This window comes from Pistacia vera, unplaced genomic scaffold (genome assembly GCF_008641045.1).
Source record: "Pistacia vera cultivar Batoury unplaced genomic scaffold, PisVer_v2 Contig691, whole genome shotgun sequence".
In the NCBI taxonomy this organism is placed as follows: domain Eukaryota; kingdom Viridiplantae; phylum Streptophyta; class Magnoliopsida; order Sapindales; family Anacardiaceae; genus Pistacia; species Pistacia vera.
The window spans coordinates 602429-674052 of record NW_022196547.1 but is presented as its reverse complement, the minus strand read 5'-3'; the positions used below and the strand labels follow the sequence as shown (position 1 = coordinate 674052).

Here is a 71624-nt window from a genome sequence, read left to right as displayed (position 1 = left end):
CAGCTCAGATCGACATAGCAATTCATCGACTTACACCTTCATTCGGCCAAGATTGACTTAACAATTCATGCAAACTCACACCTTCAGTTGGCTTAGACTGACTTATTGACTTACACCTTTAATCGGCCTAGACCGACTCAACAATTACGCAAACTCACACCTTCAATCAGCTCAGACCGACTTATCGACTTACACCTTCAGTCAACCAAGACTGACTTAACAATTAACCCAAATTTACACATTCGGTCGGCTCAACCCGACCAAAAACAATTCAATGGCTTGCACAAACTCAAACCGGACAACGCTGACTCGATTACAACGTTTCGTCTAAACAAGATACATCTACGAGGCGATTACTTAAGAAAAAAGGTTCAACCCCCACACATCTACAAACAATCAATCCATCCATCCATGAAGAAAACAGTAAAATGGGAACACAAGCAGAAACATAAAAGCCCCCAATGGCTAAGTATCAGGTACAAAAAGGCACATATGCCATGAAAAGGCAACGCATGCCCTAGAAAAACATGAGGAAAAAATAAGCATAAGCCTAAATGGCATCATCCCCACATCATCAGTACGAGTCGTCTCACCCATCTCCGACTCGGTCACCCTATCACTTGCCTCAGCAGTCGTCCTCGCAGCATGGTTACCGACATCCTCTGTAACCAACTGTCCCGACTGACTAGCGAGGTCAAATACCTGGTCATCGACCCACTCCTTCGTATAATTTGCACAACCAGCAACCTCCTCCTCCATCTCCCGCAAGAGCTGGATGTCCTCACTCGGGTTCCAATGGGCAGTGTTCCCGACCTTGTATTCCAGCATCAGCTCTCCCCAAGCCTTGATGATGGTGTCGTTAACAATGTTGAGGCACTGCTCCCTCAGTGACGCAACCTTTGCATTCTTCTCGGCTAGCTCCTTCTTCAATCACTCCAGCTCAGTCTCGACTAACCTCACTCGCTGTTGGCTTTCCCACTCAGCCTTTTGGGCTGCCGCCTCTTTGTGTCACAGATTGACGTTGGACCTAGAAACGTCTAGTATTTTCTTCTTCTACGAGACAATGGATTTCCTGAGGTGCAGCTACTTATGAAAGCCTGCATAATAAAACCACTTGATCAGTGTTCAATCACTACAAGTACAGTAAGATAAAAATCCAGCTCATACCTGAAAAGCGCGGGAAACCCCCCAATTAGCAGCCACAATCGCGCCCATCTGATTCAGTCGGCTCTCATTTGCTGGGAATAGGAACGAGTCAGCCAACTTGGTCATGGAAGCGGCATCCGAATAAGTCGACACAGAGGCTGGGATACTAAAAGTAAGCATCTCAGTCTCCTCATCCAAGACCATCGTCTTCGATGACCCAGCCCCGGGCACAAGCGGTTGTTTGGGTGGAGTCACAACCACATCCTCTACCTTCCCCTCCTCTCTAGTCAAAGAGTCCCTCTTTCACTTCTCACGACGTCTCGCGATGGACTCGCTCACGCTTGGGACGGTTAACTTCTTCATAAGCCTCTCTATAATCATAAATTCCTCAACAGTTAGTGGGTTTAGCCTTGACTTACCAGACAAAATATGATTGCAGTAGCGGATAAGCAGCACACTCCAAGTCTGCTTTAGTGAAAAGAAGGGGATACCTCACTGAATAGCACCAACTCCAGCCCATAAGTGACTCATCCTCAAATTCACCTCTTCCAACACTACTCGCCAATCCCTCTGCGCCCTAGGAATGGCAAGAACCTTTCTAGTTTGCACTTCCAAACTGTCCCTACTTTGTTCGACATGATTGAAATTAGGATCTGTAAAGGAGAAACAAAATAAGACTTTAGTAATCAAAGCATGAATAAAGACTAAGTTCCTTACTAGTCGCTTGCCAGGTATACAGGATCTCGCCCTGACCTCTCTCTCCAAAGACTGCTTCACCCCTTATAAAGAAGAAGCGTTCCTTTCAGTTTTTGTCACATGATCGGAGATCATGAGCCCGATCGTGTCTGAGAGCGATTGTGTACAGGCTCTTGTCCTTGTCATTCTCTTTTAAGAAATATAAGTATAGCAACTCGTGCAGCCCAAACATCACCCGATTTCGTACACAGAGGTCCTCTAGAGCCATTAACAATCTCCACCCATTCGGCATAACCTGAGTCGACACAATCATAAAATGGTTTAGGACCTCCTAGACAAGACGGGGAATAAGAAGCCTTTAGCCCGTCATGGAATCACTTCTCGTAGGCACTCACCCAACCTTTTGCCTCCCAGTTGACCCTCTCGTACGACTTGGGTACCCTAATCTTGACGGACTCCAGAATGTGATACATTGTCCTGATCCGCCACACATCACTCTCCTTCAGCAAGGGCGGATAGTCCTTACTTAATATCCTACTATTGGACCAACTCGGCTAGTCCTCAAAGCCATTACTAATGGAGGACAAACTTCCTAAATCGTCGACTTCATTGGAGTATTTCCCACTCGTCCCTTGCCCGTCTGAATCATCGTCACTTGAAGTAGCACCGCTTGGCATAAAAGCAGCCACATTCACCCCCTTCGGTATGCCGATCAGAACATCTCCACCCTTTGGCATCACTACCATCGTTGGGGCCTCCTTGTATTCATTCCTAACTTCCATCTCTGTCCCACTCGAATCGACCGACTCTGACTGTGACATTCAACTCCTTATCTACTCGACTCGGGCGACCGATTGGTTTTTCAATACCAAATCTTATATTCAGTTCCAAAAGCTCCACTCGCCTAGAGCGACCGACTGACAGGCTCTGAAACCAATTTGACTCTTTACCTTTAAGAAACTTTTGGCTCGGTCAGGACGACCAATTACCTACAACTTCAAGACACCCCCCCCTCCCCGTTTCAAATCCCTCTCCACATAACCTGGGAGACCGGGTGACCTACGTGACCTAGCCCTTACCGAAAAACCAAACTTCTTCACTTAAACCACCTCACTCGACCCGGTCAAGTAGACTGAGACAAGCCAAACCAAAATACCCCATAACTTGACTCTGTCTTCTATCTTTGCCAAAAACCCAAGCACTTTGAAAAATTAACCCAACATACTTCACGCTCACCAAAACCAAATCAAAATCGAGCAAATCATTCCAAATCTCTCCAAAAATTAAACACAACTCCTCCAAACCAGATAAACAAACCGTAATAAAACACTCCAAAATCAGAGAATCCCCTTCACAAGCAAACCCAAGAGACCCAAATCTTTTTTTTTTTTTATATATATTCGAAACCTCCTCAAAACAACAAGAATACTACTCTAGAGACCAACCAAAAGCAACAGTAGACTTAGAAATAAAAAAAGAAGACTTAGAAGAAGCGGTTACCTTGAAGAAACGTCGAAAAATCTCTAAAGTTCTGAAAGTTCTCCCCTATGAAAGACCTGCGAAGAAACTCTTCAGTGTTTTTTATGAGAAAGATGAAATACCCAAAGACACTTCTGGATGGCATTTAATGATTTTCCCTTCAAACAGGGTCATGTGGCAAAACCTCGTTTTGCCCTAGGTGACTCAGCTTTCCAAATTCCCACCTAAAATAGGTTGAAATCCTGACCTTACACGTGCCACCTCTTTAGGCACGCATATACCCAGAAGCATGACGATTGCGCTTGCTTTAGTATCATCATTCGGTCAACCTAACCGGGCAAGTACACCTCCAATAAGCGCTGATGATTCGTCTCATTACTTACCTGATCAAACACCTTTGACACTTCATATCCATTTGTTCAATTTGCCCGACCGAATGGGAAGCTCTAAACAACCAATTCGCAACACATCAGTCGGCTCAATGCACCGAGTGATACAAGCTCTCATAACATTTCTCACTTGGTTCGATGCACCGAGTTAGGGCACTTTCAAAGGGTATGCTTCACATCTTCTCACTCGGTTTGATGCACCGAGTGAGGACACCCTCATAGGATGTGCCTCACATCCTCTCACTCGGTTCGATGCATCGAATTAGGGCATCTTCAAGGATATTCGCCTCTCCCCCTCACTCGGTCCGATGCACTGGGCAAGTACTTCAAGGTTAACTCTACTTTCTCACTTGGTTAGATACGCCAGTGAGGGCATGTTTGTATTTCGTCTCCACCCACCCACTCGGCCTGGTAAACCGAGTGCATCACCTACAGGAAAAGCTATGCTATTCAATTCTACAAACAGAGAAGCAGCACATTCACATATTCAACCAGTTGGTCATGAAGGATGACTAAGCACACCTTCACGCAACATCTACTCTCTAAGCTAAGCATTCATTAACTTAGAGATTCAGGGGCAATCTGTTAGGGCCAAAAAATGTCATCAGCCCCAATAGGCCGAAAGACGAAGACACCTTCAACAAAGCTCGGAGCCGTGGCCTAATTCCGATTGGGCTTGCAACAGAGTTTACATATTAGGCCTACCCAATACACCTACCCTGTTGCTCACTGCTTGGGCCCAATCAACAAAGGCTCCGATTCGTTTAGGCTTCATCATCAGCTTGTCTAGGCCTAGGCCCTTTGATCCTAGACCGCTTACTGGACTTAGGGTTTACTTGGAGCCTAAAGTTGCCTACTTACTTTGGCACTATTCAAACTCTATCGAAGAGATCCATTACTATCCTAATTCGTCTAAGATCCGTATCTTAGACCCGCTGGGACTCCCTTTCCCACTAAGGTAAGGGAGTCAAAGGCTCTCCTTTTTTACAAAACCTCAACTCCTAAGGACTCACAGTCCTATTAGGACTCGAAGATCCTACAACTGCTATTTAAACAAGAGGCCAGCCCTCCCACTGGCACGAAAGATTACACCTTCTAACCCCGTAGTTCTCACTCTTGAGAACTTCGCATCACAGCCGTAGTTATAGTCTCTGATTAGACTTTTGGTAACCTTCTCTTTCTCTAACCCTTACTAAAATAGCAAAGTGCCTACGGCAAACACTACCCAGGTGTTTTCTGTTTGCTTCACGCTTGTTTTCTTGTGTGTGCAGGTACAGCGGATTGCTGGTGACCTCAACCTCACGGGATCAGACCCTATTTCCGTAGCATTAGTTTTTTTGCATCTACAATCATTTTTTCTTTTATAAAAAAAATTATAACTAATGGAGATGTAGCAGGAAGCATTAAGCAATAATGATGTTAAGAAACGTGGTAACATCGATATAACATTTCATCAAATAAGCATCAATGAGAAAGGACCATTTGCTTTTTGTTAATTAAAGTGTAAAACTGATTTACAAGTTTATGAAATGGGAATTTATTGTAAATTTGATGAGGATGATGGAATTGTTACTATGGTGTGTGATTTTTTAAAACTTTCCTTTTATAAAAATTTAACATTTTAGACTCTCTTATGAAAAATAAAAGAGTTACCTTCCAAAGTTTTTTTCTTCATAATATCATTCAAAACTATATATAGTATTAATATATTTATTCTCTAATGTGAATGCTAAAATCTCAAGACATTCCTACTTAATATATCCATATATGAGTTATATTATTTGTAAAATCTAAAACATTGGAATATAACAAAGTAAAATGTTTTTATTTTTCCTACAATTTTAATCAATTTTAATGCATATAAGTTTCTCTTAATAATAAAAATACTTAGTATATTAAACATATGAAGGCCTAAATGAAAGTTTGCTTAAGTCCACGACCTTGAATTCAGAAAATATGTTAAGGATTGCTATGTAATATGCTCTAAATTAAATGTTTTCGTGTATACAAATGAATGTGATTTAATTTGTAAGGGTAGCAGATTGTAACATTAGTGTGTATGTTGGCCAAGTTTTTGCTGCTAGGGCCGATATGAGTCTTTGCAACTTTTTATTTAAAGGTGCTGTGCAAACATCATTTGAACTTTCTTTTGAAAGTTATCTAGATTTTTAATGTAGTTAAAAGGTTTTAACGTTTTTTCCATTAAACTCAAATTCAATATTTAGTTTAGAACTTCACTTTGCATTCTAGTTTCCCTCTCTATACTACTCATTCATTTTTTTTTTAAATATAAGAGGTGATAAAATATTTCTAGATTGATTTCACATACTAAACCTTACATTTGTTTCTATTAGACCTCTATTTAATCACTTTCATATTTAAAGCCAAATTGATTTCTTTCTCTTTGTTTAGGGATAAACCAACTTCATTGTAATGATGATTTGTTAAAAAAACAAATGGAATAGAGTTTTGTAAACAAAGTCTAAATAATTATATATTTTTTGTTGGTAATTTCATTTTAAATAAAATTTAGATAATTTTAGTGCATGATTTTATTGGTGTTTGTATTTTAAGTTTAATGACATATATTAATAAAAATTATATGTGGCATGCATTGCCATTCTAAAGGTCTAAATAAAAAGATATAAAGATTCGTTTTAGTCCCTTCGCATTCACCAGGAGGTTACTTACAGAGATAGTTTTCTCAGTAAAAGAAGCTTCAACACAAACACCACGGTTATAATGAAACGAAGCGGCAGTAACACAACAATACTAAGTGATGACGAGATACAAATGATGAAAGCAAAAAGAAAAAAAAAAAACCTAATAATAGTACCAATTTGAAATAAACCGGCCGAACCGTTTATTAAAAAATCAATACTGCTTCACAAAAAATTAACCCTAAGTAAATAATACCAATTTTCAAGCAAAAATTCCAAACACTTGGTTTAACTTAATTGTCCAAATTCAAAAACAATACAAATTAATATTATTTAGTTGCATTAAATTGCTATACATGGTATGTAATATTTACTTTATATTCCTATTCTTAATTTCTTTATTGTCTATTAAAAAAAACATGCAATTTACACTACTTATTTGGATTAATAAATATACATAGACATGAAGAGCATCTCCAAATGACCTTTATATTATTCAAACTCTTATATAAAAGTTTACAATTACTATACTTACAAGAAATCTACAAAATTTATATACAATAGGGTGGCAAAATATGATGGAAGAGTGAACACAAAAGTCAAATTCACTTTCCATTCATTAGTGAAGAATATTTTCTTGTATATTTATATGATTGTACAATGAATTTATAGCAAAACAGGAAAACTAATCTAGGAAGTAAATTGTTACATTCCTATTATAATTCTATTTCCTATTTACAAAAGAATAATTCTATTTCCTATTTTACATTTCAACACTCCTCCTCAACTGGAGCATTAAATCATATGCACCAAGCTTGTTACAATAAACAACACGAGAACCCTTGAGAGACTTAGTGAGGATGTCTGCTAACTGGTCATTGGAACTGACATAACTAGTTGCAATACACCCTGATAGAACTTTCCTCGAACAAAGTACAATCATTCTATGTGTTTAGTCCTCTCATGAAACACTGGATTTGAAGCATATGAAGGGCAGCCTAATTATCACAGAGTACTTCATTTGTGATACTTCGCAAATCTCAACTCTTGAATTAGTTGTTTTAACCAAACCAGCTCACAAGTGGCTAAGCCCTTGCACGATACCTGCTTCAGCACTTGACCTTGCAACAACCGCTTGTTTCTTACTTTTCCATGAAACTAGGTTTCCTCCAACAAGAACACAAATCCTAAGGTAAACGTCTACATATGGAGAACCTGTCCAATCAGATTTGAATACCGACAATAGCGAATGGCCCTTAATTTCATACAGTAAGTCTTACCTGGTGCTCCCTTGTATACCTTAAAATCCTGACAACTGCATCCCAATGACTATCACACGGAGTTTGAAGGAACCGACTCACAACATTGACAGAAGGAAATATCCGATCGGGTGATAGTAAGAAAGTTAAGTTTCCAACAAGTCTTCGAACCTCCGGATCAGCAAGAGGCTCCCCCTATCCAGGTGAAAGTTTAATTAGGATCCATAGGAGATCTATTGGTCTGCAATCTGACATCCCTGTTTCCTCTAGAATATCCGTACATACTTCCTCTGAGAAATAACAATACCAGATTTAGACTGAGCGACTTCTATGCCAAGAAAGTATCTGAGTAGCCTTAAGTCTTTAGTCTAAAGTGTTTGAAAAGTGTTGCTTCAACTGTCCAATGCCATCTTGATCACTTCCTGTAATACATATCATCGACATAGACACCAGATAGATACATTGCCCTGATGATGTATGTCTATAGAAACAGAGTGATCAGACTCACATCGAATCATACCAAACTCTTGGATACTGTGCTAAATCGTCTAAACCAAGCACCGAGGAGACTGTTTTAGACCATATAGAGAACGACGAAGTTTACATACCAAACCAAACTCCCCCTGAGCAACAAAACCAGAGGTTGCTCCATATAATATCTCCCTGAAGTTCACCATGAAGAAAAGCTTCTTAATATCCAATTGATGCATTGGCCAGTTTATGGCAGGCCATAGCAACGAACAACCGGACAAAGACATCTTACAACAGGAGAAAAAGTGTCAAATAATATGTCCCATAGATCTGAGTGTATCCCTTGCCCACCAAACGGGCTTTCAGCCGATCAACCTTACCATCTGGACCAACCTTTACAGTGTAAACCATCGACAACCACAGTCGAATGCCCAGAGGTAAGGAAACTAACTCCCCATTATGATATGATGCAAAGCAGACTTCTTCAACCATTGCCTACGCCACCGCCGGGTGAGAAAGTGCTCCATGAACATTGCAAGGAACAGAAATAGAAGAAAGGGGGATACAAGGTATAATATGAAGGATATAAACGATGATAACTCAAAAATTGTAGATAGATGAGGGTTGTGTGTAGACCGCATACCTTTACGAATAGCAATGGGAAACTGATCAGCTGGAGTAGGACCGGTCATTGGAGGAATCAGGCACAGGACCTGCAGTGACAGGGATCTCAAGAACGATAGCGGGAACATCAGGATCACCTGTAAAGGAACAAGACTATTGTCGACAGGAAGAGTGGTATTGTAGTAACTGAGGTATCGAAACAGACGAAGTGGGAAAGCAACGTATGGTGGGAGAACATCTACTACCGGATCAGACTCCACTGGAGGATGAGGAAAAAATAGAGAAGACTCAAAAATGTAACATCAGCAGAGATGAAGTGCGATGTGTGGCGGAGAATAACACTTGTACCCTTCTGAAGACGTGAATACCTAAGAAATACATTTCGTAGACGTTGGCTGACAATTTATCCTGACCAGGAGGGAAAATATGAACAAAATAGGTGCTCCCAAAGACCGCAGGGGAAGAGAAAATAATAGAGTCTTAGTGAATAAATATTGGATTGTGAACACTGTCCTTGTAGACAGGAAAGAAGGCATGCGATTTATTAAGTAACAGGCGGTTAGAACCACGTCAGCCCAAAACCGGAAAGGGACGTGGCTATGTAAAAGAAGAGTACGAGCAGTTTCAATGAGGTGTCTATTTTTACGCTCAGCAATGCCATTCTGTTGGGGACTATAAGCACAAGAAGACTAATGAAGAATTCCCTGAGATGTCATGAATTTAGTAAAGGAATCAGAGAAATATTCACGAGCATTATCACTTCGTAATATACAAATGGTAGTATTATGTTGAGTCTTAATTTCAGCACAAAATAATGAAAATATGGAAAATAATTCAGAACGAGAGCGCATAATAAATAACCAAGTGCAACGGGAATAGTCATTAATAAATGTAACAAAATATTTAAATCCCAAAGTAGAGTTAACACGACAAGGACGCCACACATCTGAATGCACTAACTCAAAGGGGGACGCAGCCCGTTTATTGACACGCTTTGGAAAAGAACTACGAGTATGCTTTCCAAGCTGACACGACTCACAACTCAAGGATGATAATTTAGATAGACCTGGGATCATTTTCCGAAGTTTGGAAAGACTAGGATGGCCCAAACGACTATGAAGGAGATCCAAAGACTCGGAGACAATGCATGTTGTAGATGGGATATGGAGATGATAGAGACCCTGTGACTCACGTCCTGTGCCAATCATCTGTCCCGTGTCGCGATCCTGTATAACAATAGAGTCAGTATCAAAACGAATAGAGCAATTCAAGGAGCGGGTAAGTTTACTGACAGACATGAGATTAAATGGACATTTGGGAATATAAAGCACAGAGTCTAATGCTAAAGAGGGGAGGGGTTTTGCACATCCAATAGTTTGAACATTGGCTTTAGACCCATTGGCTAAAGTAACAGGAGGTAAAGATATAGTATTTGTAATCTGAGTAAGTAAATAAGGGTTACCAGAAATATGATCCGAGGCACCTGAATCTAGGACCCAGGGTCCTAAAGCGGAAGACTGAGAAAGGCAAGGAACTGAATTACCCATTTGAGCGATAGAGGCAATGGATGAAGAAGACTGCTTACTGGCCTGATATTGTAAGTATTCATCATAATCGGTACCTGTGAGAGTTAATGAGGGTTGAGCTAGCACTGTAGAGGACTCAGAATGAAGATCAGAGTGATCAGCCTGAGCAATATTAGCAGCTCGAGTAGGTCGACCATGTAACTTAAAACATTTCTCTTTGTTATGCCCCCACTGATGACAGTAACTACACTTGGGCCGATTTCCTCTGCCACTTCGATCACCCTATTCTCGAAAAGTGTGGGACTGAGAAACAAGGATCAAAGAGTCACCTGGGGAATGCACAGTAGTAGGGGAGGAAAACCGAAGTAATCTGGCAAACACTTCATCAAGGGAAGGCACGGTGGATCTAGAAAGAATTTGATCTGGAACAGGTGTAAGATCTGGACCGAGAGCTGCAAGTGTCAGGACCATAAAGAACTTGTCCCGTTGAGCCAAATCTTCTCCACAGATTTACCAGCTGGTAACAACAGATTGAATTCTGTCTTAAGGGAAGCCATCTTACCAAGGAAGTCCGACATATTCATATCCTGTTGTTTGAGATGAACTAGGTTGGACACAACAGAATATAAACGTTGAATGTCATTTGTATAGAGAAGTTTAGCCTGACTCCAAATATCAACACAAGAGCGGTAAGATTTATAAATAGGGTGAAGGNTTTTTAAACTTTAATTATTCATCTATGAAGAAATATCAAATTTCTGGGAGCACTACGTATTGTCATGTGTTTTGCTGGCCTGACTCAACTATCCCTCAAGCCTAGTTCAAAAGAGTCAAGAAACCCAGAAAAGCAACCATGGGTACATAAGTTTCGTATGCAAGCTTAAATCTGCACTTCAAATAAAAGAGTGTAAATTATAATAGAACGTTTGAATTGAAAAAGAAAAATACAAAAGGAACAGCAAATTAGGCGTATTCTCCAAAAAGCATGTAAAATATGAATATTGGCTCAAACGGCCAAGAAACTTCTCACAGTGAGATGAGTCAATCCAATAACTAGTCACCCAGCACATGCCTATGGGCATTTGCTGCTATGGATTTGAGATTCTGAGAGGAAACAAAAGTTAGATAAAATGCTATGAAGTGTGAGCTAATTTCAGAAACATGACAATCAAATAAGTTTCTTTTCCTTATCTACTGTAGAATGTTTTGATAACAACCATTGCTTTGCATTGGAGTAAAATGCGCACAACGCGAATTGGGGGAAGCACATAAGCATAATCATTGCTTCAAAGAGGTAAGGAAACTTCTCAGGAGGACGGATGGTTAAGTAAACAATATGAAGGATAGATGAGCACAGATAAAGAAAGCTGATCATAATTGATGCAATAGAAGAGGAATGATCGGTTTTCTTCAAACGGGATCTTCCACCAGGTGTAAGATATAGAAGAGTAAAGAGAGCATACATCGCCATGTACGGAAGAATCAGTTTGTCACGACAAAGGAGAGGAAACATAGAAAATAAGGCATGATGTGTCAACCATCGAAAAGGACGAGGCTCTTCTAGGGCTAATAGGCTTGCAGGCAGAAGCGGCAGCAGAATAGACTTCTCATGTACTGCAGAGATGTAAGTGATGATTTAAACAATTTTCACATGGGACAAAATGAACAAGTAAAGAAATTGTACTTACCTTGGAATGAAAATAAGTAGAATGAGAAAGAACTATTCATAAGCCCATAAAGGAAACCTTTGCCACTGGGAGCCAGTACTTGCTGAACCACTGAAGGTAGACAAGTCAAAACAGTTGCAGTAAAGCTAACTAACTTCAATGATTGTACTGTAAACAATCGCTTCCACTTTATGAGAATAGATGTGGTGCACCAAAAATTTGCAACATAGTCCTCGTATAACCCTCTCTCGAAAGGGGCAAGACGGGAAAGAACCTGCAAAGGGCACCAATTACCAATATTAAAGTAGAGAAAAAACTGATGAACAGCAGTTTAGCAGTTAGTTTGATATTCTACCACACTCAATATTTTACTTAGTTTTTCCTAGTTTATAAATCAAATCTACTTCCATTGCCAAAAAGCCTTTACATGTCCAGAGAAAAACAGTTGACATGATTACTTCAAGATTCAATGTACATGATATACTGGTCAATTGTAATGTACAGATATGACAAAATTTTAGCATAAAGCACATCCGACTAAATCATCAGATGGTCAACCTGTTTCATAAGTCTTATTCGAAGTGCAGAATCCTCACTGGATAATAGTTATCTTATCCAGACTATATTTAGAGCACTATATTCTAAATAAAAACCAAATCTTATCATTTTTTTTTACCGTAAGAGTCTCATTAAGAATGCTAGATCTTGAAACATGAGAAGTTATATATCTAAGCCAGAAAGACAAAAACCTATGTTAGTAGCCAACACATATTACTATCAGACCAACAAATTCATTTGTAAACAGAAGAGAAATTCTTAATGTTGTTTACCCCAAAAAAGTCATCTGCTGAATGAAGATATGGCCACCAAACAACAGCAAATGTTCCTATGACCACCAGGCCCAATTTTATCACTTCAAGAAGAGGACTTTTACACCTTAAGCATTTACCCAAGAGATGGCTGAAAAAAGCAGGAGCAAAATATGCACTCATCTGCGCAACAATGAAAATAATAAAACAATCAAAATACAAATTTGACAGAAACATAACACAAAACACCCACTTCAAAATAATCCTAAATAAATAAATGTAATTACAGCTTAAAATGGATTAGCTAGAGAAATGAATTAATCAGAGATTGTCATCTGTGACACATATTAAGATAACTAGCTAGTGATTGCCTTTTTCTCAATAATCCTCACATTAGCCTCTACCTGCTCAAAATGGCTGGGACATAAGTACCCCTAAAGAAGTTCAAAAGTGTAACTTAGTCAAAGCCCTACAATCAAATAACTATGAAAAAACTAGAGCTATCCATAGCATATTGAAAAGGATCATCAACTTCTTCCATTAAAATCGATTAAATTATGCCAAAATTCATTTGATATGCTCAAAAGCCACAAGTTTCTCCAGAAATCTAAGATACTGAGAAAAGCTAATGTTTCCAGAGACCAATTTCTTTTCCCATTTGCCTAATCTCTGTTATTTTCCTGAGTATTTTCACACACTCAAAATAGTAGCTCACATTGCTGGTTTGTTCATGTATGGATTTCTTTTTCATCTCATTGATGATACATCATCATTCTTCACCTTTGTTTTCAAAACTAATAGATTTGTTCCACTAGGAACCACATGTGACTACTCTTTTCAGGATATGTTAATGAACATAGACATCTTATTGCAAAATTTTATAAATTCTGAACTTGCAATGAGAGATGCAACTATTAAGCTCAAATTGGTAAGCTAAAATGTCCAATTGGCAGGTAAAAAGATAAAATAAGAAAATTAATTTGACAGACATAGATAATGAAAGACTGAACATGCAATGACATAAAGTGAGTTTAAGTTTGATTGTAGTTGTGCTTGCATGTGTCATGAGATGGAACTCTCAAGTATGGCCTGTTGTACAAAGCTCCTATTCGGAGATCCAATCATGAACAACAAAAAGTTATAAGGAAGCATATATTTTGCCAGTTCAACAGTGGCAAACAATGCCTCAACCAATTTTAAGCTGAAACTGAGTATCACCTAGTTAGAGGGACGTCAATGTTCAAATTCAATCAGTTGTCAGAGCATTATTTATTTAAATATAAATTTTAAGTATTGATAAGTTTTTTCTTTTAATACCCAGAAATTCCTCAAACTTTCCTATGTGTTCACTAAGTTTAGACTGAGAGCAACTTCTAGACCCTACCATCTCAGCTGCCAGGAAACTTGTAGATTAAAATATTCCAAGTATGTTTTCACAAGGGGATTTGGATCCTTGACCTTTGGTTGAATCAAGAGCTTTTACCACTTAATCCAACCCTTAAGGTTAAGTATGAATAATATTTGAACATAAGACTTAACTGAAGGTAACCCCAGAAATTCACCACTAGCACTAGAGCTATTTCATCAAGGTTCTCTTGGGATCAATCATCAAATCTGTAATAACAGGGATACAACTGGATTTGATCCACCTTCCCGCATCACTAGAATCTCCCAACTCTTTATATATCCCTATTTTTATATCTCTTTACTGCTATAGCTGCACTGTAATCAATAATCTTCTTGCAAATATTGAAACACATACATTGGAAGAGTAGAAAGACCATGGGCTCTAACTTCTGATGGTTACATATATATGTACCAACTTGTCACTCCAAGCTTCTGAGTGAACAAATAATATGATAGGAAACTAAACATTCCAGGAGGTTCAGAGGAGGGCATCAAGGGAATTACACAGCCTAGCAGCAAGGTGTACGTGAGGAAGAATAAAGTGGATTAGAAGGCCACATGGGAGTTGCTGGGAGTGCTTAAAAAGGAATATATATACGTGGCACCAGATTAGCAATTAGTTTGTTAGGCCTACAGACTAGTAGAATAAGTTTGTTAAGATAATTGGGTATAAGAAGATTACAAAAGATGTACAGGGTATGGGATTATTCACAAAAGTTGTATTGGGAGGTTCCTAGCTCCTCGAAGTGCCAGAGTTATCTTTTTCTTTTCATTTACTTCATTTTGTCTTCTTCATTTTCCATTAAAGTTCTCAGTACTGGAACATCAAGTATTGCAGATTATTAATACAAATATCAGCGCAATATTCATTGTTTAATCTTGCTATGAGTTGGTTGAGGGTGAATCATTCAGGTTCATACCATTGGTATCAGAGCCAAGGAATCCTTATGGTCAATACGAGGATGGAACCCAGGATTGAGGGATTGGAAAAAGATGTAGGAAGTGTTAAGGAGGACATCGGCAGTATCAAGGGGTATCTCGTGGAATTAAAAGAATGGATGCGATTGAGGGATAAGAAGGAGAAGAGTGGTGATCAAGGGAAAGATAAGGGAGAGACATCAGGCAATCAGAGGACTAATGGAGAAGGAAGCCCAGCACAATCGGAAAACACCGGAGGATTAGAGCGACTCAGAAATAGTGCGATTGATGGAGATGATCAGAAAATAAGAAAGATGGATTTACCCGTGTTCAATGGTGAAGACTCGGATGGATAGACTTTCCGAGCCGAACGGTATTTCAACATCAACAAGATTTCCGAGGCTGAGAAGATGGATTCAGCGGCGGTGTGCATGTAGGGAAGGGCTCTCAATTGGTTCCAGTGGATTGATTCAAGAGCTCCGTTTCCAAATTGGGGAACGTTTAAAAACATACTAATCGAACGATTTCGGCCCTCCTATAAGGGTTCTGCTTTTGAGTCTTTGGTGGCGTTGAAACAAACAGGAACTGTAACGGAATACCGCGAGCAGTTTGAGTTGTTTGCTGCACCGATGAATGAGGTAGGAGAAGAATTATTGATGGGCACATTCACTAATGGACTAAAAGAGGAGATTAAGGCAGATTTAAGAATTGCTAGGCCCACCTCACTTCTTGAATTAATGAACCAGGCCCACAGGATAGAGGAAAGAAATTGGATTGTAGACAAGTCTAAATTCAAACCAACACGAGCCCAATGGAATTTTAAAGCTGAATCAAATCAGTGGAATTTTAAAACTGAGCCAAACAAAATTGACCAACCATATACACGAGTTACACCCAGCCCAGAACCTCTTAGAATTAGCTGGGGCTCTGTTAGACCTCCCATACATAAGGTCTATAAATCCAAGGGCAAAAGAGGGAATAAGAATAACGAGGTGCTGGGCATGAGTTTGTTTTCAGGGGTTGAGGTGTGCAATAAAAGTTGTTAGGTTTGTGGAGTCTGTTATGAGTCTGGACAGGTGGCTGGACAGGTGGCTGTCAAGTCTGTTACAGAAGGGAATAACTTGCTTATAAATGGGAAAGAGAGTGGAGGGTAGGGGATATAGTTTATATTCTGGAAATTGGGTGGGAGGTCCCCAGCTCCTCGAACTGCTGGGATTTATCAGTTTGCTAATTGCATTTGTTCTGTTCTTTCATTCAGTAGCTATTAATACAATTTGTCATTCATACCATCTTTGCCTATTGCCTTGTGGTGTGTGTGTTGGTTGCCGTGAGCTTTGTGTTGCAGGAGGTTTCCAACAGGCTCCAACTACGCATAAAGTGCAGATCGCACCAGTGGAGTACAAACGCGATTTGAAAAGGGAGAAAGACCACCAGAATATTCACCAACAACACTTTGAGAGGGTAATTTCCGACAACTAACAGACACAGAAATGCAGTATAAAAGAGAAAGGGGGTTGTGTTTCACGTGCGATGAGAAATTTGGCCCCAATCATCGTTGCCGAAACAAAACACTGCAGATTTTGTATGTCACAGCTGATGAAGAGTCTGAGGAGGAAGAAACCATTCTGAAATCCGAGGATGAGACCCATACAGAAGGTACTCCTATTGCCCTATCTATGAGTTCCATTGTGGGTATACCTTCAGCAAACATGCTGAAGCTTCGTGGGTAGATTAAAGGGGATAGAGTCATAGTGTTGGTTGACACTGGGGCCTCCCATAACTTCATCTTTGAAGATCTGGTCAATAAGTTGCAGCTGGGTAGGGATGATACTAAGACTTTTGGCGTCATGGTGGGGAATGGGTATACAGTAAGGAGTACTGGGGTTTGTAGAGAAGTGAAACTAGAAATTCAGGGCATCACAGTTTGTCAAGATTTTTTTCCGTTTTGAGTTAGGAGGAGCGGATGTCGTTTTGGGAATAACCTGGCTGAGTTCTTTGGGGGATACGTGTTCTAATTGGAAGAGCCTAACAATGAAGTTTGAAGTTCATGGAAAATCAGTGACTCTACGGGGAGATCCTTCCTTAGTGAAAAGAGTGGTTTCGTTAAAAGCAATGCTCAAATCACTGCACCAACAGGGGGAGGGATATGTTATTGAGTTCTGTTCTATTACTCATCCAGATAGTGTTTCAGCCCCAATTTTGCATCCGAAAGTGGAGGTTGTTCTGACCGAATTTTCTAGTCTCTTTGATCAACCAGGAACTCTTCACCCCCATCGTAAAAGAGATCATGCCATCACTCTCAAAGAAGGGGCTCAACCCCCCAACATTCAGCCTTACCGATACCCGTTTTTTCAAAAGAATGAGATAGAGAAATTGGTGGGTGAGATGCTTGCGACTGGTATTATCCAACCTAGCATAAGTCCCTTTTCGAGCCCCGTTTTACTAGTTAAAAAGAAGGATGGAAGTTGGAGATTTTGCGTCGACTATCAGGCTTTGAATGATCTCACCATTCCCAATAAATTTCCGATACCCACCATCGATGAGTTATTGGATGAGTTAGGGGGCGCTTCCATATTTTCAAAACTTGTCCTTACATCGGGCTACCACCAGATTCGGGTTCGAGATGAGGATATCCCAAAGACTGCCTTTCGAACCCATGAAGGCCATTATGAGTTTTTAGTTATGCCATTCGGCCTGACTAACGCTCCCTCCACATTCCAAGCATTGATGAATGACATCTTCAAGCCATTCCTCAGCAAATTCATTCTTGTTTTTTTTGATGACATTCTGATATATAGCACTGATTTGTTTACTCACATTCTGAATTTGAGACAGGCTTTCCAGACATTACAGGAGCACCAGCTGGTCCTTAATAAAAACAAAAGTGTATTTGCTCAGGAGAGATTAAAGTATTTGGATCATTTAATCTCAGCGAACGGAATGGAGGCAGATTCGACAAAGATTGAATGCATGTTATCTTGGCCAACTCCTCCCACCTTAAAGAGCTTACGGGGATTCTTGGGGCTCACAGGGTACTACAGAAGATTTGTTCGGAATTATGGACAAATAGCCCACCCACTAACCCAATTGCTTAAGAAAGATTCCTTTCGTTGGGGTGAGNCAGCGGATTAAAACCCCAGAACAGCAAAAATGGGTATCCAAGTTAATGGGATTTTCGTTCGATATTCACTACTGGCCAGGAACCACTAATAAGGTTGCCGATGCTTTATCCCGACGAGAAGAAGAACCAGAATTATCATCCTTGTCAGTGAGTCAGTTTACAGAATTTGAAGAATTGACAAATGAAGCTCATCAAGACCCAAAACTTAGACAGATGATTCAGGATCTGGCTGTAGCACCCAATAGCCGACCAAACTTCAGACTTCGCCATGGCTGTTTACTGTATAAGGACAGACTGGTTCTGCCAAAAAACTCTCGGTTCATCCAGAAATTGCTTGCTGAATTTCACTCCAGCCCAACTGGTGGTCACTCCGGCTTCTTCCGGACATATAAAAGGGTAGCCAATATCGCTTATTGGGTAGGCATGAAGACGGATATCCAGAACTATGTTAAAGTCTGCACCATATGTCAAGTCAATAAACACTCAGCTTTGAAACCAGCCGGATTACTTCAGCCTCTTCCGATACCCATGAAAGCATTTGATGACTTGACAATGGACTTCATTGGAGGACTCCCACGGGCCAAGGGGTTCGATACCATTCTGGTTGTAATTGACCGCTTGACCAAATATGGTCATTTTCTGCTCTTATCGCACCCGTATACAGCTAAGGAAGTGGCCCTACTATTCATGAAAGACATAGTAAAGCTTCACGGGTTCCCTCAAACCATCATTACCGACAGAGACAGACTGTTCATGAGTCAATTTTGGCAAGAGATTTTCAGAGTATCCGGGACAGCTTTGAAGTTTAGCTCAGCTTATCACCCTCAAACGGATGGTCAATCCGAAGTGGTTAACAGGTGTGTGGAGGCATATCTTCGCTGTTTTTGTAGCTCACAACCCCGTCAATAGCCGAATTGGTTACCATGGGCTGAATTTTGGTACAATACGACATATCATCGCTCTACCAAGTTGACACCGTTCAAAGCCTTGTATGGCCGTGACCCCCCGGTTCTCCTGAAGTTCACAGACTACCCTTTCCAGGTTGCTGAAGTAAACCAACAGATCAGTGAGCGAAATGCCATCATTCAGGACCTTAAACACAACCTAGAAGTAGCACAAGGTCGCATGAAAACACAAGCAGATCGACATCGCAGGAATGTGCAGTTCTCTCCAGGAGATCACGTGTACCTGCGCCTACAGCCTTACCGATTTAAATCTTTGGCCACAAGGATGAATGAAAAACTGAGTCCTAGGTTCAATGGACCTTTCCAGATCTTGGATAAAATCGGTCAAGTAGCTTACAGGTTAGAACTACCTCCGACAGCCCGCATTCACCCGGTCTTTCACGTATCTCAGTTGAAACACAGCCTACATAGCTCGGTTCCTGTACAGCCTCTACCGCCCTGTCTCACCGAGGACTTGGAACTGCAAGTTCAGCCAGCTAAGGTGCTGGATGTGAGGACTCTTATCGATGGCACTACAGAGGTTCTCATTCGATGGCACGATCTGCCCACTTTCGATGCCACATGGGAACCCTTTGAGGTGATAAACAGTCAATTCCCTCAATTTCACCTTGAGGACAAGGTGGCACTTCGAGGGGCGGGTATTGTTAGACCTCCCATACATAAGGTCTATAAATCCAAGGGCAAAAGAGGGAATAAGAATAAAGAGGTGTTGGGCATGAGTTTGTTTTCAGGGGTTGAGGTGTGCAATAAAAGTTGTTAGGTTTGTGGAGTCTGTTATGAGTCTGGACAGGTGGCTGGACAGGTGGCTGTCAAGTCTGTTACAGAAGGGAATAACTTGCTTATAAATGGGAAAGAGAGTGGAGGGTAGGGGATATAGTTTATATTCTGGAAATTGGGTGGGAGGTCCCCAGCTCCTCGAACTGCTGGGATTTATCAGTTTGCTAATTGCATTTGTTCTGTTCTTTCATTCAGTAGCTATTAATACAATTTGTCATTCATACCATCTTTGCCTATTGCCTTGTGGTGTGTGTGTTGGTTGCCGTGAGCTTTGTGTTGCAGGAGGTTTCCAACAGGCTCCAACTACGCATAAAGTGCAGATCGCACCAGTGGAGTACAAACGCGATTTGAAAAGGGAGAAAGACCACCAGAATATTCACCAACAACACTTTGAGAGGGTAATTTCCGACAACTAACAGACACAGAAATGCAGTATAAAAGAGAAAGGGGGTTGTGTTTCACGTGCGATGAGAAATTTGGCCCCAATCATCATTGCCGGAACAAAACACTGCAGATTTTGTATGTCACAGCTGATGAAGAGTCTGAGGAGGAAGAAACCATTCTGAAATCCGAGGATGAGACCCATACAGAAGGTACTCCTATTGCCCTATCTATGAGTTCCATTGTGGGTATACCTTCAGCAAACATGCTGAAGCTTCGTGGGTAGATTAAAGGGGATAGAGTCATAGTGTTGGTTGACACTGGGGCCTCCCATAACTTCATCTTTGAAGATCTGGTCAATAAGTTGCAGCTGGGTAGGGATGATACTAAGACTTTTGGCGTCATGGTGGGGAATGGGTATACAGTAAGGAGTACTGGGGTTTGTAGAGAAGTGAAACTAGAAATTCAGGGCATCACAGTTTGTCAAGATTTTTTTCCGTTTTGAGTTAGGAGGAGCGGATGTCGTTTTGGGAATAACCTGGCTGAGTTCTTTGGGGGATACGTGTTCTAATTGGAAGAGCCTAACAATGAAGTTTGAAGTTCATGGAAAATCAGTGACCCTACAGGGAGATCCTTCCTTAGTGAAAAGGGCGGTTTCGTTAAAAGCAATGCTCAAGTCACTGCACCAACAGGGGGAGGGATATGTTATTGAGTTCTATTATATTACTCATCCAGATAGTGTTTCAGTCCCAATTTTGCATCCGAAAGTGGAGGTTGTTCTGACCGAATTTTCTAGTCTCTTTGAACAACCAGGAACTCTTCCCCCCCATCGTAAAAGAGATCATGCCATCACTCTCAGAGAAGGGGCTCAACCCCCCAACATTCAGCCTTACCAATACCCATTTTTTCAAAAGAATGAGATAGAGAAATTGGTGGGTGAGATGCTAGCGGCTGGTATTATCCACCATAGCATAAGTCCCTTTTCAAGCCCCGTTTTACTAGTTAAAAAGAAGGATGGAAGTTGGAGATTTTGCGTCGACTATCAGGCTTTGAATGATCTCACCATTCCCAATAAATTTCCGATACCCACCATCGATGAGTTATTGGATGAGTTAGGGGGCGCTTCCATATTTTCAAAACTTGTCCTTACATCGGGCTACCACCAGATTCGGGTTCGAGATGAGGATATCCCAAAGACTGCCTTTCGAACCCATGAAGGCCATTATGAGTTTTTAGTTATGCCATTCGGCCTGACTAACGCTCCCTCCACATTCCAAGCATTGATGAATGACATCTTCAAGCCATTCCTCAGCAAATTCATTCTTGTTTTTTTTGATGACATTCTGATATATAGCACTGATTTGTTTACTCACATTCTGAATTTGAGACAGGCTTTCCAGACATTACAGGAGCACCAGCTGGTCCTTAATAAAAACAAAAGTGTATTTGCTCAGGAGAGATTAAAGTATTTGGATCATTTAATCTCAGCGAACGGAATGGAGGCAGATTCGACAAAGATTGAATGCATGTTATCTTGGCCAACTCCTCCCACCTTAAAGAGCTTACGGGGATTCTTGGGGCTCACAGGGTACTACAGAAGATTTGTTCGGAATTATGGACAAATAGCCCCCCCCCCCCCCCCCCCCCCCCCCCCCCCCCCCCAAACACAATTGCTTAAGAAAGATTCCTTTCGTTGGGGTGAGGAAGCACAAAAAGCCTTTGACACTCTCAAGCACACCATGGTGACTGTTCCGGTGTTGATCATTCCTGATTTTTCACTGCCCTTTGAGCTTCACACTGATGCGTCAGGATCAGGAATAGGCGCTGTACTAGTACAAAGAGGTCGCCCAGTAGCTTTTCTTAGCAAGGCTTTCTCCTACTCATCCCGACAAAAGTCAGTTTATGAGCGTGAGCTCATGGCGATTGTTTTCGCCATTCGCAAATGGAGTCATTACTTGCTTGGTCGAAAGTTCATTGTCAAGACTGACCAGCGCAGCCTCAAGTTCCTGATGGACAAACGACCTTTGACCCCTGAGCAGCATTAATGGATCTCCAAATTGTTAGGATTCTCCTTCGAGATCCAGTACCAACCTGGCAGCTCCAATAAAGTTGCTGATGCCTTGTCCCGCCGGGAATCAGTTGTGTCCATGCATGCACTATCGATATCACACTTCGGTGAGTATGAAGAGTTGGCTGCTGAGGCTTTCCAAGATCCAAAACTCAAGGTAGTTGTGCAAGATTTGCTACTACATGCGTCATCTTGGCCAAATTACTCTCTTCGTAATGGCTGCCCCCTCTACAAGGGCAGGTTAGTACTTCCCAAGACATATAAGTTTATTCCCCAGTTGCTCCATGAGTTACATGACACTCCAAGTGGCGGGCACTCTAGGTTCTATCGAACTTACAAAAGAATCACTAGCATCCTATTCTGGGAAGGCATTAAATGTGATGTTCAAAAGTTTGTCCTGGCTTGTGGCGTCTGTCAACAGAACAAGCATCAGCCCTTAAAACCTGCTGGCCTTTTGCAGCCACTTCCCATTCCTAATTTAGCATTTGATGACGTTTCTATGGATTTCATCGGGGGACTCCCTAAAGCTTATGGGTATGACACTATACTAGTTGTTGTTGACAGGTTGACTAAATATGGTCATTTTCTTTTGTTATGCCACCCTTGTGATGCTAAGCAGGTTGCGACTCTTTTTATCAAAGAGATAGTACGTCTTCATGGGTTTCCCAAATCAATCGTTTCTGATAGAGATCGGGTATTTATGAGTCATTTCTGGACTGAATTATTTCGGTTGGCAGGGACTATCCTTAAGTTTAGTTCGGCATATCACCCCCAAACAGATGGACAAACAGAGGTGGTTAACCGTTGCTTGGAAACTTATCTTTGATGTTTCACTTCCCCCAAACCTAAGCACTGGCCTAAATGGCTCTCTTGGGCTGAGTTTTGGTTTAATACCTCTTATCACAACGCTACCAAAATGACTCCGTTCAAGGCTCTTTATGGACAGGACCCCCCACTTCTCCTGAAATTCACTAAAATTACATCTGCTGTGGAGGATATTAACCAACAAACGGTCGAACGCAATGCTCTTTTGGAGGATCTTAAAGACAACCTACATGCAACGCAAACTCGCATGAAGACTACAGCCAATGCCCACCATAGGGACGTAGTTTTCCACCCTGGTGATTTTGTCTACCTCAAGCTGCAACCATATAAATTCAAGTCTTTATCCAAGAAATTCAATGAGAAGCTGAGCCCCCGTTTCTATGGTCCCTTTGCAATTGTGCAACGGATAGGGCAAGTTGCTTATAACTTAGCTCTACCTCCTATTGCCAAAATCCATCCGGTTTTCCATGTTTCTCAACTCAAGCAGAGTTTGCACTCAACAGTCCCTATACAACCTCTTCCGGCCTTCTTGACTAAGGACTTAGAGTTAATGGTCCATCCCGCTTCAGTTCTGGACATTCGGACTCTTTTGGATGGCTCTAGGGAGGTCCTAATTCAGTGGTAGGATCTTCCTTCTTTTGAAGCTATGTGGGAGCCATATGATGTCATTGCTAATCAGTATCCCAGCTTTCACCCTGAGGACAAGGTGGCTCTTCTAAGGGGGGTATTGATAGGAAACTAAACATTCCAGGAGGTTCAAAGGAAGGCATCAAGGGAATTACACAGCCTAGCAGCAAGGTGTACGTGAGGAAGAATAAAGTGGATTAGAAGGCCACATGGGAGTTGCTGGGAGTGCTTAAAAAAGGAATATATATATGTGGCACCAGATTAGCAATTAGTTTGTTAGGCCTACAGACGAGTAGAATAAGTTTGTTAAGATAATTGGGTATAAGAAGATTACAAAAGATGTACAGGGTATGGGATTATTCACAAAAGTTGTATTGGGAGGTTCCTAGCTCCTCGAAGTGCTAGAGTTATCTTTTTCTTTTCATTTACTTCATTTTGTCTTCTTCATTTTCCATTAAAGTTCTCAGTACTGGAACATCAAGTACTGCAGATTATTAATACAAATATCAGCGCAATATTCATTGTTTAATCTTGCTATCTGTGTGAGTTGAGTTGGTTGAGGGTGAATCATTCAGGTTCATATCATAATATAATTTATCCTTGCTAATATTAAAACACACACTATTGAAAGCTTCAGGAAGCTTCTTTTTGTTTAGTAGAATCTGATCGTTGGATGCTCCCTCAAGTAAATTTCAGCAGATTCAACACAAACCCATAATAAAACTCCAGTTCCCTTTGTTCAGCCTAATTAATAATTAAGCATACCAAGGTCTCAACTCATAGGTTTTTAACACATTGGACTACATATGGTAAACTAGGTACAGCTACAACTATGTGAGATAACTGCAAAAGATAATTTAAAATTAATGCAAACCAGCTGTAGAAAAGAGAAAGCACCTGTTTATGGTTCAGAGCAAGAGTGAATAAGAAACTAGCTACAAGGTCCTTCTGAGAAAGGACGGCAGCAATAGCACCCACAGTAAGGCCCAAGCTGATGCAATTGTACTGATAGACAATCATATATGATGAGAATTAGTATAAAAGATACAGAATGGGAGCTGGCAGCCAAGCAAGCAAAAGATCTTTGATACCTGAAAATGACCATGGTCAATTAATATCAGACATGGATTAAGTAGAAGCATTGAAATGTGCCACACTATATCATTTCTACGGCTGCTGTTGTGAGAAGTATAGTAAACACAAACAAAATACAAAACTGCAGGAAAGAATATGAGAGCATCGGAGGATAAAACTGTCCACCTCATCAGTAGCTTTCTGCAATGAAAAGCAGACATAATAACTGGTATTATATATAAAAAGAGTGCTATAAAAGTGTCATTATATTAAAAAGTGTAATGATACCCACCCAAGATAGCTTTCATAACCACGAGATGTAAAAAGAGAAACCGACTCTGGGTCAAAAAATCTAAGAAAAAGGCCGTGAACATAACTCTGATAGGCAGTGAGGGGAGGATAGTCAAGACCCCAGTAGCTAAGATCATTGGTGGTGCTATTACGGTACCACTCTGTAACTGGAAGATTGAGAGTGATCTCCATCCAGTGCCTCTGCGCCTCATAGTCACCAAACTTTGGAGGATTACCAGCTCCTGAGTAAGGATGGAGTGACACTGCAACTCGTACTAGTAATGCAAACAAAGCAATACAAATAAATGAAGCTCCAATGCCTTTTTGAACCAACCACCAAGATGCACCATCATCTCTATCAACGTCTACTTTGTCATCCATCACCTTCTCTTCTTTCTTCTTTCCCATTTCTCGATTCTCTCAAAAATAAATCACGATTCCATCTTTGCCACCATTTTAAATTATGATAACCAAAAAATAGCACCAAAATCTAGCAAAAAAAAATAATAATAATAAAATAAAATAAATAAATAATAACAACAGTAAGACTCTACTCAAACCCACCAATGTCTGGACCACTTAAGTTATAGACAATTAAGCAGTAACGCATACCCGATATTAAAAATCAAAGAATTGTATCGAAATGAAACAACCCGCAAAGTTCCAACATTGGATTCAAATAATTTTTTTTATCAAAGATTAGTGATTTAACGATCAATTGACTTGTAAGCAAAAGACAGATCTTCAGTTTGGTAACTGGAAGAATAACGAAATTTCGAATCCAAAACTCTACTTAAGTTTGACCCCCAGTCTTTCTCAGCAAGGAATCACAGAGCATAGAAGAATCGGAAAATCTATATAACAGAGAAAGTGAATGCCTACCTGAATAATTAATTCAAACCATTCAAAATCCGATTAATTGGAATAAACTTTTAAGCTTTTTTTACAAATTTATTTATTGTAGATAATTTAAATTATACAGTGTATCCATTGTAGATAAAGATCAAATGAACTTCCGGAACTTTAAAACATAAAGATCAGGCTTCACATGTACCAAATTTCAGACTGGAAAATCATGGGGCTTGGTTGCATCAGCGGCTGAGACTCCGCTGTCACCGCTGTCTGGGGTTGGTGGCAGCGGATTCCAGAGGATTCTAGAATTTGAGGTGTTTCGTCGTGGGTTACCGGTGTCGAGAAGACTGACGAGTACTAAGGTTCGCTCGGAAGCAGCCGGTGTTGCCGTGATCTGCGTCTTGCGAAATTAATTTTGTTATTTCATATTCTTTGATGTCAATTTTCGGGTTAATTTCATTGAACCCTTGGGTTTTGAAAATATTTATATAACCCACAGGTTTAAAAGGCTTGCTTGTAAAACCCCATTTGTTTAATCTTTTTATTATGAGTACCCGTTGATTTTAGAAATGTAACTCTTATCCCCACGTGTTTGGCTTTTTTTTTTGTTTTTTTTTGTAGTGAACATCCATTAGTTTCGGAAATGTGATCCTAACCTTTACTTTTGAAGAAAATGACATTTTTCCTAAATTCAACCAATCTAGCATCCAAAATTTGTCAACAATGTTGAGAGGGTAATAATTTTTTGAGGTTAAATTGATGAAATTGGTAATAAATTTGAATATTAAATGGATGACATTTCTGAAATTAGCGAATACTCACTATAAAAAAGGCCAAACACACAAGGGTTATAGTTGCATTTTTTAAATTAGTAAATATTTATTATAAAAAGACCAAACATAAAGGGTTAAGGAGATATTTTATGAAACTAGCAGGTGTTTATTAAAAAATCCAAACACATTAGATTTAATTATAAAAGCTCTGGTTTCAAAACAATACGATTAGGATGTGTTTGGTTCAAGGGTATTTAACATTACTCCAATAATGTCATCTTATATTACTTACATTATCATGTTTGATTGTCAAGTTTTAAAAGATTCCAATAATCTTCCAAAACTAATAGTAATTATTATTGGTTATATAAGTATTAATCTGAATATTATCTTTTTTTTAGTGCCCTTGTTCTTAACACAATTCACAAGAACATTCATGCACTACTTTATCCTTATGCACAAGATTTCTAGGACATTATTACCCTTGAACTTGAACCAGATTACCCAAGACAGATGGTCGAATCTGACCACCATTGCCTGTGTCACAAGGCCTAAACTCCCTTCTAGGCACTCCTTGGAACAAGCACTCCAAGAGCTTGTCAACCTTCCCCAAATGTGCGTATCCCTACCACAGATTACATCAACAATATACAAGAGAGGCTACTGAAACGTAATGCACATAATATACAGGAAAACCCAACCTTATATTATATATAACGAATATAAGGATAACTAGAATGCACCCACAGTGTTTCCCACTGTTACAATATGATCCCCACTCACAAATACAACACTCAAGTTACAATAAAGGAATACACACCCATATCCCCTCTCTCTCTCAAACAATATAGCATGCTTGCCTTATATACATATTGGCAAAGCCTTAGGTTCGAGTACCCTAATATTGGTTGTACTTCTCCCATCGAAACTATGGGGACATCATGCTTCAACAAGACATTACCATCCTCTAGGGCATTAAGTCTCTTATTAGCCAAATCCAACAATTCCATAAATTGCTTATAGAGAATTTCAAAACTCTGATAAGTTTGATCAAGTCTCTCATTGATGGTCATAGTCTGGCCATCTTGAGTCTCACCCATCAATTCCTCTAACTGAGTCACTCTCTCCCTTAATGTTTCCATCTCAAACCTTCTTGACATGAAACAACAAGAAGGAAAATTAAGAAACAATCCTGCTTAAACCTAGCTCTGATACCAATGTCATAGGGCCTAAACTCCCTTCTAGGCACTCCTCGGCACAAGCACGCTATGTACTTGTCAACCTTCCCCAAATGTGCATATCTTTGGCACAGATTACAACAACAATATACAAGTAAGGCTCCTGAAATGTAATGCACACAGTATACAAGAAAACCCAACCTTATATTATGTATAACGAATATAAGGATAACTCACATATACAACACTCAAGTTATAATAAAGGAATACACACCCATATTCCCCCCCCCCCCCCCCCCTCCTCTCTCTCTCTCTCTCTCAAACAATATTGTCTGCTCGCCTTATATACACATTGGCAAAGCAATTACATGATGGTTACAACCTACACAACAATTACCAAGCAGTTGCCCACATGCAGGTCTTATCTAGACACACATAATCATCCTACAGCCTTGTCTAAGCAACCATGCAATTTTGCCTGAGCATCCCATCAGTCTAACACATGCACACATGCACCCTACGCACACTACTGCCTGCCTTGTGTGTGTACTTAGCAGCTTGCTGATCGCATCACCTGTTTGTGCACGTCCTAGCCCGTGCACTGCTTGACCTACTCATAGGCACCCAACGCCCATGCTAACACATGCATGCGCGCGCATGTTTAAGCTTGCAAGTGCCCACTCTTGCTAACCTATGTGATTGTCACATCAGTGTGTGCTTGGCGTCCCAATGCTCAGACACCCCATGATTGATATCACTCATCCTTGTTTAGCATACACCCATGCACTGTCTTGGCAAGGTTGTGGCCAAGGATGAAAGTCACATGCTTACCCATGCCCGTGGCACTTCTTAAGGGTCTAATTGTTGGTTGACGTTCTTGAAACGGTGCATGACTGACCAGATTTGGCTCATCGTACGCCGATCTGGTCGTTAAACAACCATGGATCTAGCTGTTTTCCGCCAAATTCATGACCATCTAGCCGAAAATGGCCAGATCGGCGCATGACCAATCGGTTGTGCGTTGTTTAGGCCATAGTTGGCTGCAACTGGCGATGGTGGCCAACGACCGGCAGTGGCTTGGTTGAGTAGGGGTGTTTTTGTTAAAATTTAAATTTTTATTGCGGCTGGGGTGTTTTTGCAAAATCTCAAATATAGCGATTAAAAAAAATCCAAATAATAATGATATTTATATATTAATATTATTAAAAAAGAAGGGCAATTCAGTAATCTATATAATATTCCTAGTAATTTTCAAAGTAATATATCTTCCTATTAATTTAACATTCTCAATAATCTTCAAGACAATCTATCTTCCTATTAATATAACATTCTCAATAACAAAATATTCTCTGAACCAAACATATCCTTAAAATAATATTCTTTCACATTTCCCTTATTAGGCAATTTGGGTTAATTTCATTCCTAGCTAAGGGATAACTAAATAAATCTAGGGATGGCAATGAGGTGGTTCAGAGCAGGGAGGCCTCTCCTATTCCCCTCTCCACTTTGCATTTTAGTCCTCATTCATCACCTGCTTTCCCAAATTAGTTCACTTTGAATTTTAGTCCTCATTCATCACCTGATTCCTCATATTATTTAAGTGGCAATACGAAATCCCTACATCATAAGTGCTTTCCCTAACTCCATGATTTTCATATGATTCTATTTTACATATATGATATCAAAATGAGGATTTTCACCAATGTCACGATCAAATAACATGATGCGGGCTTTTTCTATACTTAAATAAGTTAATTTACTCATAACATTGACATTTAATTTAACAAATGTAAAAAAAGAACGAAAAACTAAAACAAAGACGAAAAGAAAAGAAGGGAAAGTAAACTACCTTTATGTGTATTACTCAAGAGGTTTAAAGTTCAAATCCCTCATCAGTTGCTGATAGAGGTAGTCACTAGAGCTCTTACCTGACCGATAATTCTAGGGTCTTAAGAGATTAGCTGAGGTGCGCGTAAGCTCGTCCAAACACCCTTGATCATAAAAAAATAAAAAAATAAATAACAGAAAGAAGAGAAAGTCAGAATTATTCAAACCTAACGGCACTTTTATCCTTCCAATAATATGGTTAACTTGATTCATGCTTGGGTGGGATGTATTTACACACATAATTCATTAATATTATATATACAATTCCAGGGTCCTAGAAAATTAGTTGAATTGAGCATAAGTTAGCCCAGACACGTCTGATCATAAAAAATTAAATTAAAAAAAAAAAAAGGAAAAAGGGAAAGTTGGAATGATTCAAACCTAACGGCATTTTTATCCTTCCAATTTTATGGTTAACTTGATTCATGTTTGGGTGGGATGTTTATACACGCATGATTCATTAATATTATATGTGCAAAGTTAGGTTTTTAACTTTAGCTCCTACCTGATGTGTCAAACACTATATTAATTGTAAGATTTGTAATGTGATATTGTGTTTCTCATAATTGATGAAGTATTGACACATAAGCAAACACATCAAATAGGATCTAAAGTTAGAATCCGAATTTTGTATACTCATATGTTCCCATCATTTTATGTCAATAATATGTATAATACTATATAAACAATATTTTTATACAACATTTCTCATACAATATGACGTGACAAAAGATGATTGGTTGATTTTAAATTAAAAATAAACTTTCACTCAATCATCTTTTGTCATATCATATTGTATGAAAAAAATATTATATGTGTAGTATTACTCCAATGATATATGTGCTTGTAAAATCATCAATAATACTACACATATCAAAAGTTATTCTAAAATTTAGATAATATATCATCTTATTTGACATTATTCTATCAGAATCATCATTTTAATACAGTGATGTTACAAACTTACATATATAAACTATAAAGAGACACCACTTGTTCTTAATGCAAGACTTGGAAAGATACTTTTGAACATATAATAATATTAAAAAACAAAAGGCCCAATGAGATTTTAATAAGTCTGGATTATGTTTCCTTTTTACCGTCACTTAGATAAGATCCAATTCCATCCAACAACTTATCTTTCATTCTAATCATTCATTTATTTTTGTCAAAACTTATTAACTTACCATGATAAGAAAATAAAATAACATAATTAAAAAAATTAGTATTTATATATATAAAAAAAAGTAAGATTTAACTCTCTATTTTAAGCGACAGTGCGACACTATATATTAATTATAAGAATGTGTGAAATAATGTTTCTTTAGTTATCAATAGCCGGTATGTTGGATATGTATCTCTTTTAACTATTTAATTTAAAATCATTAAATCATCTTAAAACACATCAATTTATATGGGAGAGTACATATAAAAAGTCACTATTGTTACCCACTCGATTCGACAACAAGAGTCAGTTATGGAATAGTCTTTTGGTCGGCTTTCCCGTTCTTGAGGACTTTTTGACCAATAGGCTTTATAGCCGAACTGCCTTGCTAACATGGAGGATATGAAATAGATAATTCTAGTTTTTGTTTTTTCTTGCCTTCACTTGGAAACTCTATGCCCCCTATTATAGTTATATAACGGTATGCTCTTTTAATTATTTAATTTGAAATCTTTAAATCATCTTAAATCACACCAGTTTATACAAGAGAGTAGATATAAAAAGTTATTGTTGTTATGAAATAGGCTTGCTCTTTTAATTATTTAATTTAAAATCATTAAATTATCTTAAAACACATTAGTGTATATGGGAGAGCACATATAAAAAGTTATTATTATTATGAAATAGATTATTGACATAAGGTAGGTGAATTCTTAGAGGTATTGTTCACTTTGGGTCTTGGGGCCCGCACGATTGTCCTAAGAATGTCTTTGGGTGGTGAGGGTGTCTTTGTGATATATAAATGACCAAGGTTTTGCACGGTTTTGTCCTAAAAAGGCACATCTGGGTGGTGAGGGTGTCCTTGTGATATCACTACAACAAAAATGATCTATGGTAACATTGGATAGTAGCACTTTTCCTTAAAGTGTTATTGTAGACTATCTATGGTAACACTTAGGTTGTGTTTGGTTGGGAGTTATATGAGATCACTGAAGTAATATTATCTTATATTACCCGATTACCACGTTTGGTTGCCAAGTAATATAAGATTTCGATAGTCTTCCGATATTAATTGTAGTTACTGTTGGTAATATTGGAGGTAATCTGATTACCTTCATTTTCTTAGTTATTGTAAGATTACTTGGTAATCTTATTTTTGTTACAATTTAACCCCTTATTAATAAAATTTTAGGACAATAATGCCCTTATTTTAAAAACAATTTATAAAAATACCAATTGACTATTTTATCCTTATATACAAAGTTTTTAGGACATAAATACCCTTGAAATTTAAAAAAATTACCCAAGGGTGGTGGCTAGATCTGGCCACCAATGCCAGCTGTCGGAAACCACTACCGGCAGCGACGAAATGGCGCACGACAAGCCATGTTTGGCTGGTCATGTGCCGCTAAGGTTGTTTTCGATCGTGGATCACAGATCCATGGCAAAAAGAAGCCAGATTCGTGGCTGTGAAAGGCCATATATTTGGCTATGAAACGACGGTTGTTTCACGGCCAGATCTCCACTTTCGCCACGGCCAACGGTGGTGGTAGGCTGCTGGCAATGGCTTGGGGGTGGGTGGGGGTGTTTTGTTAAGTTTTAAACTTTTTTGTAGTTAGGGTGTTTTAGCTAAATCTGAAATGTTGGGGGTTAAAAAATTATTCAAAAAATAATAATAATGTATTAATATTTAAAAAAGAGGGCAATTTAGTAAATAATATAGCACACCTACTAATTTATTCCTCCCAACCTCAACATGAGTAATACTAGCCTTACAAAGAGGCATACAAAGAGACAAATCAAGCCCTTAAAATTCATGATTGCCCCCCTCTCTCTCTCTCTCTCTCTCTCTCCTTTTAAGGGTTGAATTTGTCTCTTTGTATGCTTCTTTGTATGCCTCTTTGTAAGGCTAGTATTACTCAACATATTAATATAACATACCCACCAATTTATTCCAACCAACCAAACACATTTTTCTAAATATTCCCAATAATCTTCAAGGTAATCTATTTTTCCATTAATATAACATTTTCAGAAATACAACATTCCATGAACCAAACGCACCCTTAGAGGGCGTTTGGATCATATAATGTTTTATTATAGGGGGATATTATATTAACGGAATAAAAGATTACCTTAAAGATTACTGAGAATGTTTAGAAAATATGTTTAGTTAGTTCGAATAAATTGGTGAATAATATATTCGGTTAAGAGGATAAATGGGTGGGTATGTTATATAGATGACTAAATTGCCCTCATTTTTAAATATTAATATAATAGTATTTTTAATTATTATTTTTTGAATAATTCTTTTAACCCCCTACTTTTTAGATTTAGCAAAAACACCCAACCAAAAATGTTTTAAACTTAACAAAAACATCCCTACCGACCCCAAGCCACTGCTGACAGCCAGCCACCACTGCTGGCGGCCGCTGGCAGTACCACAAATCTAGTCATGAAACGGCCATAGATCTGCCCGTGAAATAGCCAAATCTAACTTTTTTCGACCTTGGATATGTGATCCATGGTCGGAAAAAGCCTCATTGACGCACATCCGGCCGCATATGGCCGATCGTACACCATTATGGTGACTTTTGACAGCCTCTGACGACGGTCGACGATGGCTAGTGGTGGTGGCTAGTTCTAGGTATAATGACATTTCTGTAAATAATGACAATAACAAGGGTAATGTCGTCCAAAAAATTTAAAAAGTAAGGAAAAAAGTGTTTACATGAGTGAATTGGGTGTTTTGTAAATGTTAACAGATATAAGGTTAATTTTGACCAAATGCTCAACTGTTTAGGGGCAACATGAGAAACAAAATTGTATTACCAGACTTTTAGGGTTTAGGGTTTAGGGTTCATGAGAAACAAAATTGTATTACCAAGGTTAAGTTTTAATAACTCCACCCCCACCCCTACGCGCGCCCCCCCCCCCCCCCCCCCCCCCCCCCCCCCGGTATTAAGATTCCTGGCAATATATTCCCCAAATGCTACTGTTTGTCATAAAATATTTTGAGAATAATTTTTAACAAATCAACCAAACATCGTCATCTGCTCAATTTAAAAAATATTACCTTAGTTATCTAATATTAACCCCATCTAAATGACCCCTTAATGTTAAAATGTTATTATAACAATTTTCTTTAACTTTTTATAACATATTTTATATCAATGATAACTTTTTTTTTTTTTGAAAATGTTATTAATATATATCTACAGTAACATTTTTAAAGTGTTATAATAGACCTAAAATATCTATAGTAGTTTTTTTTTATTATGTTTTCATATAATCAAAATACGATAACATTTTAAAAGTGTTACCATAAACCCAATTATTGATCGGGAAAAAAATTATGATGTTATCATATAATCAAAATACAATAACATTTTAAAAATGTTACCATAAACCCAATTATTAGCCGAGAAATAAAATATTATTTCCGCCAACATGAAATGAGGTTGATTTTGTCTCATTTTTATTGTTTAGAGGTCAAATTATCATATTATTTAGGGTTTACTTTGTCACTTTTCATTCATGTTGGGATGGAACAAATTTTTTTTATACAAATAGTAATAACATGTAAATAGTGTTACCAATGTCTATCTTTTAATAAAATACTACCGTTTACCTACGGTAACACTTTTTGTATGTTACCGTAGGCCATTTTTATTATAGTATACCATCGTTTTTTAATTGAAATAAGATTGTGGCACCAATAGTTATAAGAACAAAAAACCTATCAATACGTAACAAATCCTAGCTTAACTAGTAAACTTTTAACAAAACACAAATTCTAACTCTAATGAAAAAAAATAAATAATAATAAAGCAAATTATAATTGAAATATATAACAAATAATTAATCCTATTCAACTCATTAAACTAATCTCTTAAAAATTTCATTAAGTAAATGATATTATTTAATAATCACCTTTTTAATCAAACTTCAATAGCTTGTGAATGTGAAACTTTTTTCTTGTACAATATTAAAGAAAAAATTGAAAGAAATTACCTTTCCTTGTTGGCACGTGCCACATGTGTACGGATAAACCCATTTTTTTGCAAGCATAATTCGCTGGACGCCCAAATCTAGCTTATTCTATTCTACCCAACACATACTTACGCAATACGAGCCCTATCCTTTATCAAACTTCTCATAATCCAATCACAGCACGACACCTACAACCAACCCTCAGTATTTCCACGCGGCGGTCTATCACTGGTGGTTCATTATTAAAACCGAAGGTGCTGTCACTCAAACATATTCACCCTCTAGTTATAAAACCGAACAGACCCAGCTTTCTCTTTCCTTGGTGACTTTTTTTGTTCGCTTTACCAAAATAAAGTTGCTAATAATAATATTTCGCTTTCGTCTCTCTGTGAAAGTGATTGCCGGCGGTGCCCGGAGATCGGATAATTCGCCGGATNATATTATTTAATAATCACCTTTTTAATCAAACTTCAATAGCTTGTGAATGTGAAACTTTTTTCTTGTACAATATTAAAGAAAAAATTGAAAGAAATTACCTTTCCTTGTTGGCACGTGCCACATGTGTACGGATAAACCCATTTTTTTGCAAGCATAATTCGCTGGACGCCCAAATCTAGCTTATTCTATTCTACCCAACACATACTTACGCAATACGAGCCCTATCCTTTATCAAACTTCTCATAATCCAATCACAGCACGACACCTACACCGAACCCTCAGTATTTTCCACGCGGCGGTGTATCACTGGTGGTTCATTATTAAAACCGAAGGTGCTGTCACTCAAACATATTCACCCTCTAGTTATAAAACCGAACATACCCAGACTTCCCTGTCCTTGGTGACTTTTTTCGTTCGCTTTACCAAAATAAAGTTGCTAATAATAATATTTCGCTTTCGTCTCTCTGTGAAAGTGATAGCCGGCGGTGCCCGGAGATCGGATAATTCGCCGGATAATCGGAGACTGTTCGGACTATTAAGTTTAGGAGAAGATGAAGGTTTTCGTTAAGACTTTGAAGGGAACTCACTTCGAGATCGAAGTGAAGCCCGAAGACAAGGTATTAATCTCTCGTTCTTTCGCTTAATTCTTGATTATAATTGAAATTCTGTTTTTCGTGACGTTTGAGTCTGATAATAGGTTGTTATATGTGCAGTTAGGGTTTTAGATAGTAGCTGAGGTTTATTTTGGCTTGTAGTGATGTTTTGTGCGTTAATTTATGCACTTTTGTATGTTATTTACGTAATTGAATTTATTAATGTTGTGTTTATCGGGATTTTTTGGGATCTTGTTCCTTTCTTGCGTGAATTTGCATAAGGTTAGGTTTGCTTTCTTGCGTGAATTTGCATAAGGTTGGGTTTGCTTTCTTGGGTGTGAGGATATTATTCCGTTTGATGTAATGCTTTATGCATAGAGCCAGATTGAATTGCTTAGTTTAGTTATCTAACCATTTGTATTTGGTGGTTTTGCTGCAAGCTCCTTGTGCACACTAGATAAATTCAGTGAATGGCACGTGTGGAACTTGAGTTACGCCCGTGCGGGGCAGATGTCAATCCATAATTATGTGTTGATTTGCTCAAAGATATTCTATAAGTAGTCAGTCCCATTTTTAAAGTACTTTATGACTTTGTAGTTACTGTTTTTTTCACTGCAAAGTGGACTGACCTTGTCGTTTAGGCTTTTGCTCTATTTTGTTGTTAGATTTCATGTCTGTTTGTAAAGGATTTGTAAATCAATTGTAGTATGCCACAAATTCCGATGAAATCATGATGTAATGCATGTGAGCTAGAAAGAACATATGGTTTATAAATTTTGAGAATGTTTGAATTGTCTCTTGTTATTAGTCTGTATATTAAACTTATTGATTGGAGAATTGATTAAATTGTGTTTCAATTGCTTAAGTATTGGCATTTATTCACAGTATTTTTTGTCTCTCTTTTGGGTCTTTAGATTTTCTGGCTTGTAATTGGAAGATGAATGCCAATTTCGATTAGTTTTGCAATCTGCTACTCTTATATCAAGTACACTTCTTGGAAACCGGAAACTTGATTAAAGCTTTTTCATATTCGTAAATGCAACAATATATTCTTTAGGAAAATAGTTTTGCAAATTATTTTTTCATAATAGATCGTATTTTAGAGTCATTGATAATAACCCATTCCTCAAAAGAAAAAAAGAAAAATATTGATAAGTATTGCACTTCATATTGTTGCTAGTATTGGGTTAGCATGCTTCCACTTGCTGGCGAACATTGGTGATCATTCTGTGCAGTTAAGAGAATTACCGTTGAAGGCCTTGTCAACTGAAATATTTCTTTCTTCAGGTTGCTGATGTCAAAAAAAATATAGAATGTGTACAAGGCACAGATGTTTATCCGGCTGCACAACTGATGCTTATTCATCAGGGAAAAGTTCTTAAGGATGACACAACCCTGGAAGAAAACAAAATTGCTGAAAACAGTTTTGTTGTTGTCATGTTGACAAAGGTGAGTCTGGTTGAGCTGTTCAAAAGTTGTTATCTTACTTACCATTTTAGAAAAAATTTGCAACAAAAGTTCTCTCGTCCTTAGCATATATGTTAATTTTAGATTTTTCTAATCATGTTCTCTTTCAACCATTCTGAGGCTATTGTTACTATAATTTATTGTCATTTACTGTTATGTGGAAGTCCCTTACCATCTTGTAGATTGTTTTTTATTTAATCTGTTGAAATTGAATACTATGATCCATATCATTGTTAATATATTTCTGAAGAGTAATAATGTAGTACAGTTATCTGTTGGCTTTTTCCAAGGGATTTTGTAATTCTATTTTGCTAAATATCTTTATTTATGAGGCGTAAACATGAAAATTGCTTGAATGAATTGACTGATTTAATCTTGCTGAAACAATTGCAGAGTAAGGTTTCATCAAGTGGAGCCTCAACTGCTTCAGCTGCACCAGCAAATCCGGTTAGTTCAATAATCTGTGTCTTAAGGATTTTGATCAGTTGCTGTTGTTGACATTCATTGGCGTTGTGGTCCATATGTAACCGTAATATCTGTTTCATCTTTTGAAGTTTAGGATGAATTACCATGTTGGTGTAAGAAATTGATAAATTGAATAAATGAATTTTGTTTGTAATGAATTATTTGCTGCATTTATGTTGTGCTCAACTGATTAGCTGTTTAGACACTTGTTAGATGCATTTTGGAGTAGCTATCCATGCTTTGAGAGGTTGTACTTTACTGCCTTCATACATTTATTTAAAAGTTGGGTATGACCCACCATGGGTGCTTGAACCAAAAACATAAATATGCTGGAAAACAGACATTATAATAGCTGGTGACAGATCTATTTCCAGAAATGTGCCAATTAGGGAATTGAAGATTATGGAGTAACCCTTATTAGTTCTGCTACAAAGCACGCATGGATTGGATTTAAATTATTCAAATGGAAATTGAAGGAAAAGATTGGGCAGTCCTGGCTATTATACTTATGGTTTTGATTTTTACTAGCTTAAGTTACATGGTATTGCTTTTCATAGTTACCAATTGTGCTTTCCTTGAATTGAACTCTTAAGAACCCACTCAGTGCTCATGCGAGGTGAGGCATAAAAATGCCTTCTCTTGCCCATGCTTTACATTAGTTTTTGATTACGCTGAATTATGATAATGATTGGAGCCGTTAAATTATTCTTATAAAATAGAAGCCATATACTTGCTGTCTTCCACTTATGGATGCATATTAATTGGTTCTGCAGACATTCAACCGTCTGATATATATATTTTTCAAATTATAAGAATCCAATCCACTATATATCATGCTAAGCATGTATACTGCATGTAATACAATCATAAATCTTCATATAAAGCCTGAATTTCTTTCAAAATGAGGATGTATGAAAAAGAACCTTGTATGTGTAAGTATTACCCTTGTGGTAATATATCCTGATGAAGCCTCTGTATAATGTGTGAAATTTTATAGTTTATTTTTGGTAAAAAAAATTAATTCTTCTGATTACACTTATTGGCTGTAGTCATCCTTTATTCTTTCCATTTGAGAGTTTGTTTAGTTGAGCCACTTGTTTGTGTAGGCCCAACCAACTACAACTCCACCGCCTGTGTCGGCACAACCATCCACAACATCTCAGATTCCTGCACCGGCTGTGGCAATGTGAGTTCAAAAATGCCTTCTTTTTTTGGTCATCCTTATTTACTTGCATTGGTTTTGAAATGTTGGCTTGAATTTTTTATCTTTATTTTTTAACTTTCAAGCTGCAATGCTGTTCATATTATGATTGTTTTTTATCTTTATTTTTAACTTTGAAGCTGCAATGCTGTTCATATTATGATTGTTCTTTATTTTTTTCCTGATTTGTCTTCTCTCTTCTTTCAATTGTTCAGGCCACAGGCTGTACCTGAATCTACCCCTGCTGTAGCTCCTCCTGTCTCGTGAGTATCCTTTTCTATTACCTGAAAACTAGTGTCATGTTTTGGGTGTTAAATGAGTGTTATATTGCAACAGTTATGATCATGTATTTGACCTCACTGTTGCCTTTTAAATGATCACTGGGAAGTTGAATCTTATCCTTTGTGTTGAAGCAGTTCAGGATCAGATGTCTATGGCCAAGCTGCATCAAATCTTGTTGCGGGAAGTAATTTAGAAACTATGGTTCAACAGATACTTGATATGGGTGGAGGTAGTTGGGACAGGGAAACTGTTCTCGGTGCTCTACGTGCTGCGTATAACAACCCTGAAAGAGCTGTTGAATATCTGTATTCTGTAAGACCTTACCTTGTTCTGTGGCTGTGGCAATCTGTTCACAATTCATTAGTGGCTTGTACACTGAATACCATTTCAAGCTACAGTACTTTTTCGCTTTTTCTTTCTTACTTTTGTTTTGTCTTTGACATTGATGTTAGGGTGTGACTCTAACTTGCTGTAGAGTCTCTTCTTTTTAATGTTTTTCTTAGATGGATTTCCTTCGAACTTGAATGCTATATGATAATAAAAATAATGTTTGACATTGTAGGGTTTTAGTAGAAAAAGAAGATTTGCATTATATTTCCAAATTTAAGTTGGCTGTAAATGTATTCAACTGCTGTTAGCTAATCTGTTTAACATGATAAACAATGACAGGGCATTCCTGAACAAACTGGAGTTCCACCAGTTTCTCGAGTCCCTGCTGGTGGGCAGCCTGTTAATCCACCAGCCCAGGTTCAACAACCAGCAGCTGCTGCAGCTGCAACTGTCAGTGGTCCCAATGCAAACCCACTGGATCTTTTTCCTCAGGTACATACCTACTTTTTTGATCATAAGTTTTGAACCTTTTTTTGGAGTTGTGCGCAGAATTTTATAATCTATTTTTTCCAACCAGGGCCTTCCAAACATGGGTTCAAACGCCAGTGCAGGTACCTTGGATTTCTTGCGCAACAGTCAACAGGTATCAATGTTGTTTTGGCATGTGTGCCAGTTTTTTGTTTATTTATTTGCATGATGTGTCTAATTTTTGTTTTTTATTCCCTTCTGTTTCAGTTCCAAGCCTTGCGAGGTATGGTGCAAGCAAATCCCCAAATATTGCAGGTGCCTATAATTTTTCATACTTACCTTATTTTGATTAATTGTTTACGTTCATTGCTCACCTTTCTGCCTGAGGACTCGTGCTATTATTTTGTGATGCAGCCTATGCTTCAGGAGCTTGGAAAGCAAAATCCAGGGCTTATGAGGCTCATCCAAGAACATCAGGCTGACTTCTTGCGTTTGATAAATGAGCCTGTTGAAGGAGGAGAGGGGTGAGATGATCTGCTGTGCTGTTTCTTGCTTTTAATTGATTGATTGATGAATTCATGTGATGCTGATTTAATTATGTATGTATTTATTATCAGGAACATACTGGGTCAGCTGGCCTCAGCGATGCCACAGGCTGTGACTGTGACCCCTCAAGAGAGAGAAGCTATTGAGCGTGTAAGTAGATTTTCTCATTAATTTGTTGTAAATTGAACAAGCTGTCAGCACTTATATTTATAACTGGTTGCATCAAACTTACAGCTGAATTATGGCTGCTGCCTTCGTATTTCATTATCTGCATCGGAGAATTTAAACGTTTTGAGCTTGTAGTTAAAATGAGTTTTACCAGGGTTCTTTCGCGTAATCCTTTTGTTTTGCCCATTTATGGAGTAGATATTATTTAAATTTTATCATTGTCTCTTGAAATTTTTTTTTTTTTTTTATTCTTTATGTGGCTGCTAACCTATGAAATAATTTTTTATAAAATGTTTAGGATATGTATGACAATCCAATTTCTGAAGTATAGAATATATAATCAAGAGATGCTTTGTACCCAAAGTTATTAAAACTTCCATTTATAATTTGTATCTGAACAATTAGTTCTTGTCCATAAGCATTTACGACAAAGTTCAATGCAATCTGTATGTTTGGAAGAAAAAGTTGGCCCTTCATTTGCCTTGAGCATAATCCCTTACACTTTGGTTTCTATTATCATTGTTAGTGCTTGAATTAACTTAAATATTTTTGGATAAAGTATCCCAGCTGTTCTGATCTTTTTTTGGTTTTAGTAGTATTTGGTTAGTTATTTCATGGCACACTGTGAAATATGATTAAGTTAGTCTTTGTTGATTATTTTGCAGCTTGAAGCAATGGGCTTCGATCGTGCCCTAGTGTTGGAGGTGTTCTTTGCATGTAACAAGGATGAGGAGTTGGCGGCCAACTATCTTTTAGATCATATGCATGAGTTCGAGGATTGACAGAAGTGGCCATCTCGTATTTCCTCCTTGCTTTACTTTAGTTTCCATTTATGGATCTGACTTTTCTCTTTCATGTTTGGTGAATATACTTTTGTGGTTAACAGTGTCTTATACCAATTATATATACTGTGGAATCTTTGGAGCAAACTTGTCAAGATGTTGATGTCCGTAATTTGTCCGTGGACGCCATAGCATTTTCTCAGTTCCTTCTCTGTTAACTGTTAAATATATATTTATACATAATTCTGTGTTGGAATTACCCCTCCTTTATTTAGTTTATAGTTTGTAACTAGTGTTTTCTCGGTTTTTATGAACTTTATTGTATAAACACATCCCTTTCTTTTTATTATTCTGCCAAAGAAACAACATCAAGTGGGGGGTGTGTGAGGGATAGGCCAATGCAAATTCTGATTCATAGTTGCTGTTGAATGTAATTTAGAGACTGAAATTTTGATATTGGTGATGAAGCAAATTTCTGTGTCAAGTAATTATGAACGTATCATTAAAATGATTTTAGCTTTGATGATTGCATCCATGCAATTAAACAAACAGCAGGTAAAGCAGGCCGAGCCCCTTCCTCTGCAAATCATAATGATTCAGTCATTGGTGGTACCCATAATCTAAATTCTAAACCTTGACCTGAAATGGGACAATTAATTCTCTGATACAATGAAAGAAAGGTATAACGTATAAGTCTGAAAAGTTGTGGATTTGCACGGGCGCAGCAGCCTAAGCGTCAACATCTGAGCATAGGTCAATTATCTTTGATTAATATTTAAAATATTAACTTCGGATTGATGGGTAGGGCTACATATTTTAGTGGATTTGATTTCTTTACGTTCAAGGCAATCTATGAGGCTATCAAATTAGGATGCTTTTGGTTTAGGGAATATTGTATTATTGGGAATAACTGTTTTAAAACCCGTTTCGGCCTGACTGATTTAACCGGGACTTGAGAGTTTCATCGGGTCGGGTTTACATTATTTCTGTTCACCCAAAACCCTAGAATTTGGGATGATGATCGGCGAACAATCGAAGGCTGGAATGTTAGGGCATTTGAAGAGCAAGTGTCGGTGAGTGTAATGGTGGTGACAAATTTGATTTCCGATGAGTAAATCGGTCGAAAATCGAAAAAAACTGGTAGCGGCAACAACCAACTTTTTCGACGATTGGAGAGGCTAACGAAGGTGGGGTGAGGTGGGTTTTGGTCGGGAGGAAGAGAAGAGTATTTACGGGGTGATGGGGAGGATTGTCGACGCCGACTTCAGTGAGATTTGATCAAAATCGAACCGATATCAGTTAGATCTTGGATAGATTTTCAGGGGAATGGGCTCTAGGGACAATTGTGGTTCCATTTGGGGTGTCGTCGTCGCTAATTGGTCATCAGCTAATTTGTATTTGGGGTGTGTTTGCTAAATTTTAGACCTATAAGGACTTAACAAAATTTTTAGGAGTGTGTTTGCTAAATTTTAAATTTTTTTGTCAAATCGGTTAAACCAGTCAACCTGGGACCCAACAACTTTGTCTGGTTTCATCTCGGGTTGGGTTTTAAAACATTGTTGGGAATGTTATATTAATGGGAAGATAAATTACCTTAAGGATTACTGAGAATGTTTTAGGAAATGTGTTTGGTTGGTTGGAATAAATTGGTGGGTATGTTATATTGATATATTTGATTGAGAGGTATAAATTAGTGGGTATGTTACATAGATTACTAAATTGCTCTTATTTTTAAATATTAATATAATATTATTTTTATTGTTATTGTTATTTCTTTAATCTTTTAACCCTTACATTTGAGATTTTACTAAAACACCCTAACCATATAAAAGTTTAATTTGTAACAAAATCACCCCCACCCACCTCAATCCACTATCGGCTGTCGGTAGGAATGTTTAACGAATCAAGCCCCTTGCCGACCGACTTGACTCAACTGTATTTGAGTTGGCTCGGCTCGATTCGTGAGAGGAAACGAGCCGAGTTTGAGCTTGCCTCGGCTCTCGAGCCTAACGAGTCGAGCCGAATCAGGCTCGAACTCGTAAGGGCGTTTTAGGGGTTTTTTTAAGTATGGTGGATTAAACTGAAATTTTCAAAGCAAAAATGTTTACAAAAATGACAAAGATCCCCCCAATTTTAAAAGCCCTAAAAACACGACTCCAACATTGGTTGCCGTAAAACCTAATTCAGTAAAGAATTTCAGCCAAGTTCTTAGCTGGCTTTGGTGTCTTTTCTCATCATCGTCAAAGTTGGTGGAGAAAGCAGGGGAAATAAGGAGAAAGAAGGAAAGAAAGGAAGAGAAAATAAGAGAAACAAGAGCCATTAGAGAGAGAGAAAAGAAGAGAAAGCAAAGGAGTAATAAGTAACAAAAAGAGAAGAGGAACATGGGTTAAAAAGAAAAGAAAAGGGTTAGGGGAAAGTTAAAAGAAAATAAGTCAAATTTTCTTTTCAATTTGGAAGATGGGTTTTGTTACCAAAAGAAAGATCAACAAGCAGAAGAAAATACAAAACACTAGAGCAAAAGGGCAGTGAGAATACCTTTCGAGTTGGTGGAGAGAGCAGCGGAAACAAGGAGAAAGAAGGAAAGAAAGGAAAAGAAAGTAAGAGAAACATGAGTCATTAGAGAGAGAGAAAATAAGAGAAAGCAAAGGAGTAATAAACTAGAGAGAGAGAAAGCAAAGGAGTAATAAATTAGAGAGAGAAGAATCTGCTTTGAATTTTTTAGAAAAAAATTGCATGTTTTTTTTACTGATTCGTGAACCGGCTCGAACTCGGCTTGTTAAGCCGACTCGCGAGCCAGGTTCGAAATCCTCTTCTCCCTTTACGAGTCGAGCCGAGCCAGGAAATCAGTGGCTCAGCTCGAACTCGAATTCTCCTCCCTTTTCACGAGCCGAGCTCGTTAAGTCAAAAACTCGGCTCGGCTCGAAAACAACCATAGTCATCTGTAGTCACCATAACGGCACACGACTATCACAGATTTGGCTATTAACGGCTATGGATCTAGTCGAAAATGGCTAGATCGATGCATGGTCTGCCAAATCCAGCTAGTCGTGCGTCGTTTCAGCGACCGTCGATAACAGTTGGCGGGCGCGGGCGATGATGGTCTTGGTGGCTTGCAATTTGTTTTAAATATAAGGGCATTATTGTCTAAAAACTTAGTTAATTAGGAGTAAAATTGTGATGGTAGATTCATGTAAATTAATTTCAAAATAAGGGTATTATTGTCTAAAAATTTTAATAGTTAAGGGTAAAATTGTAACAAAATTAAGATTACCAAGTAATCTTAAAATACTCCAGAAAATGAAGTTAATCAGATTACCACCTATATAACCAACAGTAATTATATTGGTTTTGGAAGATTACCGGAATCTTATATTACTTAGATAACCAAATGTGTTAATCAAGTAATAGAATATGAAATTATATCAGTAATGTGGGATTACCCCCACCAAACACACCCGATATTCAAAACTTAAACCAGGTGGTCCTTGCATAAGAATTACGGGGATCTTTAACTTTAATTTTCTCTGGCTTAATTAAAATTCTCGTTTCTCTTCTTCAAACTCGCACCTCCTCTTCTAGACATAAACCCAATCATCTCCTCAAATTCCTCTATCTCCTCTTCGATTCCGCCTTCTCCCTCTCCATTTCCCAATCTTCGATCTCATATCGGCATCTCTCATTCGTAGCGTCGATTGTTGCAACCGCTGCCTCTCCTCCGCCTGCCACGTGTTCTGTGGATAGCAAAGATCTCCACCACCCTCGCATTCACCTTCGAGTCCTCCTTCCTTCGCGACTTCATTTGCTCAACTGCTCCTCCACCGTCACCAGCCGCGTCGAAAGCTCGATCTAGCAATCTTCAGTTCTTCACAGTCCACATATCACTCTCCAGTCACCCACCTGAAGGAACTCCAATATGAGCAGACCCACCTGGATGCTAGCTGAAGTTTATCTTTTCAATTCTCGAATTTGTTTCGTTAATTTTTCTTTGATTAATTGTTGGGATGATGTTGATGGCAAGCAAATAGTAACTCAAGTTACAACATTGGACTAAAATCAAGTACACACTACTGCTTTTAGTGAACTTTCATATATAGTTTAATGCCGACACTTATGAGATTATTCACAAAGAAGATTCTGACAACAAAAGGTTAATTCTCATGTTTAAATTAAGAGGAAACTCAAGAATTTTCAAGCAGCTGTATTTCACCTCAACATATTGTTTGTAGAAATGTGTGAAAAGGAAGAAAATTGGGACTTAAATCAAGCATTGAAGATTTAGGATTAAAGATTAATTAAAAAACCGGTTAACCGGTAACCGAACTGAATATTCGGTTGGTTTACATTCGGTTTTTAACCGAAACGGTCCGGTTTCGGTTTTGATAATCCGGTTTGGTTAACGGATTATCCCACCCCTAGGGAGTTTTTTTTTATTCTTTATGTGGCTGCTAACCTATGAAATAATTTTTTATAAAATGTTTAGGATATGTATGACAATCCAATTTCTGATGTATAGAATATATAATCAAGAGATGCTTTGTACCCAAAGTTATTAAAACTTCCATTTAAAATTTGTATCTGAGCAATTAGTTCTTGTCCATAAGCATTTACGACAAAGTTCAATGCAATCTGTATGTTTGGAAGAAAAAGTTGGCCCTTCATTTGCCTTGAGCATAATCCCTTACACTTTGTTCTCTATTATCATTGTTAGTGCTTGAATTAACTTAAATTTTTTTGGATAAAGTATGCCAGCTGTTCTGATCTTTTTTTGGTTTTAGTAGTATTTGGTTAGTTATTTCATGGCACACTGTGAAATATGATTAAGTTAGTCTTTGTTGATTATTTTGCAGCTTGAAGCAATGGGCTTCGATCGTGCCCTAGTGTTGGAGGTGTTCTTTGCATGTAACAAGGATGAGGAGTTGGCGGCCAACTATCTTTTAGATCATATGCATGAGTTCGAGGATTGACAGAAGTGGCCTTCTCGTATTTCCTCCTTGCTTTACTTTAGTTTCCATTTATGCATCTGACTTTTCTCTTTCATGTTTGGTGAATATACTTTTGTGGTTAACAGTGTCTTATACCAATTATATATACTGTGGAATCTTTGGAGCAAACTTGTCAAGATGTTGATGTCCGTAATTTGTCCGTGGACGCCATAGCATTGTCTCAGTTCCTTCTCTGTTAACTGTTAAATATATATTTATACATAATTCTGTGTTGGAATTACCCCTCCGTTATTTAGTTTATAGTTTGTAACTAGTGTTTTCTCGGTTTTTATGAACTTTATTGTATAAACACATCCCTTTCTTTTTATTCTTCTGCTAAAGAAACAACATCAAGTGGGGGGTGTGTGAGGGATAGGCCAATGCAAATTCTGATTCATAGGTGCTGTTGAATGTAATTTAGAGACTGAAATTTTGATATTGGTGATGAAGCAAATTTCTGTGTCAAGTAATTATGAATGTATGATTAAAATGATTTTAGCTTTGATGATTGCATCCATGCAAATAAACAAACAGCAGGTAAAGCAGGCCGAGCCCCTTCCTCAGCAAGTCATAATGATTCAGTCATTGGTGATACCCATAATCTAAATTCTAAACCTTGACCTGAAATGGGACAAGTAATTCTCTGATACAATGAAAGAAAGGTATAATGTATAAGTCTGAAAAGTTGTGGATTTGCACAGGCGCAGCAGCCTAAGCGTCAACATCTGAGCATAGGTCAATTATCTTTGATTAATCTTCAAAATATTAACTTAGGATTGATGGGTAGGGGCTACATATTTTAGTGGATTTGATTTCTTTACGTTCAAAGGCAATCTATGAGACTATCAAATTAGGGTGCTTTTGGTTTAGAGAATATTGTATTATTGGGAATCATTGTTTTAAAACCCGTTTTGGCCTAATTGGTTTAATCGGGACTTGAAAGCTTCATCGACATTGAGTCGGATTTACATTATTCTTATTCACTCAAAACCCTAGAATTTGGGATGATGATTGACGAACAATCGAAGGTTGGAATGTTGGGGCTTTTGAAGAGCAAGTGTCGGTGACTGCAATGGTGGCGACAAATTTGATTTTCGAAGAGTAAATCGGTCGAAAATCGAAAAAACACTGGCAATGGCAACAACCGACTTTTTCGGCAATTGGAGAGGCTAACGGAGGTGGGGTGAGGTGGGTTTTGGTCGGGAGGAAGAAGGGAGTATTTTCGGGGTGATGGGGAGGATTGTCGATGTCGACGTCGGTGAGATTTAATCAAAATCGAACCGATATCGGTTAGATCTTGGATAGATTTTCAGGGGAATGGGCTCTAGGGACAATTGTGGTTCCATTTGGGGTGTCGTCGCCGCTAATTGGTCGTCGACTAATTTGTATTTGGAGTGTGTTTGCTAAATTTCAAACCTATAAGGACTTCACAAAATTTTTAGGAGTGTGTTTGCTAAATTTTAATTTTTTTTGTCAAACCGGTCAACTTGGGACTCAACAACTTTGTCCGGTTTCATCTCGGGTTGGGTTTTAAAACATTGCTGGGAATGTTATATTAATGAGAAGATAAATTACATTGAAGATTATTGAGAATGTTTAAGGAAATGTGTTTAGTTGGTTGGAATTAGGGGTGGGATAAATAATCCGAAAACCGAACCAAACCGAAAATTAGGTTTTTTTTCAAACCAGTTCGGTTTTCGGTTTATAAAATGCAAAAAAAGGAAAATCGGTTCGGTTTGAAAAATATTTTAAACCTGTTTTTAAACCGATTTTACCCTAAATATAAAAGTAAAAAAAATTTTAACACTCCTCTCTATTTTCTCTTCACAGTTCGTCTTTCTCCACCTCCAAATCTAAAGACTAAAATCTCCATTCTCCACACTTCGTCACTTCCAAAGTTCCAGTTCGGCAGTCTACACCCACCAAATTGATCTTCTTCTTCTTCAAACTCGCACCCTCCTCTTCTAGACATAAACCCAATCATCTCCTCAAATTCCTCTACTCTCCTCTTCGATTCCGCCTTCTCCCTCTCCATTTCCTCAATCTTCGATCTCATATTCGGCATCTCCTCATTCGTAGCGTCGATCTGTTGCAACAGCTGCCTCTCCTCCGCCTGCCACGTGTTCCTGTGGATAGCAAAGATCTCCACCACCCTCGCATTCACCTTCGAGTCCTCCTTCCTTCGCGACTTCATTTGCCTCAACTGCTCCTCCACCGTCACCAGCCGCGTCGAAAGCTCCGATCTAGCAATCTTCAGTTCTTCACAGTCCACATATCACTCTCCAGTCACGCCACCCTGAAGAGACTCCACTATGAGCAGACCCACCCTGGATGCTAGCTGAAGTTTATCTTTTCAATTCTCTGAATTTGTTTCGTTAATTTTTCTTTGATTAATTGTTGGGATGATTGTTGATGGCAAGCAAATAGTAACTCAAGTTACAACATTGGACTAAAATCAAGTACACACTACTGCTTTTAGTGAACATTTCATATTATATGTTTAATGCCGACACTTATGAGATTATTCACAAAGAAGATTTACTGACAACAAAAGGTTAATTCTCATGTTTAAATTAAGAGGAAACTCAAGAATTTTCAAGCAGCTGTATTTCACCTCAACATATTGTTTGTAGAAAAATGTGTGAAAAGGAAGAAATTTGGGACTTAAATCAAGCATTGAAGAATTTTAAGGATTAAAGATTAATTTAAAAACCGGTTAACCGGTAACCGAACTGAATATTCGGTTCGGTTTACATTCGGTTTTTAACCGAAACCGGTCCGGTTTTCGGTTTTGATAATCCGGTTTGGTTAACCGGATTATCCCACCCCTAGTTGGAATAAATTGGTGGGTATGTTATTTTAATATATTTGGTTGGGAAGTATAAATTAGTGGGTATTTTATATAAATTACTAAATTGCTCTTATTTTTAAATATTAATATAATATTATTTTTATTGTTATTTCTTTAATCTTTTAACCCCTACATTTGAGATTTTACTAAAACACCATAACCATATAAAAGTTTAATTTATAACAAAATCACCCTTACCCACCTCAAGCCACTATCGGCTGTCGGTAGGAATGTTTAAAGAATCAAGCCCCTTGCGAGCCGACTTGACTCGACTGTATTTGAGCTGGCTCGGCTCGATTTGTGAGAGGAAAAGAGTTGAGTTCGAGCCTGCCCCGGCTCTCGAGCCTAACGAGTCCAGCCGAATCAGGTTTGAACTCGTAAGGGCATTTTAGGGGTTTTTTTAAGTATGGCAGATTAAACTGAAATTTTCAAAGCAAAAATGTTTACAAAATTGACAAAGATCTCCCCGATTTTAAAAGCCCTAAAAACACAGACTCCAACACTGGTTGTCGTAAAACCTAAATCAATAAAGAATTTCAGCCAAGTTATTAGGTGCCTTTGGTGTCTTTTCTCGTCATCGTCAAAGTTGGTGGAGAAAGCAGGGGAAATAAGAAGAAAGAAGGAAAGAAAGGAAGAGAAAATAAGAGAAACAGGAGCCATTAGAGAGAGAGAAAAGAAGAGAAAGCAAATGAGTAATAAGTAACTAAAAGAGAAGAGGAACATGGGTTAAAAAGAAAAGAAAGGGGCTAGGGGAAAGTTAAAAGAAAATAAGTCGAATTTTCTTTTCAATTTGGAACATGGGTTTTGTTACCAAAAGAAAGATCAACAAGCAGAAGAAAATATAAAACACTAGAGCAAAAGGGCAGTGAGAATATCTTTCGAGTTGATGGAGAGAGCAGCAGAAACAAGGAGAAAGAAGGAAAGAAAGGAAGAGAAAATAAGAGAAATAGGAGCCATTAGAGAGAGAGAAAAGAAGAGAAAGCAAAGGAGTAATAAACTAGAGAGAGAGAAAGCAAAGGCGTAGTAAATTAGAGAGAAAGAAGAATCTGCTCTGAATTTTTTAGAAAAAATTCAGAATTTTTTTATTGATTCTTGAACCGGCTCGAACTCGGCTCGTTAAGCCGGCTCGCGAGCTAGGTTCGAAATCCTCTTCTCCCTTTACGAGTTGAGCCGAGCCAGGAAATTAGCAGCTTGACTCGAACTCGAATTCTCCTCCCCTTTCACAAGCCGAGCTTGTTAAGCCAAAAACTCGGCTCGGCTCAAAAACAACCATAGTCATCGGTAGTCACCATAACGACACACGACTACCACAGATTTGACTATTAACGACTATGGATCTAGTCGAAAATGGCTAGATCGATGCATGGTCTGCCAAATTCGGTTAATCGTGCGTCGTTTCGGCGACCGCCGGTAGTGGTTGGCGGATGATGATGGTCTTGGGTGGCATGCAATTTGTTTTAAATATAAGGGTATTATTGTCTAAAAACTTAGTTAATTAGGAGTAAAATTATGACGGCAGGTTCATGTAAATTAATTTCAAAATAAGGGTATTATTGTTTAAAAATTTTAATAGTTAAGGGTAAAATTGTAACAAAATTAAGATTACCAAGTAATCTTAAAATACTCAAGAAAATTAAGGTAATCAGATCACCATCTATATAACCAACAGTAATTATATTGGTTTTGAAAGATTATCGGAATCTTATATTATTTAGATAATCAAACGTGATAATCAAGTAATATAAGATGATATTACATCAATAATATGGGATTACCCCCAACCAAACACACCTGATATTCATAACTTAAACTAGGTGGTCCTTGCATAAGAATTACGGGGATCTTTAACTTTAATTTTCTCTGGCTTAATTAAAATCCTAAAGAGATTGCCAAGACTAGTTGGAGCAGATATCCGTAGAAAAAGGGTGAACTTTAAAGAGACGGGACTCCAACTGCCATTCATCAACCTTTCCATATCAGATTTAACCAATTTTTCATCCCATCTCTTATACATAATTGATATCTTGTATCCGTTTTATTGGTGTTTCAATGATATGTTTTGGTCCTCTTATTCCCATTACTATAGTATTGAAAAATAGAAGAGAACTCCTTGTCAAAATGAGCTAGCTATAATATAAATAAAAGAAAGTTGAAATCTACTTCTGCCCATTATCATTATTTTCGGAGTTTGGTATGACTACAATGAAGCAAAGATCAAGACATAGTTATATAAGTTAGCATTTCTTTAATTCAATAGTGTGAATCACATTTAAATTAAAAGAAAATCTTCTAGAAGTTTAAACTAATGACTTGTTGATTATCATAACTAAAAGACACTGAAATTTGGTTATCAAAGCTTTACGTAACTTGGAAATTGTCATTGCCCACACACACAAATATTCTACGTTCAAATTTTTTACAATTTTCAAAATGCAAGTTTTGACTACTTACCGAACTCAATAGTCTCCTTCTGTTGACATATGGAAATATGAGATTATCTTGCTTTACCTAGAGCCGTAATATTGTGTTGCCTTTCTTTGGGAGATTACAGTTTTATGTCATTACGCAGTTACTTACTTTTGTATCAATAGACTGTGTATTCATATAACAATTCCATACAAATAATTCAATTCAATTTGATACATTTCTTCCCTCTCAAACATATCTTTTGAACATACACGGCTCTTCGGCTCTCTTCAATTGTAATTGTCTCGTTTGCCCTCCCAATTCTAACAGGGCCACTGAAATCTCCATTGCAGACAAGTCATAGGTACTGTGGCAACATCCCAAGCACCTGCCTCTACCCATTAGCCCAAATTGGTCAGCCCTAGGATTTCTTGTGGGATTATCTTTGTAATTTTCTTTGAAAGAAACTAGAAAGATAAATATATGACAATGACAACAAAGAAAAAACTGCCGCCATTTCTATTTTTTGCTGCTCGCAGCAGTTGAAATCTTGGTTTCTTTTAATATTTTCTGTGGGAATTAGTCCTCTTGATTCCATGAATTAACTTTTTTATTTTTAGTTTATTGTAATTGGAACATTAATGTCTTATCTCAAGTCATTTTCAAGATTGTGAAAGCATTTCATGAATTTACTTGCAATTCTTTGTTTATATTGATTTTATGAGTGTAATTACCAACTAGAAGCAAAATTTGATATGATTTTTTCATATATATATATATATATATATATATATATATATGACGAGGTGTTCGGGGTTAACTTGTAAGTATCTCAACTAATCCTCAAGACCTATTAAATATAATGTTCAAGATAAGTCACAAATATCCAATCCTTAGAGCTTATATGACAAATAATTTTAAGATGGTTTGAATCCAGAAAATCAATAAAGGAAACAAACTTTTTTAGCCATCAAGCAATCGTGTTTTTATTTTTTCATATTGGAATCATCAAAACCTCCATCCAATCAAATGGGAGGTTGGTGTGTCTTTGTTTCTATTTAATTAATTTATATACCCCAATTAAAAGACTAGAATAGAATAGTAATTAGTAAATAATCAAACCAAAAAGTGCAAATAAAAAAACAAAAACAAATTATTTGATAATGAAATGGTGGAGTTCCGTGTTGTACTTTGTCTCAATTTGACCTTTGACTCCCTCTTTACCCAAGCTAAACCAACAAACAAAAACTTCTTCTGGGTTTCTTCTTCTTAATAAGCCACCAAAACTTGACCAAAACACTTTTGCCTCATTCAAGTTCAGGACACAGAATTATAAAATATAAACCACTCTCACACGTTAAAATATGTAACCTCGTTGATACTTTCCAATCACTGAGTGACATGTAACTGGTCACGTGCTAAACTGGCAGACCAAACATCCTAGGCACGGTTCAGGATCCAGCTCGCTTCAGTTGTATAAAAGCATTTGTTCCTTTTACGGTTCTGCAACTGCAAGACTCGTTGCGAATTGGGTTTGGTTTCAGGTGTTTGTTTGTTCATTTTGTTTTGTGTTTTGGGGTTTTAAGTAACAAGCTGAAGCAAAACACAGAGCGAAGAAGATATGGGAAGGACGCTGGATGCGTTGCTTAGAAGGAGTTTCAAAACCTCTAAATTTAAAACCATCGTTAAACTTGCTGTTTCAAGAGATGCTATAATGAAGAACCAGCGCCAAGCTCGTTATTCGCATGCAAAGTCTGATGTTATCGAGCTACTTAACCTCGGCCACCATGAACGAGCTCTTCTTCGTGTTAGTAATTAATTAACTTTGCTCTCAACCCTTTTCAGCTCTACGCAATATCTGTATTTCTTTGTGTGTTTAAATTTTAATGGATTTTTTTTTTTTTTTTTCTGGCAGGCTGAGTATGTGATTAAAGAGGAGAACATGCTGGATGTGCTTGTTATGATAGAAAATTACTGCCACCTGATGATCGAAAGAGTCACGCTCTTTCAAAAGAGCAAGTTAGTTATCCCGTATATAAACTTAATTTTTTGGATATTGAGATATATATTTACTGATGTGCGTTAATATTTTACATAGGGAATGTCCTGAAGAGCTGAGGGAGGCAGTATCGAGCTTGATTTTTGCATCTTCGAGGTGTGGGGAGTTTCCTGAGTTGATGAAAATTCGTGAGATGTTAACGTTGAGGTTTGGGAAAGAATTTGCTGCTCGTGCTGTCGAATTGCGGAACAACTGTGAAGTAAATCCTAAGGTAATTCAGGAGTTGATGTTTGGAACTGATTTAGTGAAAATAATTGTTGCTTTACGTTAACTTACAGTAAGGGTTGTTCTTCGGATTTTTACAGATTGTGCAGAAGTTGTCGGCACGACGGCCTAGCTTAGAAAGCAGACTGAAAGTGCTCAAGGAAATTTCTGCTCAGATTGGTGTCACTCTGCACTTGGAAGAAGATGTTCCTGCCACTGTCAAGGTTTGGAAACTTGCATAATTGCACATTTCAAACAGTTTGTTCATGTTTCATTGCTAAATGACTGTTTTCTATGATTATAGGAACAAAAGCAACAGGAGCCTAATGAATCAGCTACCTTCGATGATGCTAAGCTTGGCGTTGATACACAAAATTTGTCTGAGGATTTGGAACTCGACGAAAAGTTATCTGGATCTGTGAAAACCACAAAGAAATACAGAGATGTAGCTACAGCTGCTCGAGATGCTTTTGAATCAGCTGCTTTTGCGGCTGTGGCTGCAAGGGCTGCCATTGAACTCTCAAGATCTGAATCACAAGACTATGATTCAGATGATGATGGTGGTGGTTCCAGTCATCCACAAGGTAATGGTTCTGAATCACCTAATCTTCAAAGTGACAAATATGCAGTCACAGAGGTAGATGAAGGTTCAAGTGATAGACTGGACTTCGACAAAGTCCAACCCATGGACAACCCCGTCTCAGAATCAGAAGGCGAAGACATGGCCGAAAACAGTGATAAGATTCATCTCAGAGAATTGGAAGAAAATGAAAGGAATGCAGGGAGAGGATACATTATGAGGAAACAGTATCCAGATTCAGAGTCCGAAAATGACGAGGAAAATGAAGTAGCTTCAGACGAAGATGATAATGACGAAGTAAACAACGAGGACAATTTACTATCGCAAAAACATGATGATTTGGATTCTAACAGGAAACCTAGCTTGCCCATGATTGCATACGAACATATCAGAGACAACAATGAAGATGATGATCAATGTCTCTCAGTTGAGGAAATAGATGACAACCTTTCTCACCAATCTCCAAAACTGGATTCACTGAAAACTCAGGATGATCCTACGATTAAAGCTATGCAGAGAAGAAATAGGATGACAAACGAACAAAGCTTGAATATTAGAAAGCAATTACATGAACAACATTCAAGCACAGACTGGACACAATTTTCAGTGAGGACTATACGAGCTCAGAAGATCTGAAAAACATTTTAGCTTAATTACTACTAAATATTCAATTTTGCTTAGCCAGAGTTCATTAGTTAGCTCTATTACTTCATTATTTAGTTTATTTTTGTATGCAGCTGTACACCTAGACTCATGGTTGGAAATAAAGACATATTTTAAGGCTGTCAATCGTCATGCTTTGCTCAGTGTGAGGAAAATGACAGTAATCTGCTAATACATGTATTGTTCAAGATCAAAATAATCTGACAACCAAGATTCATGAGGCTTCTTGATAAGAAAGAATAGTTCTGATAAACTCATTGCACTAGAGGGCCTTCCAAAACCTTCACTAACAAGTTGGTATTTTGCTATTGACATCAGAATTTCATCGATGACTATTAACAGAATGCTTATCCCCCAAAACTTCCAGCCTCCAAGATCAGCCAATTCTCAGTAATCCTTTGCAAAGGTGATAATGGGTTTTCATTTGTATTAGTTTCCTTTTGATCCTGGCTACACTTTGCTTTGATAAAATTGTCAACATAACATTCGAGAACTTGTAAATAAATTTTTTATACGGCTCAAAAAGGATCCTTTTCTGAAGTTCGTAGAATTGAAGTTACGTCATCAAGGCAACAGCTATGTAAACACATCTGATTCCCACCATGGATTGAGTGAACAGGTCCCGATTCTGATTAAATTTAACAAAAGAGAAACACAAGATATACCCAAAAATCCTAACATCTCATGAAAACCAAACCTGCCCTTCAGGATTTATCAGACTATAACACAAGCTAACCAAAATTCAAAATTTTAAAGTAAACCTTACTACAAATTGCTACTGCCATTTTGCCACAAGTTGATGATATCGGTAGCCTGATTGAGGAGGTTGATCCTCTCCATCTGAGAAATCCATGGCTTGCTCTCTAGCATGACCTTGAGCTCTTCCCAGGCATCTTTCCTAGGCCAAAAGTAATAGGGACTCAAAGGGATTGTTCCACGACCTGGTATCATTTGGTCGAGTGCAACTCCAATGTCATTTTGCATCCAAATGAACTTCAATACAATCCTTGGTTTCTCAATTGGCTTCACAACTACTCCAAGCTTCTATAAAACAAGAAACCGCATAAATGAGCACCCAAAGTAAAATGCTTTTCCGGTAATGTTCCATTCTGGAGTACTAATAAAAGTCTACATTTACAGACGCTAAAGAAGAAATCCAAATATTACTTCAAAGTGAACCAAACAGGAAAAAAAAAAAAATCATTAACAAACTCTGCATTTACAAGCGTTTTCAAAACCACTAAGAACAACATTAAAAACACTTTCAAATGGTTGAGAGTGTTTTTTAGTTTTTATAAAGAGTACAGATCCACTCAGCTTGTCCCATAACTTTGGAATTGCCTACCTAACGTTGCTAATCGCAGAATCAACCATTTATTCTCATTGAGGACAGAGAGACAAACCTAGACAGTAGACATTGTACTGGCCTCATAAAATACCTCCTATTTAAGTTTAAGATTTCCACAGCAACACAGAATCAAACCCACGCCAAACTGTTTCTACATTCAAGCCTTGAGGTACTCTCCCTTGGGCCTTGACCATTGAGTGATTGCCCCAACCGGTAATAGCGCTTTAGCCTTTAGTTTAACTTTGTTGTGTCTGGTTGAAGTGCTTTTTGAGATCAAATGAGCATTTGAAGTGCTTTTTGAGATCAAATGAGCATTTGAAGTGCTTTTCAAAGAATCACTTGATAACTGCCTTTATAAAAAGCCGCTATTTAGATAATAAAAGCAATCAAAATATTTTTTTTTTCAAAGCAACACCAATTTTCAGTAAATAGCTTAACTGCTACTTAGCTCACAAAACCAAATTAAGTAAAAAACATTTCTTTCTCCAGTGAAAAAAAAAAAACTATAGGAACATAACTGTCTAAACTACCATTTCAGGTTTCCTTTTCTTTTTCTTTTCCTGTACTTTCTAAGGAAACAAACAAAGCATGTAATAACAAAAATTAAAAGAAAAAAAATCCACTAGTAAAATCAGACCCACTAATACAATCGAACCTCTTTTTCTGAAGGGAAATTGGAGTCAGAATCATCTGCAGGAGTTTGTCGCTTGAGTACTGGATCGACAGCCGGCAATGAAGAAGAGACTTCGATTTTGAACTGTCTTGTGAAAGGGCTTTGCCCACGTGGTTTGAGATAGATTGAGGTTTTGATAAAGGGTTTAAGGAGAAGGTTTGTAGAAAGCAAGTTTGTTGTTGTTGTTGCTGCTGTGGGGGGTTTCAAAACGGCATTTATGTTGGGTTGAAACGACATCGATAACATCTTGCGAAGATTGAAAAAAGTGTCTTATGTACAACTATAAGACGCCATTTTGATTTTATTTCTATTTTTCAGCTCTAAAAACTCGAACTCTGTAATGAAGCCTTTGGGCTCGGGGGAAAAAGGAAACGGGTCGACCCTAATTCAGAGACCGGGTCACTATAATGGGTTTTATTTTAAGATAAAAAGAATAAAAATAAAATTTAATTTGTAAGCCCAAAATCAATTAAAAAATAAATTTTATTTATTTCTAAAATTATCTAGAAGCAGTTTTTGAAACCGGTTCTTAAAATTCAAAATTCTTGAAGCTGTAGAATGATTTAGTAAATAAACTGGAAAAATAAAAAATATAATTAAATAAAATAAATAGACTGGGGTTTAAACCCACTACCTCCCTGTGGTTTTCGAAATTGACAAGTTGGTGCCTTAGTTATGGGTAGGGGTGTAAACGAGCCAAGCTTTTGGCTTATCGAGCTCAGCTCGTTTACAACAGTGTCGAGCTCAAGTTCGAGCTCGCGAGCCCTTATGTTTTACCAGAAAGCACATACCCAATTTTATTAAAACTCAGTTGAGAGAAAAAAATTGAAGGCCAACTTAACTCAAGACAAAACAAAGACAAATAACTGCTATAATCCAATTAAAAATTCTCAAATTCCACCCCAGTTTAAAAATCCCACACAAATTTCATCAAACAAAACTCATAAAATAAAAGAACCAATCTTCCATCTTCCTTGCAGAAACCAAAGTTCAAATATCACCTGCACGTTGAGAAAAGTCAACACATCAATTATGACAAAAAGAAAACTTTAAATTCGTATTTATTATCATCGAAAAAACCTAAACGAAGAAAAATTAGTCTAAAAAGTCCAAACACAAATTGAACAAGCCGAAAATAGTAAGTAGTCAAAGAAGAAGACAGCAATCGAAAATTTGATAAGCAGTGAACGAAGAAAATAGAATCCACTTAGAGTTGAATCGATGCGAACTTACAGAGGCGGAGAAATTATTAGAACCAAAATCCTAAAAGACGAACAAAGACGAAACAAAAAGAAAGTGAGAGAAGATATAGGGAACTCGTGTTATTTCAAATTTGCAGTTTGGGGGGGAAACTGTCATTTTTTAAAACATTTTTCACTGGAAAATATCAGTTTAATATCTAATAGTTTAAAACATCACCAAAACACCTTGTGAAGTGTACAGTGCTTAATTGAGCCGAGCCAAGCTCGCGAGCCCAAGAGCCAAGCTTCACTGTGTTCAAACTCGACTCGGTTAACGAATCGAGTTCGAGTCGAGTCGAATCGAGCCTTATCGAGTCGAGCTCTAAATGAGCTTTTACCGAGCCAAGCCGAGCCGGCTCGTTTACCGTCCTAGTTATGGGAATTATCCAACCACTCCTACCATTAGTTTTTTTGTTAAAACTAACGGTTGGCCAATATTGACTGATGCAATGACCAAAATACCTCTAAAAGCAAATTCTTATGCTTGCTTTCTCTTTTGTTCGTTCAAGTGTGCTCCTTAAATGGGTGGCAGTGGCTGCTTCAAATCTCGTCAGTTTTTTCTTTTATCATTTTGATACTTTTGACAAGAATTCTTTGATTTTGTCTAGAATAATTTCATATTTCGAATATTTCAAACTTCAAAGCAATATATATGTCGATCATCAGGTATGTACTTACAGTAAATAGAACCTAATCAAAACATTAAAGTAAGAATGTTAAAAAAAAAAAAAAGTAAAAATCAAACCCAAAAACCGGTTCAGTTACAGTTGAAAGAATTCAAAAAACTGGATTTTAGGTTCAGTTTTCGATTTGGGTGAAAATACAAACCGGTTAACAGAAACCGGTTTTACTTACCTGTTTACTAAAAAATATATATATAATCTTAATGGATATTATATATAAAAATAAAATTTATTTATATGAATTTTTAATGTATTGTTAGTTGTGGGCAATGAATATGTATGAATATTTAATTTTTTATTTGGATATGTATTGTTGATATTTATAATTTGATTCACGAAGAATTAAAAAAAGTTTAATCCAATTTAAAGGGAAAACAGGTTTTTTCAAAGCGGTTAACTGGTTTTTCAATTAATCAAAAAACCAATTTTTCCTTAAACCGGTTCAATTTCGGTTCATAAATTTTCTTAAACCGAAAAACCGGTTCGGTTAAAAAAAATGATTAACTGGTTCGGTTAACCCTACATTAAAGCAATTTCAAAATTGAATTGGTGGTGATATACTTGATTGTTTTTGTGCTTGAGAAATCAACAATCACCACAGGAAAACCTATCTACACTTAACGCCAAAGCCAACAACCCAAAAAATGACACAATTTGTTGAATGGCTGAAATTAAGTCAAAATTATATTATTTTCCAAGTGCATTAGATGTGCAAGTCCCCTATATACAATAGTAATGTACTTATTTATTAAATGAAACGTGCATCTAATCAAATCTCAACCATTAACTAATAAAAGTTAGAAATCGATGTAAATAATAGCGTAAGCCCAGCTATTCATTGGTGGGGGATATTTGTTATCAGGAATTGTATAAATCTAGATTTTACGTTATTAATAGCAAATAAGGATGAAAAAAATACCTGAACTTTTGTTTATACAAACAATAATTTAGACACAAAATTCCTTCTAATATTGACCAATCATAAGTTAAATATAGAATACTCGTCAAATTGTTTTGAAAACTGTTTAATCTTTCATTAACAAACCCTAACGTATCTTCAACAATGTTATAATGCAGTATAAATACACATCCAAATCACCAACAGTGAAACCAAACCTTAGAAAGAAAATTAAAAGGAAAAAAAACATAGATCGCTTTAGCGATGGCTTGTGGTAGTAGGTTAATATTAGGGTTTTGCGTTCTTGCAATTTTTGTTGTGAGCAATGAAGCTAATCGCGATGAAGGTTACAGAAGATGCAACAAGTATTGTCTTGAAGAAATTCAAGCAAATCATTACGATTGCTATCTCTATTGTTTCTTCAAGTGTGCTCCTTCAATGGGCGGCACTGGTTGCTTCAAATCTAGTGAGTTTAATCTGTTGTTATTCTGAATTCGCCATTTTCGATTGTTCAACTTGACCATAATGCATTTGTTTGGGAATGGAGCCACCAAAGGGTGAGCGGGAGCTCATGCCCCATTGGCACTAGAAAATTCAGCTAACCCAAATCCTGACTATGTCACTGCATTTGTTGGAGTCATATTGATCTCAGATTTATTAATGAATTAATTTATTGTTGTTTCTGTTGTTGATGTAGTGGAACAAGGTGGGCAATCTCTAAATATTCCGGATCAGTTTTGGGTGGAGGAGCCGGCATCAGAACCAATATCATTTGAACAATGGACTAGTCAAATGAATTCCAATTTCAAATCCACTTCCGATTCCAATGCCAACTCCGACTCCAATTCAGGAGTCGGGTTAAATTAACGTCAAAACGCTTGGTATATGCATCATGCATGCAAGCTTTTGTCCATATTTCAATCCAAATTGTCTTATATCATTGTTCCATACTCTCTTGTTGATCAAATATCACACATTGTATTTATTTCTTTTTATAATAATTCTTCGATTTTGTCTATATATTTCAATCCAAATTGTCTTCTCAAGATTTAAGGTGATATGCAAAGAAGATGAATGATGATGGGATGGAGGAAGATAAAGAAAAATGGTAAATATTATATATTTTGTCTATATATTCCAGGTATTTTTTGTCAAAAAAATACATCTAATATTTAATTTTTTAAAATATAATTTTACTCTAAATTAAGGGAGGTTTAAATAGCACTACTCCAACTCCAAATTAATATCAAGGCCGAATCATTTTAGGCTAAAAGAAAAAGAGACCAATATCAAAGTGCAGTTAACAAAAGCCCCACGGAGAAAATTATGCACTGAATTAACTTCCAGAAGTAACCTTGTCTTTCTTTCTCTTTTTGAGAAAAGGGAAGTGATTTTTAGCCTCTATCTAGTTGATTTTCACACCCACTTTTAAATTTATTTTTTGTTTTGAAAAATTTAACTTTAATTTAAATTATTAAAAATAGCATTATAATTTCTAAATACCCTCATGTTCTGTTTTATATTTTTTGTTTTAATTTTGAACATTTAATCTTACATAAACTTTAACCCTAAATTTTCATAACATAATCCTAAATTTTTCATAATTATTGAAATATTTTGTTTTATTTTAAATATTTGTTGTTTGATGAAAATATAATACTAAAACTATGGAAAACATAACGGGATGAAGTTGTATACGGAGAAGATAAAATAAGTTGAAATTAGGAAATTGGAGGAAAAAAAGGTGTAAAGAAAAAACTAATTAAGATTGATTTGAGAAAAATGGTGTAAAAAAAAAAAACCTAATTAAGTTTGAAATTGAGGAAAATAAACCTAGCTAAGCTTAAAAAGTTATTTTCGGTATTAAATGGGGTTTAAAAAGATATTTCTTTTTTCAAACACTAATAAAAAAATTGTTAATAGACAAAATATTATAACAATAATTCTAATTGAGATTAAATCACAACTAATGTGATTGTTTATGTATCAATACTATATTAATTATAAGAAAGGAAAATACTGTATTTATGTTTTCATTTTTATAATTACTGTATCTAAATAAACAATCATATAAATTAGGATCTCAATTTTATATGTTTAGTATTGTTCATACCATAAACAAATTGAATACAATTAATACCCATAACTTTTTAAAATTAATGTGTTGTTAATTTATCGCATGAATGATATAAGTAACTAATATAGTAGGGCGAAATCAGTTGTGAAATTAATATTTATGAAAATAATAAATTATAAAATTAATACATCTATAGTGTTGCCGGAGGTCTAAACTATGCTTCATATATATTTAGTAATATTACATCTATATCCTCTTTTTACAAACTTTTTCTCACAATTTCGATGTAACAGCTCACAAATCAGTTATAATTTATCAGGTGTCACCCAGTTGCGACATATTATGAACTGACCAATTAAAAACTGTCACGTTGAGGTTATGAGAGAAAATTTGTGAGAAGAGGTTGTAGGTGTAGCATTTTCATAAATATTTTATCTCAAGAGTTTGACATAACATGTTGCACAAGCCCATCGTGTGGTAGACAAGGGGAGTACATATTTCAATCCAATACTATAAAATAAATAAAGACATTCTTAACCAAATCAAAACGCTCAATATTAAAATTCGTCAAATTTTATATTAATTTTTTGAAAAATAAAAAACAATATAATATATATATATATTTGGTGATCATGTATGTTTGGGCTAATTTGCCCACAACTCAATTAATTCCTCGGAAACCTGAAATTAACGATTAGGTAAACCCCTCAATGACCATCAGGAGCTCATGAAATATTTTTTTACTCTTTTACCATCAAACCCTTAATGGTGATTTATCATATATGTTTTTATTCTTCACTTTAAATCTTGTAAGAACAAATAAAAAATTTAACTATTAAATTAACCTCTTATTTAACCGTAGCAATAACTCTTATGAATAAATAACTAGGCTCCGTTTGTTTCGTTTTTGGGAATACTAATAATAGTATTCCCAAAAAAATTAAATTGTAAAATTGTAAAAACTCACAATATTATCTAATATTATTCAACTTTTTTTAAACCCCATAAATTTGTTAATTTAATTAAATACCCCTAAATTTTTTTTTGAAATTGCAAAAACACCCCTAAACCCACATTATACCAGATTCCGACCACCACTGCCGGAAGTTAGCTGAAATATGATATAATGGCGCACTACCGATTGAATCTGGTCAGTAGTGCGCCGATCTAGCCTTTTTCGGCCAGATCTACGGTGGATCTGGTTGGAAAAAGTCAGATCTAAGGTCAAAGATCTGGCTTTGGTCGTAACCAGACGTCAACGATGGCCGTATCTTTGGCCGTTGTTGACCAGCAAATGCGGCCAGATCTAGCCGTAGATCTGGCCTTTGCCGACTAGATCCATAGTGGATCTAGTTGACAAAGGCCATATCGGCGCACGACCGGCAAGATCCAGCTGATCATGCATCGATATGGCGACTCTGGCCACCCTCCAGCGACGGTGGCCGACTGTGATTATTCAATAGGTGGGTTGAGGGTGTTTTTGTTAACTTTTAAAGTTTTATTATAAGGGTGTTTAATAAATAAACAAATATAAGGAGTATTTTTATTAATTTCTAAACCTTACATCGTAATACCCACCTAATTCAACTTTTTTCAAAAATTTTTTCTAAAAAATATAAAAAAATGTAAAAAAATGAACCAAACACCCTAATATCTTGAAATATTTTCAAGAGACATCAATTGATTTGATCTGAAATAATAATAAAAAACAATCGTCATTGTTCTGATAAAACTTCTAGAGAATCTAGACCTTACATTCAATTAAGACAGAGACATAAATATCTAATTTGATTTTTTTTAATTTAATCAAGTATTTATTACATAATCAGTCTTCTTCATAATAAAGGCTTTTGTTTTGTTTTGTCAAAACTCAAAACTCGAACAGGTTGTGGGGAGGGTGGATCACGTCCACGTGATGAATGCATGCAAAGTAGTCCTCGTTCACGTGGACTATGCATGCAAAGTAGTCCTTGTTCACGTGAAAATAAGGACATTTTTTGACCAAACTCTTTTTGTAAAAAGGCCCACCAAAATTTGATAAGCAGTGATTGATGGGATTAATTTCAGTTAGATTTTTATATGAAAATCTTCTTAAAATCGGATATAATTTCAGTCAAACATTTTTATTTGATTGAAATTAAACATTTCTAAATTTTTTTGTTTAAAAGAAATTATATCTGGTGGTCTAATTTCTTTTACTTGCTTTTTATTTTATTTTATTTGTGTAAAGATTACATGAAACCTACGAGGGTTTACTGTAAATAACCCATTAATTTATTTTTAGGATATGGTAAATATCATATTTATTTATCGGTCAAAATTACGTGAGTACCGTTGTTATAGTTAAGGTTAATAATTTTATGAGCATTAAATATCACTTATATATTTATCTTCTAAGTGTGAATTTAAAACATTTGTCTTCTAAAGGATAATATCTCATTTAGAAACAAAACCATTTAGATAAGGACAACTCAATGTCAATACAGCCAAGTTTGATTGGACACCACAAAACAGCTGTGAATTTCACATTCATCTGAAAAAGACTAACATTTATTATTGGAAAAAAAGTTAAAAAAAAATAAAAAAATTGTATTATTGTTATTATATCATGAATGATAAATGCGACTGACATATGTTTCTATCATATATACATTTCTTATTTCATGCTCTTATCCTTTCATTTTGATGGTACAAATTTTCGCCAGTCATTTTAATAAGAATTGTGGTTGAATCTTAGATCATAATTCAAGGGTTAATAATGAAGTGCCTTTTCTTTTTTTTTTTTTTTAATAGTGAATATTTGCTAGTTTCGAAAATACAATCCTAAACCCTTATATGTTTGGCTTTATTTGTGTTAAAAAAATAAATTATATAATTTTGTTTATTTCTTACAATTAATACAAAACGGAGGTAGTTTTGGTGCCAGATTGAGTTTGTATCCAAATTTTTTTCTTAATTTCCTCAGCTAATTCGACTTCTTAACATGTATATATCCATGGGGACGTCTAGTTCTAGCTATGGCGATTATTTTGCTGCTTTGTGTTGAATAATTGACGGCTGGTTTTAAATCAACATCCATTGCCAAATCATTTTAGCTAATTTTGACTTACAGTTACCAATTATTCAAAGAGAAAAGTGGAGCATATATACCAAACTTTAGGGTTTGTTTATAGCCATTGCTTGCTTCCTGTCTTGTCACTTTCTTGTTCTTCGTAATTCGTACGTTTCGTAAATTTTCGTAAATTTCTTGCTTAGAACCACTCTTCACTGTCTGGTTTTGATTAGGCGTGGCACTAATAATGTGAAAAAAGATACTCCTCCGTTTCTTTAAGCCTCTCACTTTTTTGTGAAAATTTTGTTTTTCGCGCGACATACACATGTGTGAAAGCGAGAGGAAAGATGTGGGCCATAAAAAAAAGTGGAGAGAGAAAATGAGGGACAGAGTAGAGAATAGGGATGGGAGTGGGCCGGGTTAGGGTCGGGACCCCATGCCCTGTCCCCATTACCCCCTCCCATGACCGTCCCCGACCCATCCCCGTAAGCGAGAATTTTTCTCATGACCATCCCCAGTCCGGCCCGATGAACAGGGCTTCGCGGGAAATTTCTCCCCTCGGGGATTCATCCTCCGAACGGAGATTTTTGCCCTGTGTAAATCAAAACTTTCCGTAACAATAATATTTAATTATTTTAATTGTGAAAAACTAGTACGTGGATAAGTATTATATTTGATAATTTGACTGTTTAATTTTAGCAGTTAATTAATTAAAAATGCATAATTTAAGATAAGAAAATATAAAGTCTAACAATTTCTTGTAAAATTTAAATTAAGATTTAAAAAGCAATAAATAACTACTACCATAAACTGAATTAATTGTTATTAAGTTAGTAATACGTTTTCTATATAGTATTAAATAGAGGAATTCAGATTATACATTGCTTTATGTTGCTGAGGCATTGCCACATTGTAATGTTCCACTGAAATAGTCTCATCTCCTAAAATTAATAAAACAAATACCTGAAAGAAAATTTCACTGAAAATTGATATGAATAATTGAATATGGTTAATAACAACAATTTCTTGGCAAAAATTGGAACATGCTCATGGATTTCAAAGCAATAAAATATAAACATCCTTCATGCTGCATTGTAATAATATAAACATCCTTCAAGCTGCATTTTAAATTTATTTTTGGGCCATGTCCCATGTATTATTATTTTGTGAAATTCACAAAGTAATAATACACATATTTAATTATTTTGTGAAATTCATAAAGTAATAATGCATATATTTAATTATTAGACTCCCTCGTTTAAATTATTTTTCTATAAATTTAATACAAACATTAGAAAATATTATAAAGGTAAATATCATAAATTTAGATACATTACTTAAAATCATGATTTAAACTTTAACTTTATATACAATCTCGTAAAGGGAACAAAAAACAAAAACATAAAATTCTAAAAAAAGTGGGGCAAGCGGGGCTCCACGGGGCTGGGACGGGCCGGGGAAGGGGATACGAGGATCTTACTAAGGACCATCCCCGACCCTATCCCTGTTTTTTTTGGGGATTCCTCGGTCCATCCGAGCCTGGTTAGGACGGATCCCTGCGAGGTTGGAGCAAACGCCCATCTTTGGTAGAGAAAAAGAGAAAAGAGATGTGGGTAAGAGAAACAATGGAAGAGAAAAGACGGGTAAATGCCAAGCAAGAGAGAAGGTTGAGTTGGTAGTCTAATTTATTTTGGAAAAAGCTAATATCTTTAGGTACGATTGGTTCATGAAATATTAGATTACTGAGAATATTGGATTATTAGAAAATTAGATTACCTTGAAAATTATTGGGAATTTTTAGGAAAATAGGTTGGTTGGGTATGTTATATTAATATGTTTGGTTAAGATGAATAAATTGGTGGGTATATTATTTAAATTACTGAATTATCCTTTAATTAAATATTATTTTTTAATATTGATTATTATTTGGATTGTCAATTTGTTATAACCCCCTACATTTAAAAACTTAGCAAAAACAACCCCATAATAAAAGTTTGGAAAATCAACAAAGCACCTCCACCAATCCAGCCACTGCCGGTCGTCGGCAACCATCGCAGGCCACCAGAAACTGACAACCTAACGATAAACAGAAGGCAGGAAATGGCCTCCGTGCGCCATATGGCCATTTTTTGCCAGAGTTCTGGTCATCAACGACCAGATTGATGACAAATCTGGGTGGAAATGGGCATATCGGCGCACGGAGGCCATTTTCATCATTTCGTACGCCGTTCCGGCGGCGGCTTGTCTCGGTGATGGTTGCCGGTGGCAAGCGGTGGTAGGTGGGTAGGGGTGATGGCTTGGGTGGGCTGCAATTTGTTTTGAATTCAAGGGTAATTTTGTCAAAAAAATTAATTAATTGGGGTGAAATAGTAAAAGCTATATTCATGTAAATAAATTTAAAAATAAGGACATTATTGTCCTAAAATTTTATTAATAAGGAATATAATTGTAACAAAAAATGATTACCTGGTAATCTTAGAATACCTAAGAAAATGGAGATAATCAGATTACCTCGAATATTATTAACAGTAACTACTATTGATATTTGAAGATTATCAGAATCTTATATTACTTGATAACAAAACGTGATAATCAAGTAATATAAGATGACATAACTTCAATAATCTCACATTACCCCCAATCAAATGCCCCCTTAAAGTTTCATACTATTAAATAATTCTTCATTTGATTAAATCTAACTGTTGAAATAGTTTTGAGTTAACACTAAAATAATTACCTCTTAACTATTGGATTTGGCTAAACGGAGGGTTATCAAATTATGTAAAAAAATTAAATAAAAAAGGGAAGTTACAGTATTTTCGACCCAATAAATAATTGTAATTAGTTAAATATCCGTTAATAATAATATAAAAAAAAAAAAAAAGGCAAACTCTTTCTCATAAAGATCATTAATTAACATTTTGGATATTATCACAAGCTTATATAATAATAATACTGTAATAATAATAATTCCTATAAGAGCACACGATAGTTGAAACTTGAAAGATGGTTTTTTCAAAAAACGGAGAAAAAAACTGTTATCTTTTTGTTTTTTCTAAAAAGCTTTTACGCAAAACGTTTCTTGGCAACAGGCTCCGAAACGCATCCTTATTCTCTTACTCTGCCTATAAAATGGAGCTCAAGCTTCAAGTGAGAATTCATAGATGAATTTATCTATTTCTCTTCTTGTTCTCCTCTTAATTTCTCTTTCATATAGAAAATCCTCAATGAAGAATCCATATATGGATCTCAACTCTATCTCTTTCACTATAACTGATCATTATGAGCATCTTCAAAACAACAAACATGGTGAAGAAGGAGGTAACAGTGACCATGCCAGAAAAAAAGATGTTCTAAAGATGAAGAAGAAGCAGGTAATAGTTAGTTATATTTCTTTCCAGAGGTGTTTCTTGAAATTGTGAAGAGTGTTATATATCGTAATTGGTGGAAATTAGAGCTAATTAATACAGCATATTTCTTACAGATTTTCACTGTTGTTATATTAAGTGAGAACCTCTATTTACTTAAGGTTTTGCAAGACAATTTTGAATATTTTAATTTTCTTTTTCTTCCATTTTCTTTGCTTACATAAATGTGAAAAAGTGTCATTTGGATTTAATACTCACATTCACACAACTGTGTTTAGTGATTCCTTTTTAATATTGAAAACCTAAAATTATGTACTTCTCACTCTAACGTTTCTTTTTTCCTCTCTTATAGCAGGCAAGGGATGCTGAAAGGTACACATGAAAATTTGTTTGGAGTACTCATTTGAGCAAGATATAATAAGTAGCTTGTGTGTTTGAAGGACCACGGGGTTAATTGGTTAGAGAACCCCGACCTCGAATCTTCACTAAGCTTATTTTTGAAGGACCAAGAAGTTAAAAGGTTAAATAACCTCGACCTCGAACCTTCACCAAACTCAATTTTTAAGGATCAGGGGGTTAAAGGGTTAAATAACCTCAACCTTGAACCTTCGTCAAGCTTCATGTTGAAAGATTTGAAGATTAAATAATTAAGAAAACCTCAACCTCGTACCTTCATTAAACTAATGAAATAGTTTCCTGTAACTCTTTTTACTACGTTAAATACCTTTTAATAGTATTCTAGTAGAAATTTAACGTTTCACTATAAATGTAAATCTGTTTAGTATGTATCTTTAATTTAGTTCTTTTATGTCATATCCTTAGTGATGTGATTAATTTTGAACGGTTAATGAATAGTGAATTCATTTTTGCTCTAATGTTGTTTGTTGCTCATTGTACATATATTAACTACATGTTTTTAATTGTTTCCTCAAAAGTGGGATTTGTGATGGGGTAATTACTTTTTACGTGCTTTCAGTTTCAGTAGCCTTTACATTTAGGGATGGGAGTTTGACCCGCCCCGTTGGGGCCCCACCCCGTTTAGGGCGGGGTTTACCCAAAAAAGTCAAGTGCGGGTCCCAAAAACGTATGGGGATGGCCAGAAATAATTAAATAACTTATCAAGTATCAAACAACTACCTAGGACCGGGGTTTCGCACATACACCACAAGAAAAAGAGCTATAGTTTGAAGAGAATGAGAAAAAAAATACGTATATCTGACAAAAAATTTAAATTATAGAAGCTATTTTAGATCTATGACGTTTGGCCTAAGTAACCCTTCCAGTAGTATAGGAAAGTAACACTTTGGCCCTGTCTATTAACGGAACTTGCAATTAAAGGTACTATGGTTACTGATAGGGATCGTATTGTTACCTTTTCATTCTACTTGACGTAAGTCTTACTTAAGCGAAATTTTGAGACCTTAATGATTTATCTCTAAGTTATATAGTTCAAATTTTCAATGTCCACCGTTGGGCTCAGTGGGGTCAGCAGCCCCTACTGGGGCAAAGCTGAGATTCATGGTGAAAACTTGAATAAATAATATTTTTAAGTTCTTAAAAAAAAAATAAAAAAAATAAAGAAATAAAGAAAGGAAAATACTGAGCAACGGAGACGGTTGGCAATATGAGTGTAGTCAAAAAAAATGCTCCAAGAAGATATGATTCTCATCTACCAGAGAAATCCGTTAGCTCAAAAGGGAAACCACCGATCCAGTGATTTCGTTCTTTCGCTAAATGGCTGGCCTTATCATCTTGTGGCTGATTCATATAAAAAAGAGTCACACACCCTTATAATAAAGCTCCAATATCATATATGTATTTTTTTCTTTTTCTAAAATAACTAATCATAATAATGGTAATTAGATAACACAGAACAAATACATGCTATCTGACATAATTTTGTAGAATGAATTATTTACCCAATAATGTGGTATATAATCAAAGATTTAACTTACCTTGATTTGCCTAATAACTTAAAATTTTTGGTTCAAACTCAAGCATGGTTCTTTAACAGAGCTCAAATCCCTCACTCATCTGTAAAACTCTGACCATTTAGAGAATTTAGAAAAATATATGTTGTTGAGAATTATTTATATCCTACCGTAATTTTTTTAGGTGCAAAATCTCTTTAATCTGCTCGTGAGCACATAAAAAAATGTTATCATATCATTTTATATCTTTGTTTTTCTTGTTGTTTGTTTTCTTCATCATATACTCGATCTTTTCGTGAGTTTCTCAATATTAACCAAGGAGTTAGATTTTCAAAATTGTTTTGGTGTTTGAATTTGATTTATTGCCATGGCCAATGGCCCGATAGAACATATAAAAGTCATACCATGTAATTCTTCTAGGATATCTTCTAGGATATAAGACATTTTTACTCTTAAATCTTTGATACAAACACATTCTTCTGGCAGTGAAAGATGCTTCTTTACACAATTCTTTATTCTTCTGTTTCTTTGCCTATTTATCATGATAATCCCTTCTCTCTTTGATTTCTTTCTCACATAAGCACGAATTAACCGGCTTTAATCTACTTTTTCAAATTAAATAATATCTATAAGAACTTTACACTTAGATACGTATGTACGTGTATGGATGATAATTTTTGGATACTCTTAATTTATTCAATGGTTAATACTGACTTTTCCTTGTTAATTATAGAATATATATGTGAACAAATCAATATATTTCAATTTCATGAATAAGGTTTGGTAATGCCTACAAATTGATTTTTTGATTTTCACAAATTTAATAATCTATATTATTGA

General features: G+C 36.7%; 4 protein-coding genes and 1 long non-coding RNA gene across 8 annotated transcripts; 3 read left to right on the top strand and 2 right to left on the bottom strand.

The window, feature by feature from the left end:
- Window positions 1-11207: 11207 nt before the first annotated feature.
- LOC116113863 (probable dolichyl pyrophosphate Man9GlcNAc2 alpha-1,3-glucosyltransferase) lies at window positions 11208-26465 on the bottom strand. Its single transcript, XM_031400028.1, has 7 exons — window positions 26235-26465; window positions 25182-25670; window positions 24907-25090; window positions 24713-24820; window positions 12748-12909; window positions 11939-12191; window positions 11208-11864 (listed from the first exon to the last, which is right to left on the bottom strand). The coding sequence occupies exons 2-7, from the start codon at window positions 25586-25588 to the stop codon at window positions 11419-11421; spliced, it is 1560 nt and encodes a 519-aa protein (XP_031255888.1). The 5' UTR covers window positions 25589-25670; window positions 26235-26465; the 3' UTR covers window positions 11208-11418.
- An 8889-nt stretch (window positions 26466-35354) lies between these two features.
- LOC116113806 (ubiquitin receptor RAD23c-like) lies at window positions 35355-42114 on the top strand. 3 transcript variants are annotated; one of them, XM_031399969.1, is made up of 13 exons: window positions 35355-35445; window positions 35962-36083; window positions 37347-37508; window positions 37920-37973; window positions 39098-39177; window positions 39408-39455; window positions 39606-39786; window positions 40144-40296; window positions 40382-40447; window positions 40540-40587; window positions 40687-40796; window positions 40890-40968; window positions 41652-42114. In XM_031399969.1, exons 2-13 carry the CDS (start codon window positions 36018-36020, stop codon window positions 41766-41768), a joined length of 1164 nt encoding a protein of 387 aa, XP_031255829.1. In that variant the 5' UTR covers window positions 35355-35445; window positions 35962-36017; the 3' UTR covers window positions 41769-42114. The 3 variants fall into 3 exon arrangements, with proteins under 3 accessions (XP_031255829.1, XP_031255832.1, XP_031255833.1); XM_031399972.1 differs by lacking the exon at window positions 35355-35445 and having other exon boundaries at window positions 35877-36083; window positions 41652-41784; window positions 41873-42114; XM_031399973.1 differs by lacking the exon at window positions 35355-35445 and having other exon boundaries at window positions 35877-36083; window positions 39609-39786.
- A 4456-nt stretch (window positions 42115-46570) lies between these two features.
- Window positions 46571-47216, top strand: LOC116113809. The gene is made up of 2 exons (XR_004125472.1): window positions 46571-46748; window positions 46837-47216. It is a non-coding gene; the product is annotated as an uncharacterized LOC116113809 (long non-coding RNA).
- A 6095-nt stretch (window positions 47217-53311) lies between these two features.
- LOC116113865 (spindle assembly checkpoint component MAD1-like) lies at window positions 53312-55721 on the top strand. Of its 2 annotated transcripts, none has more exons than XM_031400030.1 (5): window positions 53312-53814; window positions 53923-54026; window positions 54106-54277; window positions 54372-54494; window positions 54575-55721. In XM_031400030.1, exons 1-5 carry the CDS (start codon window positions 53629-53631, stop codon window positions 55484-55486), a joined length of 1497 nt encoding a protein of 498 aa, XP_031255890.1. In that variant the 5' UTR covers window positions 53312-53628; the 3' UTR covers window positions 55487-55721. The 2 variants fall into 2 exon arrangements, with proteins under 2 accessions (XP_031255890.1, XP_031255891.1); XM_031400031.1 differs by having other exon boundaries at window positions 53693-53818; window positions 54575-55720.
- A 399-nt stretch (window positions 55722-56120) lies between these two features.
- LOC116113866 (30S ribosomal protein 3, chloroplastic-like) lies at window positions 56121-57853 on the bottom strand. The gene is made up of 2 exons (XM_031400032.1): window positions 57517-57853; window positions 56121-56557 (listed from the first exon to the last, which is right to left on the bottom strand). Exons 1-2 carry the CDS (start codon window positions 57778-57780, stop codon window positions 56279-56281), a joined length of 543 nt encoding a protein of 180 aa, XP_031255892.1. The 5' UTR covers window positions 57781-57853; the 3' UTR covers window positions 56121-56278.
- Window positions 57854-71624: the final 13771 nt, after the last annotated feature.

What these genes read in the sequence shown, in the direction of transcription:
- LOC116113863 (XM_031400028.1), bottom strand. Translation starts at nt 25,588, where the DNA reads ATGGGAAAGAAGAAAGAAGAGAAGGTGATGGATGACAAAGTAGACGTT. An exon ending in CAGCAGATGACTTTTTTGGG is followed by an intron (nt 12,192 to 12,747) that starts GTAAACAACATT and finishes TGCCCTTTGCAG; the next exon opens with GTTCTTTCCCGTCTTGCCCC. An exon ending in CTACTTATTTTCATTCCAAG is followed by an intron (nt 11,865 to 11,938) that starts GTAAGTACAATT and finishes ACATCTCTGCAG; the next exon opens with TACATGAGAAGTCTATTCTG.
- LOC116113806 (XM_031399969.1), top strand. Translation starts at nt 36,018, where the DNA reads ATGAAGGTTTTCGTTAAGACTTTGAAGGGAACTCACTTCGAGATCGAA. An exon ending in GCTGTAGCTCCTCCTGTCTC is followed by an intron (nt 39,456 to 39,605) that starts GTGAGTATCCTT and finishes TTTGTGTTGAAG; the next exon opens with CAGTTCAGGATCAGATGTCT. An exon ending in AGAGAGAAGCTATTGAGCGT is followed by an intron (nt 40,969 to 41,651) that starts GTAAGTAGATTT and finishes ATTATTTTGCAG; the next exon opens with CTTGAAGCAATGGGCTTCGA.
- LOC116113865 (XM_031400030.1), top strand. Translation starts at nt 53,629, where the DNA reads ATGGGAAGGACGCTGGATGCGTTGCTTAGAAGGAGTTTCAAAACCTCT. An exon ending in ACTGTGAAGTAAATCCTAAG is followed by an intron (nt 54,278 to 54,371) that starts GTAATTCAGGAG and finishes GGATTTTTACAG; the next exon opens with ATTGTGCAGAAGTTGTCGGC. An exon ending in ATGTTCCTGCCACTGTCAAG is followed by an intron (nt 54,495 to 54,574) that starts GTTTGGAAACTT and finishes CTATGATTATAG; the next exon opens with GAACAAAAGCAACAGGAGCC.
- LOC116113866 (XM_031400032.1), bottom strand. Translation starts at nt 57,780, where the DNA reads ATGTTATCGATGTCGTTTCAACCCAACATAAATGCCGTTTTGAAACCC. An exon ending in ATTTCCCTTCAGAAAAAGAG is followed by an intron (nt 56,558 to 57,516) that starts GTTCGATTGTAT and finishes CTTGTTTTATAG; the next exon opens with AAGCTTGGAGTAGTTGTGAA.